We start from the raw sequence: 72,089 nt of genomic DNA, 5'->3' as shown, positions 1-72,089 counted from the left end.
GGGGGGTGGTATGTAGATGTTCAAGCCAAACATCGATTTCTTCATTTTTCATTTCTCGGCTTTCTTTTGAGGAATGTCATTTTGCATTCTTGAACTTTCCAATTGCATGATCTATGGCTCTTCTATTTCTTCTTTGCACTTCCACATGGATTCACATAGATCAATTCTCATATCACCATAAAATTCCAAAGTTGAAAAATGTTTAGAATGAGATCACAACCTCTCAACTTGCAACTTTTTTGGATTTTAACATCCTCTTTTCCCCCGAACTAAGTCAATTTCAACCATCTTTTCAATTACACCAGTTGACACTAATTCCATTTTTTTCTCGGCATCACCAACAAGTATGGAGTTAGTTGGCGGATGTTCAATTCTTGATTCAATCTCCAAACCATTTTATAGACTACTTTTTAGGATCTCCTCGAAGGCTTTTTGCTCGTTATTTTCATCTTCAAGTAGACACTTCATCATGAGTTTGAACTTTCCGTTTTGCCCATGATCATGTTCTTCCACTTTCAAAGCCCTGTAAATGTCAAGACCAAAAGTAGAATCATCATAGTGGGGGTTAGGGGAAGGAAAGAATAAACAAGAACAATTGCCCAAATGGCCATTTTGACCACTACACCTATCACATATACTCCACTCATAGGTTTGAGATTGTGCGCGCAATCTGCCAACGGGAGAATTTAAATAATTTTTCCATGAGTGTGGTCCTCCACAACAAGGACAAGGGTCATCAAAGTATGAACAACTACCATCTGACCAATCTTCATTATGCGATGCCAGTTTCAGAAACTAAGAGAATAAACAAGACAACACACAAGAAACTAAACAAAGATAAGAAAAAGTAACTATATAAATATTCACAAGTTTGGACCAAAGCACGTACGCTTACTTCTCAAACAACCTAAATACGCCAAATTGTTCCCCGACAATGGCACTAATTTTGATGACGTCCAAATCTACTACTCAAAGAGTAGGCAGATAAGGTCGCATGCAATATAATATACCCAACTAAGAGTCGGGGTCGAATCCCACATGGAACAGTATGTAGGCGATTATGCAAGTAAGAGAATTATCGCTTATTGTGCTAAGCCAGACACTAATATGTGTTTTTGAGAAAATATTTATAACTAAAGTGAAAATGTGAACTAACCTAGAAAGCAAGTAAAATGATAAATGGCTACAAGCATCGATAAAAGGGAAATTACACTCAAGTAACGATCCAATGTATTTCACGATTTTATAAATATGAGCGAATTATGTCAATTAGCCTCGGATAATGATCCTATATTAGCTTCTTCCGAAGACTAACAAGACTTCCTAATTGAATTATCTCTAAAACAATAAAGAGGATTAAGTGCACCCGAATGTGGCTACAAGTAGTTCAATCCCATCCCTAGGTAGAATCTATAATGTGATGGTTAACGCCTCAAGTTCTTGTTAATTAATCTTTCCCAACCCCAAGTTTGCATTTTCCAACATTATATTTGAAGTTAATGGGTGAGCCCTAGGGTTAGCTAATCCCTTTGGAAACATTAAAGAACAAAAATAATTAAATAAATAATAACTCACTTCATAATTAATAAAAATCATTCAATACATAAGCATAACAAGAGTTTTTATCCAAACTTTAATAATGAATATTCCCATAAAGAAGATTTAAGTATTGGAATAAATACTACACACTTAGATATTCAATACAAATCATGGAATTGAAGAAATGAGTAAAAAGGGTAAGAAAATCTCATCCAAAATCTTCAAATCTTCAACTCCCAAGTGTGGTGTAGGAAACCTGAGCACCAAAGCTTGTAAAATCTACCAAAGATTGCCAAATATCTCTTCCTAAATTAGCTATAGGTCTTGTATTTGTTGGTTTGGGATCCAGAAAATGTGAAATTACATCTCTGCCCTAAACTGAAGACCGTGGTTCGCATTTGCAAAGAAAGCTTCGCATTTGCGAACCTAGACTCTACTGTTGACCATCGCATTTGCGATGCAGACTTCGCTTTTACGATCTTAGACTCCGTCACCTGTATTCGCAATTGTGATGATGGAGTCCGCATTTGCAAATGTTGACTCTCTGGTTGACTTCGCATTTGGGGTCCTTCATTCGCAATGGTGATCTATGCCTTTGTCTCTAGACGTACCATTTGTAATCCATCAGTTCGCATTTGTGAACATTGACTACCACGGTTGACTTCGCATTGCATTTGCGAGATCTGGGCCTTTCTCCAGTTTTCTTCATTTTAACTTCTTTTTGACTTGTTTTCACTTGGTTTCTTTGCCGATCACTTCTAAATCTCATAAACCTAAAATAGAAGTAACGACAATAATTGCACTATTTTATCAATCCAACATAGCAAAAATATAAGACTAAAGAAGAAATAAGTTGGTAAAATACCAACTTATAAGTTGGAAAGAGACGCCAAGGTCTACGAACGAAGTGCAGCTCTACCTCGTCTCTCGTCAACTCAACAGCAATCCAAAAAAATCATACAACTGAGTCCTGATCTGGATCTACACAATTAAGTGTAGAGTGTAGTATGAGTACAACCGACCCCATGTACTCCATAAGTATCAGGACTAACCTCGGAAAGGAAGTTGCAAGAAACATCAATGATACTCATGTGATAAAATCTATACAATTCATGAATTCATACGAATAGGCAGTAACAATACAAGAATCTAGATACAACGGCAAGTAAACTCATGTTGCACATATAGATGATATGCACGAACGTTAAACATGATAATCGTTCATCATATATAAAAAATATGCAAAAAAGGCAAGTCAGATCACACAGAGAGAGACGTAAAAAGAAGAAATGTATTGTATATCATTTTCTTAACAGAAGCGACATATAGAGAAGACATGCATAAAGAGGCATATATACAAGTATAGGGCCAGTATATAGAAGAGATATGTAGTAAAATCATGTATACACCTAAAGAATTTGCATATAGAAAAGATATACAAAGCCTCAACACCGTACGTCATCAAGGAGAAACATGAGAGGACGGCCCTATGGGGATATATCCTTATCCACACGTTGCACGGATAACTCATGTGCCATGAGAATCGCACGGATAACTCACGTGCCACAATCAACTCAACCCGCATGAACAACTCAAGTCCTGTCAAACTAGTCTAAAGCACAAAAAACATATGCAAGAATACATGTATATAGTCATTGAACATCAAATCAAGTACTCCTGGATTGATAAAATAACATGCTAAAGTGTATGCATGTGCGAAGTGTACAATTACAGCTCAGATAAGGCGGATACGCCACAAAATAGTAATTTTTACATTTGAACATGTGACTACACTATACAAAATCTCGAACATGATTCACGAAGTGAGCGTTCCTTGAGTATGTTTCTGCCATAAACTAAGAAAGAATAACGTGCTCTTTTGATAAGAGTATTACATACTATCTGTTCGAATGTTTTCAATGTCCCCCTTATGCAACTATGGGAATTTCTTCTGGTTCGCTACTATCTCTTCCTACAGCTCATGACTGACCTTGAACTGGCCAAAAAGCTTTCTATTTGAATGGAATTCCACAATTATAGAAGCTTCGATCTCGATTGATTATACTTTTGGTTAATTGGGTAGGTGTCAATAGCAGCAGAACCTTTGCTTTGGTCCATACCATGAAACAAGCACAGATCTAAGGCCGTAGTCATACAACATGTAAAGAATAGTGGTAAGAATCACAAATATTCAATACATGGCATAATATAGCCTAAGAACTACCCCGAGCATGAATAAAACCCGGTGCGCACACATGGGCTCAACCCCTCGCATGTACGCCACACTTAGCATGTAGCCAACATCAATAACTCCGGCAGCTAGTGCCTCAACCAAGTTTAGGCAAGATACTTACCTCAAACTAGCGATGCCAATACTCTAAAAATTCCTTCCCACGCAAATCGACCTACGTACGGCTTGAATCAAGCCAAAAAAAACTCAATAACATCAAATAAAGCCAACGGAAATGACCCCAAACAATAAAGCTTCAATATTTATACAAATACACAAAGTCAACAAAAATGTCACCCTAGGCCCGCATCCCAGAACCCGACCAAACTCACAAATCCCTGTTGCCCATTCCAATACGAGTCCAATTATACAAGTTTCATCCAAATCCATCCTCAAATCGGCCCCCAAATCTCCAATTACACTCTCCAAAACCATAGTCAGAACCCCTAAATTTATCTTTCAAATCATACAATTGATGTGTAAAAATCATGGGTAAACACGATATAATATCAAAATCGAGTAGAAATTATTTACACTCTTGCCTTGTGTGAAAATCCCCTTCAAACATTGACCCTCTCCAAGTCTAAAGCTCAAAATATGGAATAATTGGTCTATGTCCTGAAATTACATCACTTATACTTCTGTCCAGTGGTACCCTTCGCGAGCCCCCCCCCCCCAGCCCGTGATCGTGATGCCTAAACACCACAAGCCTGATCAACATAGGAACCTCCAAATCCAAATCTGGATATACGCCTAAGTCCAAAATAACCATACAAACCTATTGGAAACATCAAAACATGAATTCGAGATTGTTTTCGCAAAAGTCAAACCTTGGTTAACTCTTATAACTTAAACTTCCATCCATGGAACTAAGTATTTCAATTCACTCCAAAACCTTCTCGAAACCATATCAACCATCCTCGCAAGTCACCAAAACATCAAATACACATACGGGGAACATCAAATAAGGGAACGGGGTTTAAATACACAAAACAACCAGCTGGGTCACTACATTCTCCCCCTCTTAAACAAATGTCCATCCTTGAACGAGTTTAGAGCCATACCTAAAATACCAAAAATGTGAGGATATCCACTCCGCATGTTATGCTTTGTCTCCTAAGTCGCCTCCTTGACTGGTTGACCCCTCCACTGAACCTTTACTGATGTAATATCTTTCGATCTCACCTTCCCAACCTACCTATCCAAAATGCCATATGGATCCTTATCATAAGTCAAATCCTTGTCCAACTACACCGAGCTGAATCCAACACATATGACAGATCCTCATAGTACTTCCGAAGCATGAAAACATAGAACACCAGATGAACTCCCGACTAGCTAGGTGGCAAGGCAAGCATGTAAGCCACTTCACCAACTTTCTCCAAGACCTCAAATGGACCAATATAATGAGGACTCAACTTGCCCTTTTCGCCCACCATGAATGCCACATCACGAGCCTTCCTATCAGCATAACTCTTCTTCTTGTATTGTGCGGTGCGGAGCCTCTCCTAAATCATCTTTACTTTTTCCAAAGCATCTCAAACCAAATCTGTGCCAAATAATATAGTCTCACTAGGCTTAAACAAATCAATCGGAGAATGACATCGCCTCCCATATAAAGCCTAAGGCCTCATACTAAGACATCTCGATACTAAACTGATAGTTGTTGTTATATGCAAACTCTGCTAATGGTAGAATTCGATCCCACTGGCCTCCAAAATCAATAATGCAGGCCCTCAACATATCCTCAAAGATATGAATGGTCCGCTCGAACAGCCCGTCTGTCAGAGGATGAAATGATGTATTCAACTCAACTTGCATACCCAAATCGTACTGCACAGCACTCCAAAAATGAGAGGTAAACTGAGTGCCACATCATGAGCCTTCCTATCAGCATAACTCTTATGCCTGGACTATGCGGTATGGAGCCTCTCCGGAATTAACAACATATCCTCGAAGATCTCAATAGTCCGCTCAGACAGCCCGTCTGTCTGAGGGTTAAATATTGTACTCAACTCAACATGCATGCCCAACTCGCGCTGCACATGTCTCCAAAAATGCGAGAAAAACTTAGTGTCGTGATCCGAGATTATAGAAACAAGTACACCATGCAAGTGAACAATATCTCGGATGTAGATGTTAGCCAACTACTCTGAAGTGTAGAAAGTCATGACAGGAATGAAATGTGTTAATTTGGTCAACCGATCCATAATGACCCAAATGGCATCATACTTCCTCAAAGTTAGTGGTAGTCCCACCATGAAGTCCATAGTGATACGCTCTCACTTCCACTCCGGCATATCAACTTTTTGAAGCAAATTGCTCGGTCTTTGATGCTCGTACTTGATATGCTGACAATTAAACCCAGCATGCAACATGCCCAACAATGTCCTTTTTCATCTTTCTACACCAATAATGATGCTTTAAATCACGATACATCTTCCTAGTACCTGGATGAATAGAATACTTCAAAGTATGACCCTCCTCGATAATTAACTCTCTCAAGCCATCGACATTAGGAATATAAACGCAACCCTAAAGTTGCAATACACAATCTTTACCAATAGTCATCTCCTTAGCACCATTGTGCTGCACCATTTCCTTAAGGATAAGCAAGTGAGGATCATCATATTGGCGAGCCTTAATGCACTCAAACAAAGATGATTGTGAAATAACACAAGCAAGGACTCTACTCGGCTCCAAAATATCTAATCTCACCAATCTATTGGCCAACGCCTGAACATCCATAGCTAAAGGACTCTCCCCAGCAGGAATGCATGCTAAACTTCTTATACTCTGTGCCTTTTTGCTAAAGGTGTCTGCTACCACATTAGCCTTCCACATATGATAAAGAATAGTGATATCATAATCCTTCAACAACTTCAACCATCTCTGCTGCCTAAAATTAAAATCTCTCTATTTAAACAGATGTTGGAGACTCTGATGATCTGTATACACCTCACAAGACATGCCATAAAGATAATGCCTCCAAATCTTAAGCACGTGCATAATAGCTGCCAACTCCAATCATGGATCAGATAGTTCTTCTTATGGGGCTTCAACTGGTGCAACACATAGGCAATCACCCTACCATCCTACATGAACACACACCCAAGACCAATCCGAGAAACATCACAATAAACTATATATCATCCCAATTTCAAAGGCAAAACCAAAATCGGAGTTGTAGTCAAGGTAGTCTTGAGCTTCTGAAAGCTCTCCTCACACTCATCGGACCACCTAAATGGAGCACCCTTTTGGTTCAATTTAGTCGATGGGCCTACAATGGATGAAAACCTTTCCACAAAATAGCGATAACCCAACCAACCCTAGGAAACTCTGGATATCAGTAGAGGTAGAATGTTTGGGCCAACTCTGTATTGCTTGAATCTTCTTTGAATCGACCTTAATCCCCTCACTGGATACCACAAGGCCCAAGAACGCCACTGAATCCAACCAGAACGCACACATAGAGAAGTTGTCATATAACTCCTTCTCCCAAAAATCTGTAGTACAACCCTCAAATGTTGCTTGTGCTCCTCTGTACTGCGGGAATACACCAATATATTATCAATAAAAATAATAACGATGAAATCTAAATAAGGTTGGAACATACTGTTTATCAAATACATGAATGTTGTTGGAGTATTAGTCAAGTCAAAAGTCATCATCAAGAACTCATAATGCCCGTAAGGGGTCTTGAAAACAGTCTTAGGAATATCTGAAGCCTTGATTTCAAGATAATCTTCCTTATTTTGGCATGTTCTAAGTAAACAAAACGTGAATGATATTAAGGTTGATCTTCTTTTGCTTAATATGGTTGACTTTGATGTGATTTTGGGGATGGATTATTTATCATCGTATCATGCTAGTCTTGATTATTACGCTAAGACTATGACGTTAGCTATGTCGGTGTTGCCAAGGTTAGATTGGACGGGTTCACTTGGTCACACTCCTAGTACTGTGATTTCATTTTTGAAGGCTAAAATGATGGTTAAGAAGGGGTGCTTGGCGTGTCTTCCCTTTGTGAGAGATATTAGTGCTAATACTCCTACTGTTGAGTCTACTCCAGTAGTGAGGGAGTTTCCAGATGTATTCCTGCAAATCTACCAGAAATGCCACCCGATTGGGATATTGATTTTTGAATTGATTTGGTGTCAGGAACTCAGCCCATATCGCTCAGAGAAGTGGTGATGATGTTTTTAAGTCAAAAGGATTATCACATAACAAGTGTAGCTCAATAGCATATATAATACAGAGAAGTATCCGACGAATCAGTCACAGAATAACGGATATCAAAAGTAATGGTGCAGAACTGTGTTTAGCCTCAAGTCATTGTCCAAGTAATCATGACCTCTGTGAAACCCATTTGTGTATAACCAATCCATCAGGACCGAATCCCTCTAAATCAACCAAGCCACATAGACTGCTAAACCCAAAAGTACCTCAACCTAAAGTGCATGCACTGAAGAACCTTTTAATAAATCTTATGTTGTTTCTTCCATCTCTAATACTGGGTGGCTGATTGAAGAACCACAATGAACCTGCTAAGTTGACTGAATAGTCCTGAAAGTATGGCCTCTACTGTGATGTCATTGGCCTCCAGATGAGGCACCACTAAAAGTACTTGAACCACAAGCCCTCTTGAAGTGTCTCTCCTCTCTCTCCTGCTTGTGAATCTACTCCAAGTGCCTCGAAATCTCAACAACCTGAAGAAAAGTAGTATCAGTTTCGGCCTCCCGGACCATCCCATACTGGATACCAAAGTTGAAGCCCTCAATGAACCTCCTAACCCTCTCCCACTCAGTAGGGATCAATAACCATGCATGGCATGTCAACTTCGTGAACCTCATCTCATACTGAGTCATGGTCATACCCTCCTAGTGTAGATTCTCAAACACCCTAGAAACTTCTCTATGCCAGTCTGTGAAATAAACTTCTCTAAGAAGAGAACTGAGAATTGATGCCATGTAAGTGGTGATGAGCCAGCTAGCCTTCCTGACTCAAAGCTCTACCACCACCTATAGGCTGGCCCTGATAGCTGGAAAGTAGTGAAGTCAACTCCTTTTGAGTCCAGAAGACCCAAAGTGTGTAGAATCCGCTGGCACTAATCAAGGAAACCTTTTGAATCCTCAGAATCTCCTGCACTAAATTGGGGAGGATGAAGTCTCTGAAATCTCTCCAACCTCTTTTGCTCCTCAGCAGTCAAAGATGGTCTAATCTTGGTCTGTGTTGTAATGACCGATTTTACCGGTAGAACCCCCAGTGTTTGATAACCCTAAGCTAGCTGCTCTGGTGTGCGGGCGGGGGGAGTTTGTGCCCTTACCCTGGCCTGTGAGGTAGCTAATGCAACTAGTATCATCCCTGCTTAGGCCAAGCTCGAATACATACTCATAATCTGAGCCAAAGTCTCCTGAAGACCAGGCATAGCCATAGGTACCGCTGGAGCCTGAGATGGTCCCACTGACTCAACAATATCTGGAACCTTCTCCTCCATTGGAGCAACTTGTGGCTCCATAGCAGCTAATCTAGCTAGGGCTCTAGCTACGGAGCGTGCCCCACCTCGGCCTCTCCCTCAGCCCTGGCCCCTCACGTCCCTGACTTGAGGCACTTGTGCCTGCTTAGCTGATCTGGCAGATCATATCCTCACCATCTGTGATAGAATAGAAGAGCAAATATTCAAACTTCAGAATAAACAAATTCATACGATATGACATGAAAGAAAGAGAAAATTTCCTAACAGTCTGGTAGGCTCTCAAAGATAATTACAGCGTCTTCATACCGATTCGCAAGACTCTACTAACTTGCTCATGACCCACAGAACCTATGAACCTAGGGCTCTGATACTAACTTGTCATGACCCTAAATTACCATCCGGTTTTGATAACGCATATCTCACTTGCTAGGCAAGCCAAGCATTACAAAAATGATACGAGATAACAAATTATGAAAATAATATTAGTCTAAAAGCCGAATACTATAAATAAGACTGCACTGCTATAATAAATCCCACAGAACTTGAAATATAAAGTCATGACCTCTACAACAGGAATACAAGTGTGATAATGTAAAAATAATGTCTGACCAATAATAACAGTAATAGAAATGGAAAGAGACGCCAAGGACTGTGGACCGAGTGCAGCTCTACCTCGTCTCACATCAACTCAACATCAATCCAGAAGAAACACTCAGTTGGCTCCCACACCTGGATCTGCACAATTACGTATAGAGCGTAGTATGAGTACAAGCGACCCCATGTACTCTATAAGTATCATGACTAACCTCGGAGAGGAAGTCACAAGGATCATCAATTATACATACGTGACAAAATCTGTACAAGTCATGAATACATATGAATACGCAGTAATAATACCAGAATCTATGTACAATTGCATGTAAACTCATGGTGCACATAGAGAAGATATGCACGAACATTAAATAGGATAAAAGTTCAGGCACATAGAGAATATATGTGAAAAGGGCAAGTCAAATCACATAGAGAGAGACATAGAGAGAAGATATGTACTGGGTATCATTTCCTTAATATAAGTGGCATAAAAGAAGATATGCATAAAGATATATGTGTACAAGTACGAGGCCAGCATATAGAGGAGATATGCAATGAGATCATGTATACACCCAAGGAATTTCCATATAGAGAAGATATACAAAGTCCCAACACTGATCAGTTTTCCAAAACCGCATGTACGTCATCAAGGAGAAACATGAGAGGACAACCCTCGGGGGGTGGATCCTTATCCACATGCTGCATGGACAACTCACGTTACATAATAACGGCATGGACAACTCACGTGCCACAATCAACTCAACTAGCACGGAGAACTTGCGGGCTGTCAAACCAGTCCACAACACAAAAAGCATATACAAGAAAATATGTATATAGTCTACAAACGTCAAATCAAGTATTCATGGACTGATAAAATAACATGCTAAAGTGTATGCATGTGCGAAGTGTACAATTACAACTCAGATTTGGCGAATACGCCACAAAATAGTAATTTTCACGTTTGAACATGAGATTAACCTATACATAATATCTAACATGATTCACGAAGTCACGTAGTCATACAACATGTAAAGAATGATGATAAGAATCACAGATATTCAATACAAGGCATAATATAGCCCAAGAACTATCCCGAGCATGAATAAAACCTGGTGCACGCACATGGGCTCAACCCCTCACATGTACGCCACCCTTAGCACGTAGTCAACACCAATAACTCTGCCAACTAGTGCCTCAACCAAGTTTAGGCAAGATACTTACCTCAAACTAGCCAAGTTAATACTCCAAAAATGCCTTCACATGCGAATAAACCTCTGATCGGCTCGAATCTTGCCAAAGGAAACAACCCCAAACAATAAAGCTTCAATCTTTATAAAAATACACAAAGTCAACCAAAAAGTCAACCCGAGCCCGCATCCAGGAATCCGACCAAACTCCCTCATCCCGGTTACCCATTCTAATACGAGTAGAAATATACAAGTTTTATCCAAATATGACCTCAAATCGGCCCCCAAATCTCCAATTTTCACTCCCAACCATACTTTGCAACCCCCAAAATTTATCTTTCAAATCACATAATCTATGTGTAGAAATTCATGGTGTAACAAGATATAATATTAAAATCGAGTTAAAATCGTGTGAAAATCTCCTTCAAGACCTGTCATGCCCCGACCTCGGGGAGCGCAACTGGCGCTCAACTGAGATAACCCGATCGAGCAAGCCTGCTATATTGCCTTCTACCCAAACTCACCCATGAATAATGAGAAGATATATTTTTGTTAATTAGACAACGAGAAGATCATGTATATAACACCAATTCATTTCCATTAGTTACTTCATTTTAAAGTCTCAAAATACACTCACTTTCATAGTTTGAAGTGGAACAAGTGATTCAAACATAACATAACTAATTTGACTTTTCCAACACCAATATACAACCCACACTATGTCTACGGAGCGTCTAATAGATACAAAAAGTGTTATGATAATGCCGACAATAAGACCCCGTCTTTACCTCAAAATATAATACACAAGAACAAAAGATACACGACCCCGAAATGAAGTGGGGCTCACCAAGTCAGCTGGGAAGAGGGTGTACCACTATCACTGATCAATTCTGCCTGCTGTGGAACCACCTGCATCCATTAAAGATGCAGCGCCCCCGACAAAAGGGATGTTAGTACATATGGAATAGTACTAGTATGTATGACTAAACACCCTCTCAATAGAACGAGTAATAATACAAGAAAGAACAATCATAGAATCAATGAAAACCTCAAACAATACCAAAACATCAAGTTAGGAGCAAGATAAGTTTTCAAGTAAATTTTCATATTTTAGGTTGGGAGATCTTTAGTACCGATATACCACCGTATTTTTGGCATGGAGTCCGATTTCGGCCCGATCGGCTAAGCCGTCTCATCAGAGACATCCAATCAGAATACCACCATGTGCGCGGCATGGCATCAGATCTCATCTTGATCGGCTAAGCCGTCTCACCAGAATGTCGTGTGGGTCGATATCACACTCCGCTAGCAATCATCTCATCCTAAATAAGGGGAATACTCTCATCACATCAAGCTCCAAGATCTGTACATAAGGTGTAGAAGTGTAGTATGAGTACACCACAGTCGATACCCAGTAAGTATCAAGACTAACCTCGGTGAAGGAGTGACGAGGTTCAAGTCATGTGATACTTACTAGTCAAATAACCTGTGCAATATATCAAAGAGGGACAACAAAAAATATAGCAGAAAAATAATAACAGTAATTTCATCAGAACTAGTGATAATAATTCAATGCAAGTAAAGGCTCAACTTACCAACAAGCCATCAACTAGAAAGGTACACATATGGCACCTTGTACCCACATTATCAGTCATACTCGCACGGCAAAGACCCTGTGCCACAATATTAATCACACTCGCACAGCAAATACATCATGCCAATATCAATCACACTCGCACCACAAATACCCCGTGCCAATATCAATCACACTCGCACGGCAAATACCTCGTGCCAATATCAATCACACTCGCGCGGTAAAGACCTCATGCCACGTATAATCACAGTTGCACGAACAAGGCCTCATGCCCGCACGGCAGAGACGTTGTGCCACATATTCACACTCGTACGGAAAAGATCTCGTGCCCGCACAGCAAAGACCCCATGCCAATATCCATCATATTTGCATGACAAAGACCTCGTGCTCACATAATCACACTCGCACGGGAAAGACCTTGTGCCCTCACAGAAAGACCTCGTGCTCTTATAATCACACTCGCATGGCAAAAACCTTGTGCCAGTACGACAAACATTTAAACCAACTAAACATGAAAAAATTAGAAAATATTTTTCACAAGATGGGTCAAGGTAGAACTCTAAGATTGAGCATTTCTATGGGTCAAGGTTGGTCATCAACATGGGTCAATTTGGGCTTTATGGGTTAACTAGGGCTAGCTCATAACAGCCCATTTTCAAAATCATTCTAGCCCAAATCTATTAAAACTTGTACGGATTGGACAGGTCAAATATGTTTGGATTAGTTTTGCCACCCCTAATCCTGATTGCGTTGAAAATAAGAATTCGCACTTGGAAATGAATGCGAGGAAGAGGTTGTCCTTGACTTGGCAATGACGATGAAAAAATTCACTGTACTAAAGTGGCAAGTGTCTCAAGGATGCGATCTTGTGATGAGAGGCATAATCTTCAACTAATGATAGATGGTTACAGGTACAAATTTAATCCGACGACTCACATCTTGTATCATAATTCTATTTTACCTGCTTTAGGACCTGTACCATAAATTTGATCTTAGGCAATTTTGGAGCTGAGAAAACAGAGAATTTTGTCAATTACCTGAACTCTCGCGTTGCTTAAAACGGTTAAATGTACTAATTTGTACAAACAGAGCCATTCACAAGTCACAACGAAATCTCATCTAGAAGAGCATAACGTAGAAGTCACGGGTTAGAGGCTAGAGCCTCAAACTTGAAGCTTTGTCTAGGTGATGAAAAAAAATTTTACTTACGTTCACAGAGCAAAAAATCATTCACCCAATTTCAATCAAATGGGGATTCAAGACTGGCAATAAAGAGGTCGAGAAAAAAAATGTACAAAACTGTGTCATTATCCGGTACTAAAACTAGAAGATGAATTCATGAAAATGTCGTAAATACAGTTAATGGTATCAATCGAAAACATTGTTTTAGTATCCTAGAATGCAAAAACAAAGAAACCATTTTGATTTAGTTTCAAGAACCTGTCTAAACCTTTCACCAACAAGAATGGAAGAACACCAAAAAAGCAAGAACAATAGAGCTGTGAAGTTGAAGAGAATCTGCTTTGGAAATAACATAGAAGTCGTAGTAAGGATAAGTGTAATTCTTCTGTCCCTTAGCTGGTGGCGCCTGAGTTGCTGGAATGTTGGAGTAATTAGAAGAAGGAGGTGGCGGAGTAGTAGTAGCACCAACCGACAAAATGTTAGACGGTGAAGGTGGTGGTGATGCGTCAGAACAATGCGACTCCGGTGGCGATGGCTGGAGAACGAGGGGCCGCAGTGGTGGTTGTGGTAATGATGGTGGTGGCTTGAAGTCCAATGGTGAAGGTGGTGATGAACAAATAACAGGACATGTAGCACAATCACTTATGCAAAGTAAACCTGCAGCTGGTGGAATCACATTTGGTTCTTGGGACTTTACTTTATTAGACAATATTACTAGAAGGAACCAAAAGGACCAAATTGTTCTCAGTGATGAAAAAACTTTGGAATGTTTCATTGTTGACATAATATGAAGCAAGCTAAGGAGCAGTGGCTTTGTTGTTGAAGAGACTTGGTGATGCTTAGTTCTCCTTGCTTTATAGGGACTTACCCCTTAAAGCATAATTAATCATAGCGTGTGTTTGTGGCTCTTTGATTCAAATCTTGATAAAAAAATATTCATCCATTTGCCACTTCTAAGGGCGGAGCTACATGGCTCAAGGAGGTTCGGTTAAAAAATTATTTTAAATGGTAGAATCACATATGTAGTATTCTTGCATTATTTTGAATCTCCTTAGTAGAATTTCTCATCAACCCTTATTTTCCTGCCCCGGTCCCACGTACCTTTAAGGTGTACTTATTTAACAATAGTCATTCTCTTGCGGAAGATCTTGGGTTAACTAGCACACCATCACACACAACGAAAATAGAGAAGAAAACTCAACACAAGGATTTAACAAGATTCGGCTAAGCCTAATCCTCGGGGCAGAAGCAAAGAGAGTTTTTCACTATAAATGAGAAGAAAAGCACAATACAATCTATAGAATCCCCAACTACAACCCTTATATATACATCCCAAATAGTCTCAAACCTATAAGAGAAAGGTTTCTCAATTTGACAAGGACTATAGGTTTTCCTTTTCCAAATCTATTAGGACAATGGGTTTTCCTAAACCTATAGGGATTATGGGTTTCCTACAAATACAAGAAAATAATTCGAGCCACAAAATAATAAATCTTCCTCTTGGCTTGAATTCTCTTCATTAACAGGAACAATGTCTCTCTACCTTGCCTTCAGCCCTCACGAGGGCTCTACCCATTATTGCACACATCAACTAAGTCTAGGCAACGCCTAAACTTATTATGAGACTCAATATCTTTAGCCATATTACTAATTCGTCGATTTGGTTTTGTACTCTGAATAGCTTCTGGATAGTTGTAAGACTCAAACGCATCAACGGTCTCTGCAACTGCCAAAGCAAATCCCACAAGATTTGTATTTCCAAGAAGATTCCTATCAACTATATTTCCAAACTTTTGTGGTCGATTGATCACTCTCTTCTATCTGCCTGTTGAAATGCTATATGGATTCTGTTGCGCAGGTGCATCAAAAATATCATCTTGATCAATAACTTGCACCTCATCCAATTCCTCTACCTTAGAACTACTGGGCTGAGCTAGTGGAGATTCAATTTCTAGCTCTATGCGGTCACTGACACCATGATCTGTTTTCGCTATTGCCTTCTCCCTCTGACTGTCCAGGGAGGCAGATTCATTGAATGTTACATCCCTATTGATAATTAGCCCTGGAGTCTTTTGATCTGTGCACCACAACCTATAACCTTTCACTCCAGTTGCATACCCTAGAAATATGCACTTCTTTACCCTCGACTCAAATTTTCCATCCCTCACATGAGCATAAGCAGGACAACCAAATATCCTTAAATTTGAATAATCAGCAGGCAAATCGGATCATACCTCAAAAGGAGTTTTGAACTCAATAACTGTGGATGGAGATCTGTTGACCAAATAACAAGCTGTGTTAATTGCTTCAGCCCAAAAATCCTTGCTAACACATGAGTGTGAAAGCATGTTTCGTGCCCTATCACAAAGTATTATGTCAATACGTTCTGCAATACCATTTTATTGTGGTGTTCCAACAAAAGTGCGATGTCTCACTATGCCCTCTCTACTGCAGAAATTATCGAACTCAGAATTGCAAATTTCCAACCCATTGTCAGTTCGAAGACGCTTAACTTTTCTTTCCATCTGCCTCTCAACCATCGTCTTCCATTTAACAAATATCGGAAATGCCTCATCATTGTTTTCAGAAAATACACCCACACTATGCTTGAGTAATCATCAATCGAAGTCATAAAATACCTAGCACCACTCTTGGAGGGAACTCTGTTTAGACCCCATATGTCTGAATGTATATAATCTAACTTGTCTTTGGTCTTGTGCTCAACCTTCTAACTGAATTTTAACCTTGTCTATTTATCAAAGAAACAATGCTCATAAAAATTCAAAACTTGATTTTTATACCCATTCAGCAGATTATGATTACTCAACAAAGACAATCCCTTATCATTCATATGACCAAGTCGCAAGTGCCATAACTGAGACTGATTCATATCACTATTCCCAGAAGCTACAACAATTTTTTCTTCAACTACACTGGCCTGAAGATGATACAATTTAGAATGCAGTTTACCCTTCATGAGTACCATGGAGCCTTTACACATTTTAAGTATTCCATTCTCAGAGTAAACTTTATACTATTGATCATCCAAAGTCGAAAGAGAAATCAAATTTCTCTTTATCCAAGGAACATGCCAACACTCAATGTTTCTGATATTTCCATCGAACATTCTCAATTTGGTGTTACCAATCCCCTCTACCGGTAATGGATTATCATCTCCCATGTAGATAGTCTCACTCATTTGCTTGTAAGTTACAAACCAATTCTTGTGTGGACATAAGTAGAAAGTAGCACCAGAATCAAGAACCCAAGAATTCTGCCCATGACTAAATCTCACAACACAAACTTCCCCTACATAGTCACTATCATCAGAATTATTGTCAGTGTCAACAATATATTCCGAATTATCTATTTTTTGCTTCACTCTTTTCTCCTTCAGCTTAGGACAATCTCTCTTGTAGTGTCCTTGCTCTCCGCACTCATAACAGTTTTGCTTCCTTGCTCTAGACTTTGATCAGGCAGTTAAGTTTTTCCTGTTAAAGTCTTTTTATTGTGTTCTTCCTCTAATCACAAGACCCTCGCCCTCAATTCTGTTGTCTGGAAAGCTCTTTTTCAACTCTTTAAATTTTAGTACATTACTAACATCTTCTAGTGAAATATTGTGTTTCCCATATAGCAGCATATCAACAAAAGTATCATAAGATGATGGTAAAGAACATAACACAATTAAGGCATGATCCTCACTCTCAATTTTGATATCCACGTTCTTCAGGTCTATTATAATTGAATTAAACTCATCAAGGTAAGTTTTAACAGGTCTACCTTCGTTCATACGAAGATCTTATAACCTCTTTTTAAAGTAGAGGCGGTTTGTTAGCGATTTCATAGAATACAGATCTTCCAGCTTCTTCCATGCTATTGTTGCAGAAGTTTCTTCAGCAATTTCCTGAAGAACGCTATCTGTAACGCTCATGAAAATCGCACTCAAAACCCTCTCCTTCATGTCTGTCTCCTTTGTCTCTATCATCTGTTCAGGAAAATCCTCATCAATTGCCTTCTATAACCCTTGTAACATCAGGTACGATTTCATCCTAATCTTCCATAGACTAAAACTAGAACCCTCGTCAAATTTTTCTACTTCGTATTTTGTTGAAGATAATGAAGACATCTTAACCCTAGATTATATGTAGAAACTCGAACCTTGCTCTGATACCAATTGATGCGGAAGATCGTGGGTTAACTAGCACACAATCACACACAAAGAAAATAGAGAAGAAAAATCAACACAATGATTTAACGAGGTTCGGCTAAACCTAATCTTCGGGGCAGATACAGAGAGAGTTTTCCACTATGAATGAGAAGAAAAGCACAATACAATATATAGAATCCCCAACTACAACTCTTATATATTGATCCCAAATAGTCTCAAACCTATAAGAGAAAAGTTTTCAATGTGACAAGGACTATAGGTTTTCCTTTCCCAAATCTATTAGGACAATGGGTTTTCCTAAACCTATACGGATTATGAGTTTTCTAAAAATACAAAAAAATAATTCAATAAGCCACAAAATAACACACTCATTTCAATATTTTAGGGAACTATCTCAACTTAGTTGCAAAAAGGTCCAACATTATGTAGAGACTTGGCAGCAAAAGTGATACTTTCTCCGTTCCAATTTATGTAAACATGTTTGATTTAGTGCGGAGTTTAAGAAAAAAATGAAGACTTTTTGAATTTGTGGTCCTAAACAAGTCAAAAAGGGATTCAGAGTATTTGTGTGGTTATAAAAGTTTCTCATAAATAGTAGAATTGGAAGATTAAGCTAAATTGTTTTCAAATTTAAAAATGGATCATTCATTTTGGAACGGACCAAAAAAAATTAAGATTATAATTTATCAATTATATGTTGCTAAAGGTCATAGTTACTTTGACTTACAACTAAGGCTGTCCAACGGGACGGGACGGGACGTCCCGTCCCGTCCTATCCCGCTTAATTCTAAACGGGATGGGCCCATGTTAAACGGGACACGGGATGGGACGGGATGGCCATTTCGTCCCGTTTGTCCCGTCCCATTTCGTCATGTCTCGTCCCGGCCTGTCCCGCCTGTCCCGTCCCATCTCGTCCCATCCTGTCCCGTCCCGTCCCGTCCCGCCTGTCCTGCGTCCTATTTTTTGTGCATTATATACAAAAAACTTATAATCCTGCTTTTGAAGGTTTTCCTAAGACCACTGTTAGAAATGATGTTTTTAAATTTCAAACCGAATATCTTCAGTATATTCGTTGTGTATTGTTTCACTTAGATTGTAAAGTGCCTATCACATGTGATATAGGTCATAGTCCTAATGGTTGTGATTATTTAACTGTTACATGTCATTGGGTTGATCATCACTAGAACATACAAAAATGTATTATTGGTTATAAATTTGTTGATTCAAGATACAATGGAGCATATATTGCAACTATTGTTCTATAAATTATTTATTTTTATGGACTCATTGATAAAGTTTTAACTATCACCTTAGATAATGCTTCTGCTAAGTGCTAACACAACTACAACAACTAGCTTAATGAAATTATTGCAAAATTAATCCAACTTATGCACCGACCATTAATGAAATGATTGCAAAATTTAAAAAGTATTTTTTTTCTATTCCCCAAGTTTATTTAATTTCTACTATACTTAACCCATCTTTAAAATTAAGAGGTGCAAATGGACTTGTTCGTAAAATTTATGAGAATATAACATTTCAACAAAATGAACAACCATCTCTCGAAGACTGTCAAGCTAACATATATTCTTATGTTAGATCAATGTTTGATAAATATAAATCTATGGAAACACCAAGTGGTGAAACTAGGGAAGAAGAAGAATACAATGAGATACTTAGCACCGGGAGCTATGACGGCATGGAACTCATGGAACATCAATCAACATTGCCAATTCAAGAACAATGTCCGAGAGAAATTATAGATAAGTTACAACTTACAACGAAGTTATATAGGAGCTTACAAATATTAAGTATGATAATTTGTAATTGGCTACTAAGAGGCCTAGTTCAAATAGAACCCTTCCTAGAAGGTGGCTGCGTAGAGCCGTAGATTAGGTGCTCTTCAAAAGAATTATATTTGTATGTGAGATTTGAAAGTTCTATTAATAAAATAAAAGGCTCTAAGCGTTGAATTGTTTTTATGAATTGTCTTACACTCTTACTTAGTTACTTAGTGGCTTGAAATTATATTAAATAAATTATAACTCTATTATAAATTTATAATTACTAGAATATTTCATTACAAGTCTTTTGTTTTAATATTTTATAATTCTCTACTAAGTTTCCTAATTTCCGTTTAATTTTTAAGTTTATTAAATAACTCAAAAAATTAGTTGTTGCAAACTTTAAAAACTTAGTAATTGTCAAAAGAATAACGGTTTCCAAACTCAATGCTTAAATAATTTTTTTTTAAAACGACACTTAAGGCCCGCGAACCCGTCCCGTCCCATCCCGTCCCGTTCCGTCCCGTCTCGTCCCGTTTGTTAGCGGGACGGGATGGGCCTACCGTCCGTCCCGTCCCATCCCATCCCATCCCGTCCCGTTTGCTAGCGGGATGGGATGGGACTACCGTTTCATCCCGTTTGTCCCGTCCCGTTTGTCCCGTCCCGTTTCGTCCCGTTCCGCCACCGTCCCGACTAAATGTCATCCCGTCCCGTCCCGTCCCGTCCCATTAATTTCGTCCCATCCCGTCCCGTTGGACAGCCATACTTACAACGCTCTTTTTTTACCATAGAAATGAGGGGAGATTGTATATCGTTTGTCAGCATAGTTGCCTGACCACCCAGGTACGTGGGACAATGGGGAATAGATATATGAGATTTTGTCATAATTGCTTTTTGAATTGTGTTATACATGGGTGTTTCCCACTAAACACCAATTTTCTGGAGGTTACCAGGACAAGCATTAATCAAATCACGGGACATCCACTACCACCCCACCCCTCCTCTATGAAAGAAAATAGGAGAAAAAAGAGAAGCACTATAAAAATTTCGTTTCTCTCGTGCCGGAGTTAGCTCAGTTTTTTTCTTTTTCGTTGTTGGAGTGGCTTTGCTAGTCATTTTATAGCTATGAGTCCGACCAATATGTAGCAACTCTTCCATAATGATCTTCTATGGAAAAAGGTTTTATCGTATTAGTTCTATTTTTATGTTCAAGTCTTGTCTCTCCCCCCACAAGCTATGCATTCGACTAGCGGTCTTCCCATAATATAAAATTAACCGATCGATCGAACTAATTGCATTTGCTATTTAAAATATGTATAAAATATGAATATGACATGTATATAATACACACACATAATATATATATATATATATATATATATATATATATATATATATATATATATATATATATATATTATTGTCAATTTTCTCAATTTTATTTGTAAGAGCTCTTTGGCTTGACTATTTTATTTATCTTTTTTTAAATTAAAGGTAGGATGTTAAAACCAAAAAAAGTAACCGATTGTTTGGTACGAAGGAAAATATTTTCCATAAAAATATTTTCATGAAAAATGAGTGTTTTTATCACTTATTTCCCATTATTTGGTTGGTGAGTGGAAAACTTTTTTCAGAAAATATTTTTTAGTGTTTGGTTAGAGAGTAAAAAATATTTTTTTAGAAAAATATTTTTTTATATTACTTTCCTCACCCCCTTCCCCCAAGTCCTCATGTTTTCTTGCTTTCTCCCCTTCACAAAAACCCAAAGAAACTAATCTGTTATTTTACGTTTTTACGTAAAACAACATTGAAATTTATGCTCAATAACTATAAAGAAAATACTATTTTTTGGTTGAAAAAAAAAAGTACTTTTTCTATAACATGAAAATAAAGTAATTATTTTATTGAAATAAAAGAAAATATTTTTTCTAAATCATGAAAAGAAAATACTCATTTTATTGAAATAAAGAAAATATTTTTTCTACATCATGAAAAGAAAAATACTTTTTTTGTTGAAATGAAAGAAAATATTTTTTTATATCATGAAAAGAAAATACTCATTTTGTTAAAATGAAAGAAAATACTTTTTCTATATCAAAAAAAGAAATTCTTACGTTTTTGTTAAATTAAAAAAAGAAATACTTTTTTATACCATGAAAAGAAAATACTCATTTGTCAAAATGAAAAAAAAATCTATTTATAACATGAAAAGAAAGTACTATTAATAATATTTTTATTTAGGGTGAGGGTAGGGAATATGGTGGGAAAGGTTGAAAAAGAGTTATGGAAAATGTTTTCCCTTCTCTTGGTAGAGAAAATATTTTTCTCCAATTAAAGAAAAATGAGTTCATAAGAAAATATTTTTCAAAACATTTAAGTCAATCAAACATGAAAAAATTGGAAAACATTTTACTTCATACCAAACACACCCTCAATATTCAGACTGAGTGACCCTTATTGTTTACATTATTGGCTAAACATAATAACAAGGTAGGATACTTTAATCAGAAAAGAAAAAAGGCAATTTATGATGGCTATCAATTATGCCCATATCTCCATCTTGAGGATAAAACATTTGTTAATTAATCTAATCTTGGCAGTTCCAGAGGTGGAAATTAGAATCCAAAGGTAGATGTGATCGGCTGCCACATTATCTTTTTGTTATGCCTTTCTCTTGACACAATCCACCTTTTGTGGGTATTCTGTGATACTACTTGCTTTAGTTGCGAATCCTTTTCTTATGGAGATAAACTTTGGGATCAGACCCCTCTATCCTTGATGCCAAGTAAAGAATTTCCACGCACTATTGCAGATGCCAAAAAGCTTCTTACGGCCCAAGGACTTATGCAACAGAATAAAGTAAGAACTCCTTATGAACAGTGGCAAATGTAACTTTTGTCTCCAGGTGTATTGGGTGTGTGAACAACGTCTCATGTGAAAGTAGAAAAGGTAAATAAGATACTTATAAGGAATTGAATATTATTAATGGTATGAAGCCTTTTGAAAATACCGTGCGGGCTTGGCCCAAAGCGGATAGTATCACACTATGCTAAAAGTGTCTTTGGATCGTTTTATCCTAGTAACCGGTATCAAAGCCAATGATTTGGCGGGACGAGTATAAAGATGGCACACTGATGGCGTAGGGTCAAGCTTAGCGCCTTTGCCAGTCTATGAGCCAATTTACTACTTTTACCTGTAGGTTCAAATTCGCATATATAGCCCCTCCTTTATGCTTCCGTGACAACAAATACTCGGATGATTTGGGTGGAACACAGTTAACCTTCAAATTAGCACATGAATGGTGATGAGTCATGTGGAACTTAGTTTAAGGGGAAGATTGTTAGGTATGTGTGAACAAAGTCCTGCATGGAAAGTAGAAAAGGAAAATAAACTACTTATAAGGAGTTGGATACTCTTAATAGTGTGAGACATTTTTGGAACAAATCATTCGGACTTAGCCCAAGCAGGACAGTATCACACCGTATTAAGAGTATATTTGGACCGTTTTAGCCCAACAACATGTTCACCCGAACTCAACCTTTATGAAGTAGGGCACACATTGTAACATTCTGACCTCTTGCTTTTGTAATTTTTGTAGGCTGAAAGTTTGGAGACAGACCCAAGAGTCTAAAGGTTTCAAGTTGAGCAGGACCAAGATATAATACTTGGAGTGTAAGTTCAGCAACGTAATCCGAAAAGCGGACATGGGTGGGAGTCTTTATATACAAGTCATTCACAAGAGAGGAAGTTTCAAGTACCTTAGGTCAGTAATACAAGGAAATGGAAAAATTGATGAGGATGTCACATATCATATAGGAACATAGTGGATGAAACAGAGGCTCGATTTTCGGCGTCTTGTATGATATTTTATAGAGTGGTGGTTAGACTGGCTATGTTGTATGGGGTAGAGCATTGGCCAGTCAAGAACTCTCATGTCTAGAAGATGACAGTAGCTGAAATGAGGATGTTGAGATGGATGTACGGGCATAGCATGTTAGATAAGATTAGGAATAAAGTTATTGGGGAAAAGAGGTAAGTGGCCTTCGTAGAGGATAAGATGTGGGAGACGAGGCTGAGATTATTCGGGCATGTGAAGAGTTGAAGTACAGATGCCTCAGTTAGGAGGTATGAAAGGTGGGCCATGGTAGGTATGAGAAGAGGTAGATGTTAGCGAAAGAAATATTGCGAAGAGGTAATTAGGCAGAACATGGTGCAGCTGACGTGCTATGAGGATATGGTACTTAATAGGAGGATGTGGAGGTCGAGAATCAAGATAGAGGGTAGTAGGTAGTCAAGCATTTTTCTTTTTCTTTCTCAGAACGGTGGCATTAGTGTTAGTATGGTTCCTCTTTATTCTTACATTGTTATTATCATCTACTGCTTGATTGCTATCTATCGTTTCGGTTTTCTTAATAACTTATTATTGTTACTACTTGTAACGATCCTACTGGTCGTTTTGAGTATTTTAGTATCATTTCACCTATTTGATGCTTTGCATATGTGTATTTTTGGTTATGTGACTTGCAGGGATAGTTGGTTTGGTCTCGGGAGAGTTTTATATTGAATTGGGATACTTAGTCCCTTTGTTGGAGGCTTAAGTCATTAGAGTTTATCGAAGTTTGATTTTTGTTTAAACGAATCGAGAATAGTATTTTGATAGTTCTAATAGGTTCGTATGGTGATTTTGGACTTAGGCGTATGTCCGGATTTGGGTTTAGAGTTTCCTCGATTGATTTGGTTCTATTTGGCGAAAGTGAAAAAGTTGAAGGTTTGGAGAATTGATAGGTTTGACCGAGAGTTGACTTTGATATTATCGGGTTCGGATTGTGATTTCAGGAGTTGCACAGGTGCGAGGATGGCCTGGTAGAGGGGAAGACCGTAGATGTGGAGGGTTTCCGTAGAAGCGTATGCGCTTCTGCGATGGGAGTCCGCAGAAGCGGAAGCGCAGGTGCGCTTGGAGAGCCGCAAAAGCGGGATGTCGGGAGCTAAGTGAGGATCGTAGATGCGGGCCTTTTACTGCAGAAGCGGCACCGCATATGCGGTTAAGTGTTCGCAAATACAGAATTGCTGGACAAGATATAATTTCGAAAGATTTGACAATTGTTTCATATTTGGAGTTGTGGAGCTCGGCTAGTGGCGATATTTGGAGGGTTTTTCATAATAATTGAAGGGGGTAAGTAATCCTTACTTGATTTTTGTGTTAAATATTGATTACACACATATTAATACACCTAATTTATGTGAATTAAAGGAGGAATTTGAAAAGTTTTGGACTATGATTTTGGAAAGTGAAAATTGATAATTTGATGGTCAATTTGAGGTTGGAATTGGATGAAATGCATATATTTGGACTCGTATAGGAATAGGTGTTCGGGATTTGCAAGTTTTGTCGGTTCAAGGGTGTGGCTCGGTGTTGACTTTTTTGATTGACTTTGCATAATTGATTCAAGATCTTAGCTTTATTGTTTGGAATTGTTTTCTATAGCCTTTATTGATTATATTAAGTTATTTTGGCTAGATTCGAGCCGTCCGGAGGTAGAATATGTGAGAAAGGCTTCTTAGAGTACTGATTTAGCTTGCTTGAGGTAAGTATCTTATCTAAACTTGCTTAATGCACTAGTTGCCTGAATTATTTTTAATAGCTACGTGCTATAGGTGGCGCACTTGTATGGGGTTGAGCCCATGTGCGTGCACGAGGGTATTATTCATACTTGGGGTAGTGCATAGGCTATGATATGCCTTGAATTGATTGTTAAGTTTTTATGTTGTGATGTTTCTTATATTTGTACCCCTTTTTGTGAGTTGCTTGAACCATATTTGAGGTTACATAGAGGTTAATCTCCTGATTGAACCTGATAATTGCTACTTTCATGATGTAATTGCCTTATTTGAATCGTGGTAGCATACATTGCACATGCATATACCTTAGCATGTCACTTATACCAGTCCACGATTATGAAATTTGTTATCCATTGTTCTTGCATATGTATTCTTGTATATCTACTCCCTGTATGATATGGTTTGGACTGGTAGCACGTGAATTGGCCGTACGGTTCCAGATATGATAGCACATGATTTTTTCGTGCGGATATGAGATATTGTTACTATTGGCACATGGGTTGTCCGTGCAACACGTAAGTTGTCCGTGAGGATCCGAGATATTGTTAATACTGGCACGTGATTTGTATGTGTTGTTGATAATATTTTCAAATGAGTTGTCCATACAACACATGAGTTGTCCGTGTGAATCCGAGATATTGTTATTATTGGCATGTGAGTTGTCTGTTCGGTTGATATTATTGCACATGAGTTGTCCGTGCATCACATGAGTTGTCCGTGCAACGTGTGGATAAGGATTAATCCCCTCGGGGTCACCCTCTCATATTTCTCTCTTGATGGTGTACACACGGTATGAGTGATATTAGGCTTAAAGTATGCATATTTTTATGTATACTGCCTCTCATTGTGCTCATGTCTCGTAAATTTCGGATGTATAATATAATGATTTGTGCTAATTTATGGTATTTCTATGTATAGGAATCATTCGTATGTAATTTGGGACGAAAGTGTGCGGATTGGAACGAAAATGAGAAGAAAAGGCAAAAGTGCACATTTGAGCGCCACACGCAGCATGGGGCGCTACCTATGGCGCAGTTTCCAGAGGCATAAAATATCCAGCGCCAGGGCTAGCGCCCCACGCTACCCTGGGCACTGGTGACTGGGACGTGTCCTATTTCGGCCCTACATATCCCCAACTCGTATAAAAGGGGTCCTAAACCTATTTTGGAGGGAGGAGGACATTTTTGAGAGGAAACATAAGCACAGAGCCGCCGTGAAGGCCGGAATTCATCAAATTCCATCTTTTCTTCTACCAAACTTAGTAATTTTTATGTTTCTTTGTATGATTTGTTATTTTGCTACCATGTCTATGTGGAGCTAAATTTCATGTTCTAAGGTTGTGGTTCTTCATGACTATTGTTATTCGGATATTGATTTTGCTTTTTTGATTTATCGTATTGGTTTGTTTATTCAATCTTACGCTTAATTATTTGATTGCTTTATCACCAATTGAATACTATCTACGAATCTAGAATTGAACCCGAAAGAGGGAATTCTAGATTGCACATAGGATTGAGTAGAGCAAGTTCTTGAACCTGGGCATCGGGGAACGGATTCGCAGTTAGGATAGACATATACCTAATTGCCTTGCTTGGTTAATTTACATGAATTATAAATATATTCTTGTTAGTTCTAATTCTATAGACATATAGGCGTTAGGTTAGCTTGAATAGGCAAGTAAGAACTCGAAGGATTCTTATGAGCAATATTAACCATGTCAACCAATAAGCTAGATGAATTAGTTAGTCAATTCAATTGAAGAATATAATAGGACTGTTAGATAGCTCATAACCCTAGATCGTTTTTATTTCATTGATACATAAAAATCTATTCTTCCTTTGTTTAGAGTTCATTATTTCTTTTCTTTTTATTTTAGTTAGTTTAGAATCAAATACTCCCAGGTTTAATTCTTGTTTAGATAATTAGGATAGTCTAGTTTAGTTAGTAGTTAATCACAAGTCCTCGTGGGCTCGACATCCGACTTCTAGTCACTTTATTACTTGACGACCGTGTATACTTGCGTGTGCGTTTGGCCGCAACAAGTTTTTGGCGCCGTTTCCGGGGACTTAGAATTAGCTATTTTTCTAGATTAGACTTTTACTTTTATCTTTACATATTTTATTTTTTTTCTTTTTGTAAATATTTTTATTTTTATAACAATTTGATTTTTCTCTTAGTGTGTTCGTAGTTCTCTCGACATGACACCTATGGATGAAATATCCGGAGGTAAGGTTATGGATGAAGACGCTTGGTTGACGGAAGACTTTTATGGCCCTTCTTTTTGGGTTTGTCATGACCTGAACTCTAGGAGGTCTGAATTTGAATATGGGAGTAAGGGTTGGTATTGGGACAGATATTCACGATTACGGAAATATGCGGAATGACGTATCTTCTAACAAAGTTAGTTAATGATTGGTTGAAGGAGAGAGTTGATCTTGCACAAGAAATTGACAAGTTTGGCTTGGCTTTGCACAACTTGGATGTAGATTTGAGTGCAAATATTGATTCGTTCAACTCCCAACAATTTAAAAATGAGTTGTGTGAAGCTGAAAAATCTCTTCTAGACCAAATTGAGGAGCTAAAATGAGAATACCAAGTATTAGACCATATTTTTCTTGAGGATGCCAATGTTGAGAAAAGTGTTCTAGAGTCATATGAGGGAGTAGATATTGTTATATTTGAAGACTCTAGTGCGTGTAAATATGAGGATGTAGACAGTAATACAGTTCCAGAGTTGGGGCGTGTTGGTCCTCATTCTAAATATTTTTCGATATTATGTATGGATGATGACATAAAAATCGAGTCATCTCAGCCTTTGGAGGAGTCAACGGAAGAGGAACAAGGTGCTTATACTTTTGGATTTTTCGTGCCAGAGAGAAAAATTACATTCCTCATATAAAGGCCGAGAAGTGGAGAGTAAAAAATTTATTACTTGGCCTGGTTATCTTCGTAGCCCCACCACTAGAACATGGCCGCAAACTAGATGCCATGTTAGGGGTACAATTCAGAAGTTCAAGGTGGAGGAAAAAGTTGTTCACTTCGTGCCACGACGTTAAATTAGGCGCTTGTTGGGAGACAACCCAGCTTTACTACTTTCTTTTAGTTTTGATTTTTTTTCTTATTGTATTATTTTTGTAGTGTTGTTTTATTTTGTAGGATTTTGAGCATAGGGAGAAAAGCCATAGGAAGTGTGCAAAAGTGAGTCAGATGGTTGGAACTAACTGTGGGGTGCCCGCACAAAGGATCATGCATGTGAGAAGTCTGAGTATCCCGTGAGCCGCTATTGCTCCGGCCTTTGGCCTTTCAGAGAGTTTCTTGTCCACCCTCATTATTTAATTTTGCTTTACTTGTGTATTGGGGACACTGTACTCTTTTAAATGTGGGGTAAAAAAATTTCTCTAGATAATTAGTAGTAGTATGTTAGTAGTAAAAAAAAATATTAACTTCTTATTTTGAGTTTAACTTCTTATTTTTGTTTTTGTAGTAGTGTAGTATTTTAGGTGATTAATTTTAAAATTAAAAAAAAACGAAAAAATTGAAAAATATTGGACTTTTCCTGACGATTGATTGCCTAGACAGTTTTCTTGAGGGATTAAAGTCTAACAAAAAACTTTACAAAAAAAATTTGAAAATAAAACAAATACAAAAATATGTCTTTTAGTTTTTCTTAGGTAGCAATAATCCCCCGTAATTTTTATTTGTGCCTCGATTTTTTTTTCATGGGATGTAGTTTGAACCAGGTAATTTTTTTCTTTTAGAGTAGATTAAGAATTTAGGGAATAAAATGGATGAAGAAAGATGAGATGAACCTAGGCGCATTTGACTTATTTGATAGTAGCATATTTAGGCTTTGACATGTGTAGTATCTTCCCTATGTCTTGAAATTGTCCATGATGCCTTGTGTATTTGGATTGCATGTCTTGTGACGCTTATGTCTCACTTTCTTGACTTGTGTTCACTTTGTGCTTAATGCTTAATATATCGTGGCTCCATGAATACGCCCATTAGTAGAGAATCAGAATGGGACCGTCCTTAGGGAGTCATGTGCCATGTGTGGTGAGGTTTTTATGTAGTCCATATATTGTACTTGTGTCTAGAACTTGCCCAGTATGTGAGTTGAAGCGAAATTTTAGGTGATGCTCGGTTTGAGAAATGATTTTATTCTTTCTTTGATCTTTTTGAGCTTATTGCTTACCATAAATAAAATTTATCTCTAGTTACCCCTTTTGAGCCTATAGACTTTTATTTGGCACCCACATTACGAGCCTATACCCTTTTTGTTCTTAATTGACATTGTTTTGATCATTTTACCTCTTAAATCACTTTAAATATGAAATGAGTGCTAAAAGAAGTAAGAAGGGATTAAGTATGGGATGACTTTTGAGTGGAACCAATGAAAGAAAGAATGGTGCACTTTATTTTGTAAAATAATACACCACTACTGAAAATTGAAAAAGAAAAAGAAAGAAGAAAAATCTGGAAAACAAAATCTCGATGAATAAATATCTTGTTTTTGCTAGTGGAGTGCAAATTAAGATAATGCTTAAAGAAAAAGGGAATATTTTTTGGGGGTGATATTGTTTGTAAAGTTGAAGTTGGATTGAGGAAATATGCGCTAAAGTTGATTTAGTGATGTGTTAAAGTGCTTAGGAGGATGAACCACTATTCCTAAATTTATCGTACTCGTCCCTTAGCCCACATTATAACCATGAAAAAGTCCTGATTGATTTTAGATCGAGCGAGCTTACATTAGTGGAGATTTACATTATGGGCAAGCCTATGGTACCAATTGCATGCATGTGACTTCTTTTGTGAGAGTGAGCGATTTTTCTGATATATGCGAGTCCTTAAACTATATTTGATCATGAGATTCGGATGCGTGAATTCAACTTACTCTCTTCGCTTTTGTTGTGAGGGAACGTGGTTTCACGAGGGATAGGTAACATTATTAGACTTCTCCAGGATGTTGGGTGTTCAAGCCATGAGTGTATTGGGACATTGAGTTGGTTTTTGAGGCTAGGATTCTTGTGAGCATGTTGTCTTTATTTGAATATTTTTTTAAGAATGACATAAGTATAGGAATGTGTATGTGATTGCATATGCTAGAGTTTAATTGTTGATATCAACTATGGTCATTGGTGTAGAGTGCTCAAATATAGAGTAATTTGTTGGTTGATTTGAGGACGAGCAACGTTTAAGTGTGGAATGTTGATATTCGACTTAAAGTATGCATATTGCCTCACATTGTGCTCATCTCTCATAGATTTCGGATGTATAATATAATGATTTGTGCTAATTTATGATATTTCTATATGTAGGAATCATTCGTATGCAATTTGGGATGAAAGTGTGCAAATTGGAGCGAAAATGGGAAGAAAAGGCAAAAGTGCACATTTGAGCGCCACAGGCAGCGTGGGGCGCTACCTATGGCCCAGTTTCCAGAAGCATAAAATATCCAGCGTCAGGGCTAGCGCCCCACGCTACCCTGGGCACTGGTGATGGGGACTTGTCCTATTTCGGCCCTACACACCCCAACTCATATAAAAGGGGCCCTAAACCTATTTTGGAGGGAGGAGGACGGTTTTGAGAGGAAAACATAAGCACATAGCCGCCGTGAAGGCCGGAATTCATCAAATTCTATCTTTTCTTTCACCAAACTTAGTAATTTTTATGTTTCTTCATATGATTTGTTATTTGGCTACCATGTCTGTGTGGAGCTAAATTTCACATTCTAGGGTTGTGGTTCTTCATGACGATTGTTATTCCGATATTGATTTTGCTTTGTTGATTTATCATATTGGTTTGTGAATCTCCTAATCTTCTTCCTCTCAGTGGGAACCACCCATACTGCATGATGTGCCAAATCTACGAATCTCATCTCGTACCAGGTCACAATCATATCCCCCGGTGTAGCTGCTCAAACTCCATGTGCAACTCCTCTCTGCGAGTCTATGGGACAAACTTCTCTAAGAAGAGAACTGAGAACTGATGCCAGGTAAGTGGTGTTGCATTAGCTGGCCTGTATGACTCATATATCTACCACCATTTGTAGGCTGCCCCTATCAGCTGAAAATAGTAAATAAAACTTCACTGGTGTCCACAATACCTGTTGTGCGAAGAATCCGATGACACTAATCCATAATATCCTGACTCTCCCCCACTGAAATCAGGAGGATCAAGCCTCTTAAATCGCTCCAACCTCTTCAGCTCCTCATCAGACATAGATGGATCAACTGCGGCCCGAGCAGCAACAACTGGCTGAACTGGTAATACCCCGGGTGTCTAATAACCCTAAGCTAGCTACTCCGGTGTACAGGTGGCGGGAGTCTGGGCTCCTTCCCTAGCATGCGAGACAACTGGTGCAACTAGTACTATACCCGCCAGAGCCAAGCTCGTACACACGCTCAAGATCTGAGCCAAGGCCTCCTAAACACCAAGTATAACAATATGTTTCCGCCAGTGTCTGAGTTGGTCCCAACGGCTCAGCAGTATCTGAAACATGCTCCTCCACTGGAGCGACTGGTGGCTCCACAGGTGCTGCTCTAGCTGTAGTGCGAGCCCCACCTCGGACTCGGGCCTCTCGCGGCCCCGACTGATGGTTTTGATGCCTTCCTGCCCGATCTGACTGAACGTGTCCTCACCATTTGTGAGAGAATAGAAGAATAAAGGTTCAAACTTCGGATTTAAATAATCCGCATGACAAGAATGCAAGAAAGTAAAGTTTTTCCTAACAGTTTGGTAGCCTTTCAAAGATAAGTATAGACGTCTCCGTACCGATCCGCAAAACTCTACTAAACTTGCTAATGACCCGTACAACCTATGAACCTAGAAAATTGATACCAACTTGTCACGATCCAAAACCACCAACCGATTGTGATGGCGCCTGATTCACTTGCTAGGCAAGCCGATCATAAAAAGAACAGATTATAATAACATAAATGATGAAAATAATACAAGTCTAAAGTCATCAACATAACATAATAGCATCGAGACATAATAAATTCTCAGAATTGGTAAATACAGAGTCATGAGCTCTAAAACAAAAATGCAAGTCTGAAATACCAAATAACAGTACTGTCTAAATGAAAGACAACATTACAAAATAAAAAGAGATAAAAGGATAGCAGTCGAGATGCAGCTCTACCTCGTCTCTCCGAAGATAATTCAGCAATAAGCCTCAGCTATTGGTTGCTCGGACCAACACATAGATCTGCATAATCAAGTGTAGAGTGTAGTATGAGTACAACCGACCCCATGTACTAAGCAAGTATCATAACTAACCTCGGCGAGAAAATAGAAGAAAGAACTATAAATAATACTTGCTAATCACCTGTACAGCTTATAAATTCAACAAGTATAGAATAATGATACGATCAAGTCATGAATCTCAGAAAGAACCATCTTAGAGCACAGAATTTCTTAACATACTCTGCTTAGTCAACAATCCAGCATATAAGGGAGATATACAAATAGATTAGGTAAACAACCAAGGAAATCTCATGTAAAGATGAAATGCAATAATCAAATCAAACACTGGCCAGCTTTTCCTCGGAATCTCAAAAATCAAACCAAACCGCTGATCAGCTTTCCGCAAACCGCGTGTACACCATCAAGAAGGCAAATGATAGGGTGACCCTAGGGGATGGATCCATATCCACACGCTACACGGAGTGGTCACGTGTAATCCGCCCGCGTGGTCACAGGCTCAATATCACAATCTACTCGGCGTAGTCACAAGCTCAATATCACAATTCTCCCAGTGTGGTCACAATATCAATATCACAATCCGCCCGGCGTAGTCACAGGCTCAAAATCACAATCTGCTCGACGTGGTTACAAGCTCAATATTACAATCCGCATGGCGTTATCACAGGCTCACAATCCGCACAACATGGTCACATGCTACTAGTCCAATCCATATCACAAAGAAAGAAAATATACAAGAATACATGTATAGGATCAATGGATATCAAATTTCATGCTCCTAGACTGGTATAAGATATGCTAAGGTATATGCACGTGCAATGTGTTCTATCATAGCTCAAATAAGGCAATTACATCACAAAAATAGCAATTATCAGGTTCAATCAGGAGATTAAAGTTTATGTAATCCCACACACTGCTCGAATAGTCCACAATAGGGGTGCAAATATAAGAACCATCTCATCATGAAGCTTAGCAATCAATCCAAGGCATATCACTCCGAGCATGAATAATATTCTGGTGCATGTACATGGGCTCAACCTACACATATGCGCCACCCATAGCACATAACTATCACAAATGACTCGGGCAACTAGTGCCTCAACCAAGTTTAGGTATGATACTTACCTCAAGCAAGCCAAATCAATCCTCTAATAAGCCCTTTCCGCGTGAATCAACCTTCGGACGGCTCGAATCTAGCCAAAATAAATTAATATTATCAATGAATGCCATAGAAAACAATTTCAAATAATTAAGTTAAGATCTTTATCGAAAATCAAAAAGTTAGCCCCGGACTCACACCCCAGAAACTGGCAAAACTCACAAATTCAGAACGCTCATTCTAATACGAGTCCAAATATATGTATTTCATCCAAATACGACCTCAAATCGACCCTCAAATCATCAATTTATACTTTTGAAATTTTTTTACTAAAATCCTCAATTTTTTACTTAGATTTACCAATTAAATACTAAAATCAAGGTTGGAATCATGAATAATGAACAAATTCGAGTCAAACACTTACCCCAATCCGAATCGTAAACATTCCCTCCAAAATCACCCAAATCTGAGCTTTACATCTCAAAATATGTTAAAATGACTAAAACCCTCGAAAAATAGAGTACTCATAGTCTGCCAAGCCATTCGCTTTGCGATCGCGAAGCACAACCAAACCCTGCCCCAGAAAGGCCCTATGCAAACGCGAGATCATAGTCGCGAATGCGATGCACAACATCCTTGAGCCTACGCGAACGTATCCTCCTCTCGCGATCGCGGAGGCTAAAAGCCTGACGCGCTTAACCGGCCTCCCCTTCTACGCGAACACGTCTCCCCTCTCATGATCGCGAAGGCCACAACCTTCCAAATCTCAGCGAACACGATGAGCAAACGCTTCTGCCATCAAATTGCCCTCCGCGAACACAACTGCCATGTCACGATCGCAAAGAAGGAAACTAGATAACAGAAATCATAAATCCCAAAATATGGAAAAATGGTCTGAAACCCATCTGAAACACACCCGAGACCCCTGGAACCGCTTCCAATAATACCAATCAATCCCAAAATATAACACAACATCAAAATCAGGAATTGCACCTCGATTCAAGCCTAAGGAACTAATCCTAATTTCTAAATTCAAAACTTACGATGAACATGCCTAAACAACTCGGAATGATCTCAAATTTTGCATGCAAGTACGAAATGACACAACGAACCTATTCCAACTTCTAGAATCAAAATCCGAACCGGTATCAACAAAGTCAACTCTCGGTCAAACTTATTAACCTTCCAAACCTTCAACTTTCCAACTTTCGCCAATTTAAGCCAAAATAACCTAGGAACCTTCACATCAAAATCCGGACATACGCCTATGTCTAAAATCACCATACAAAACTATTGGAATTATCAAAATACCATTCTGGGGTCGTCTACATAAAAGTCAAACTACGGTCAACTGTTACAACTTATGCATCTGTCCTAGGGACTAAATATCACAATTTACTCTAAAACATTCCCAAAATCAAACCAACTACCCCGGCAAGTCATGTAACCACAAATACTCATATGTAAAGCATCAAATAGGGGAAACGGGGCTAAAACACTCCCAAGAAAAAAAAACCTGCCAGATAGTTAGACTAATTGACTGCACCCTCCTAGAATAAGAAAATAACTTTGCTAACCAGCATTTTATCCTAGAAGTAAATCTTTTCCACAAGAGGCAAAAACTGCCTAATTAGAGGCTTTTTTGAAGACATAAGCACTCCCAGATATTTAAGGGGAAGGTTACCTTCAATAAATCCTAACTCTTGCATGATCTCCTGTTTTGCATCACCAGGAATACCAACAAAGTATATTGACCTTTTGTCTATATTTGTTATATTAGTAAGTCATTCACAAAGCATATATGAATTACACCAAGTTTCGTGCATCTTGGATGAAAATTAAAGTTACTATTCAAGGCCAACTGGTTGATCACTCTCTGCGGATTTTTTATAGAAATAAAAAGTAGGTAAGGTGACATTTGATCACCTTGTCTTATCCCCCTCTTTCTTTGAAATGGCTTAGACAAATCATTATTAGTTACCAAGAATAAGAAACAATAGGCACACACTCCACCAATAAATAAATTTGTGAGGGAACCCCAAATCAATCAACATCCTTTTTAAGAAACTCCGCTCAAGAGTGTCATAAGTTCTTAAATCCACCTTGAGAACACATATAGGAGAAACCCATTTTTTATTATAGCCCTTAAACATTTCATGACTAGATATAATGTTATCAATAATATTCCTCCCTTTTATAAAAGCAAAATGTGAGCTTCCGATTTTATCACCAATCATCATTTTTATTCTCAAGGTCGGTATCTTATCAATTGTCACAACCTAAAATCCCACCATAAGGGTCCTGATAACACCTAGTTCGTAAAATTAGGTAAGTCTATCACATGATGAGATCAAACAGAATATAACAACTTAAATATTAAATAAAAGCTGAAAAATACCATAACATAGCCAAAATGGGGATACAACAGTCAAAATCCCAAAATTCGATAATACTCAGTCATAAGCTCTACAATGAATACATGATAAATCCCAAATGTACATCACTGTTTGAGAAGGCATAAACAATGAAAAAAAAAAGTAAAAGAGGGTGACTCCAAGGCCTGCGAGTGGAACAACAGGTATACCTTGAAGTCTCCAATAGCTCGACACCACTCCCTAATGACCAGTACGATCTGAGGTACTTGGATCTGCACAAAGAATATATAGAAGCATAGTATGAGTACACCATAGTGGGTACCCAGTAAGTACCAAGACTAACCTCGGTGGAGTAATGACGAGGTTCAAGTCAAGACATCCACTAGTCAAATAATCTGTGCAAGATGTCAAAATAAAACTGACAACGGGTGGGCATGTGATAACATGGCAAATCAACCAACAACTCATAAAACACAAAGTGAAATCATTTAAGAAAAACAAGGATATATTCAGAATATCAACCCATTCCAACACATGAATAACATCAAGGATCACCCCGGAATACCACATAACATCATCAACAAGCCACCCTTACGGCGCCGCGTGAGCTTTACAATGAAATTTCTCCTTATATAGCTACACGTGCATACGTCCCCTTATCTCGCCGCATACGCATTAATAAACACCACCCTTATATCGTCACATGCGCATTTCACTACCCTTTTACTCCACATAACAACAATCAACCCGCACAACAAGCCCACATGTGCCACGATGTCACAAAAATAATAATATACCAATATCACATCAAGATATAGCCCTTAGCTCACAATGAGATACAGCAACATGACAATAGTATAAGAGTGCGAGAAAATATTTAACAATAAAGCATATTAATGTAGAAAATAACCCCAATACAAGGCATACTAATAGAGTCAGATCTAATCCTGTCACAAACCACACATACGCCCGTGTACACACTCATCTCCTCATGTACATGCCCCTTCACATAGCACAAAATAATACAAATTAGACCAAATCCTAAGATGTAATTTCCCCACACAAAGTTAGGCAAGATACGTACCTCAAGAAGCCCTTTTCGTGTGAATCAACCTCCGAACGACTCGAATCTAGCAAAAAAAAAAACTTAATATTATCAATAGAAGCCATATGAAACAAGTTCAAATAATAAAGCTAAGATCTTGGTTCAATAATGCAAAGTAAACCCAAAAAATAACCTCAGGCCCGCACCCCAGAAAGCGACAAAACTCATAAATTCCTAACACCCATTTCAATACAAGTCCAAATATATGTATTTCATCTAAATCCGATATCAAATCGACCCTCAAATTATCAATTTTTACTTTAAAAAAGTTTTTATTAAAATCCCCATTTCTTCACTTAGATTCACCAATCAAACGCTAAAATCAAGATTGGAATCATGAATAATAAATAAATCTGAGTAGCAAATACTTACCCCAATTCAAATCGTGAAAATCTCCTCCAAAATCTCCCAAATCCGAGATCTAAATCTCAGATATGATAAAATAACCAAAACTCTCGAAATGGAATGTTTAAGGGTCTGCTCGATGATACCGTTCGTGATCCCAGAACCTACGTCGCGATTGGGAAGCACAAACAAGAAGGTGCATCTGAAGACCTTATGTGATCGCGAGAACTTGGTCACGAACGGGATGCCTAGCACTGCTGAGCCTACGTGAATCGGTCCTTCACACGCTAACGCGAAGGCTAAAGGCCTGATGCAACCAACCTCCCCTTCTACGCGAATGCGACTCCCCGCCCACGAACGTGAAGGTCACTGCCCCTCCTGCTCCACGAACACGACCTCCCCATAGCGAACGCGAAGAGCAAACACGCCTACCACAAAATAACATCCGCGAACGTGAATGCCATGCCATGATAGCAATGAAGAAAACCAAACACTAGCATCAACAGTCCAAAATAAGGAAAAATAGTCTGAAACTCATCCAAAATACACTCGAGGCCTCCGGGACAATGTACGATCACACCAACCAATTTCAAAACATAATAGGAACCTAGTCGAGGCCTCAATCAAACAAAATAACATCTAGACCACTAATCGCACCTTAATTCAAACCTAAGGAACTAATCCAAATTTTCAAATTCAAAACTTACGTTGAACATGCCTAAACAACTCGGAAGGACCTCAAATTTTGCATTCAAGTCTCAAATGACACAACAGACCTATTTTAGCTCCTGGAACCACAATCGGAACCTGATATTATCAAAGTCAACTCTCGGCCAAACCTATCAACCTTCTAAACCTTCAACTTTCCAACTTTCGCCAAATAGAACCAAATCAACCTAGAGACCTTCAAATTCAAATCCGGATATACGCCTAAGTTAAAAATTACCACACGAAACTATTGAAACTATCAAAACACCATTCCAGGATCCTCTACACAAAAGTCAAACTCCGGTCAACTCTTACAACTTAAGCCTCTAATCAAGGGACTAACTGTCCCAATTCAATCCAAAACTCCTCGAAACCAAATCAACTACCCCGGCAAGTCAAATAATTATAAATACACATATGAAAAGCTTCAAAAGGGAAAACATGGGTCAAATTCATGAAATAATCGGCCGGGTCGTTACATCAATAGTCTTATATAAAGTGGTGTAACAAGTAATTAGTTTAAGAGTATAAATGGTTTCGGTTTTGAAGACATTGCATGATTTGACTAGAATATGTATATGATTTTCAAGTGGCATATGGTCGAACTATATCATATGATTTGATTCGCTCGACGTTGATAGGATATCGGGTGCCCGTCACGTGTCATCTTGGTAGATTTTGGGGCATGACATTGAAATCAATTTAAAACCAAACCAAATACTATTAAAGGATGGTTTGCTAGGCAAGAGAGTTTGTCGTGTGCCGATCACGAATCCTAGTGATTTGGATATATATATATATATATATATATATATATATATATATATATATATATATATATATTGTAGTCTTTCTAACATACCGCGTGAGGGTAATAAGCTAGCAAGGTATTCATTTTTTTTACTTTTTCCAAAAGACCCCTGCCTCGTCATTAAAATAGGAACTTCCAAAGGTTTTTTGGTCTTTTACGTTAAATTCCACATTCTCCTAGATTACGTATCTGCTATTCCTATTTTGTTCCGAATAAATCGACCATCCCATCCTCCCTCCACATAACCATCATCAAATTCCGATAAAAAGAGCCGACAATGGCAGAATTAATAAGTTCTCTTGAAGCTTTGCAAAAAACTCGAAGAGAATAAGAATCATTTGATATTTAATTATGTTAATTAAAGAAAGGGGTTTGCATTTATCAGATTAAATAGCTGGGTTTCATTCCTCTTCAATAGAGAGCATTCCAAAAAGCCATCGACGATAGATCCACATTGTCGTTGTAGTCACTTTTGGCACAGTGCTTTTCTCAAGTTCTTTTCTTTCCAAGCCATTTTTGGAGCACGCTGTTAATTCCTTTGAATGGAGGAGGAAGACATCAAGTAGTAGACTAGTAGGAGAAAAAGAGGAGGAATTCTCAGTTTCATTTCCCGGAGAGCTCGGAATGAAGATCCACATTGCCATCGTCGAGAAGTGAAGAACAATGTGTAGTGAATGACAAGAACCAAAGTTAGGTGGAGCAGCGAAGGATACGAAAACAAAGTAAAAATCTATCTATATATATATATAATTCAAGGGTATTCTATCGGTTACGTGGCACATCCCATTCGCAAGGACTTCTATTTATCTTTATTTACATTTTATTTGCCATTTTCCTATAATTTTATACCATCAAACATCGCAATTCTCTGTCTCTAAAAGACACCGACTCAAAAAACTCGGTATTCAAAAATACCGCTTCATAAACACAACCACTTCTTAATTCTTTACTCTCTCGAATTTCTTTTTATCCTCAGCTAATTGGTTCTCCAATCTTTCTTCTTTATCTTTTTTTGGCTATTGTTATTTGCTTCACCTCTATCGATATTTTTTTCATCCTCTGCTAATTGGTTATACAATCTTTCTCTCTATTTCCTTTTTCTATTGTTTATCGTTCATTTGCTATATCTCTGTCGAATTTATCACTATCCTCCGCTAATTTCTAAATTCATTCCTCATTCACAGCGCAGTGAAGGACTACTGGATCAAATGTAGTTACCTACTTAGTTATGGGAAAACAAAAGCAATAATGTGCTCGTAAAAATGCCATATGGATTGACCTTGCACCCAGATTCAGAAAATGCTGCTATTTAGGAGAGTTATGGTATATGGTACTTATATTTTTCTCCTGTCTCTTTTTTTGTGCAGGTTGAACAGAAACTTCTACAGGAAAAACAATGCAGTTATTTGCTTTTGTTCTTATCCAATATCTTTTAATTCAACGTACCAATATACTGTTGAACTTATTTTATTGCCTTTTATTGTGATGATACATCTTTACTTGCTCTATCAATTTTGGAAGAAAGTATACACAATTGTGATATGGTAAGTTCAATATTTTTTTCTTAATAATAGGTAATTGAAACTCTTTGATGCTTTATGAGATTATTGACTGTGTGCAATCCATTCATCGCCAAGCTAAGGTAAATTACTTAGGCGGAATTTGTTTTACAGTTCAGAAAAACTGATTTTGCAAGCTTAGAGTTCGAGTTTTTCGAAAAAAATGGTTGGTTTACGTTTGCTTTCTATTTCCTAATTTCGGTAACATAATAGAAAGTTCCTAAAACTGATCAGAACAAAAAGAGAAATTCATCAGTTCAAATAAAAGTTATCTTTACCAAAAATATATGTATAAAGCAATGATAAAAGGAAGAATGAAGGTGATTTTTGTGTTGGGAGATTCATACATCTGTATATATACATAATTCAAGGATAAATACATGTATGTGTGTGTTTGGTTTTGTTCCAATGGATTTCGAAAGTTTGTAAGATTAGGTGCTATCTGTTCTCTCAAAAATAGGCAAATTTTAGCAGTTACTATGCTTTTCATTAAGAGCTTAGAAGGATCTGGCTTCCTTCTAGAAATTAAAACACTGATGGCCTTTCCTTTCTTAATTTTACTGATAAATATTAGTGTTGTGCAATGATGAGTTTTGAGGTTCAATTGTACCTTAGTTTCCATGCAGTATTTAGGAACCATCGTGTTGTATTCATGTTCTTGTATTGACTCAGATACACTGAATTCATTTATGTTATTTTTCAAATTTGGTTGACATAGCATGTTCTCTTTGGGTTGAATATAATATGAGAGATTAGTACATCTATGGAGAAATCCTAGCATTGCATAAGTACTAAGGTAAAGTGCGGTGTACTCATTACTTAATGTCATCTTTGACTTACAGCGATGTTCTTATCATTTTATCACAATTGAGTCTTTGTGCTGTTTTGTGCGACTACATGTTGCCTACGCTCATATATATATATATATATATATATATATATATATATATAGTGAGAGCAGTTATGTTTAACGTTTCAAAGTTTGATCTGTTTAATATGTTCTTCTGCGGATATTTCTTATGGTTCTTGAGTTGCCTGATCTGATTTAAGAGTTAATTTGATAATCCATTGCAGGTTTCTTCTGTGGTTGATCATAATACTTGATAAATGAAAAGATCTTGATACATCTTCGTTCTGATGCAACATGGAGGGTCCATTTACATCGTGCAAGCTTGAGCACACTTTATGTTGCCTAGCAATTTGTTAATTTATTGGTGAGTTCTCTAAAGAATTTATCTTATGCACGTACGAAATATACGATCCCCGAACATCTATTTTTTTACTTTCTAATGTTTATGGCTACTATATATAATGCTTCCTGTTAATTTGATTCTATTGCACAACATCTTATCTGCAGAGATATCCTTAGGTGGTCGAAAACTTTAGTTAGTTAGGGTGGTCGGCATGTAAACTTTACCAGTGAGACAGGAGTTGTAGACCTGTTCTTGAGACTTGCTCATTCTCTTCAAGAGTATCCAACAAAGGGACAAGCCTTAGAATTCATGAAAGAAGACGAGCCTCCAATCTCAATGATAATTTACCTATAAATTCAAGATTAGAAATTGTAAAAAGCAATCAAAGTCATGGAAGTTTTAAGCCTCATTTTTTGAAGGGTAATTTTTTCATTTCTATGTTTTTCTCATCTTCCTTCAAAGTCAGTATGCAGAGTCTCTCTAGATTATAGAACTCAAAAACTTAAGATGAGAGTCATCTTTATTTTATTTATGTATATTAGGACATTTCTTTTTGCCATTACGTAATCATGGCTTTGCTAATTTATTCTGTAGTTAATTGATCTGATTGTAGCTATATCTACTTTGTGGTGTATTTTGGAGGATAATCAAATAAATAATTTAGCTTTCCTGTTTGATTTATTCTGTGCTGATTGAATTTTTGTTATGTCTGATCTATGGATATAGTGCTTTCTTTTTGTCTAGGGAGAAGAGATTGCGAGCAAGTGTTACGTCCTTGCATGTTTTATTCCGTGCTGAATATAGTACTAGCCGATACTGAATATGATATTTTTTGCAGTATGTTTTTACATTTGGTGAAATATCTTCTAAAAGAGATTAGTTATGGTAATAGTTACTACCTATAGTGATGGAAATATTGACATAGTAACAAGCAAACTTTTTCGCGATTTGATATAGGACTGGAAAAAATTATTAACAGTTGCCATTTATAAAATGACTGATGCACCGCGCTTCTAAAAATTGACTAATGCATTGCGCGAAGCGGGAGCATATTACTAGTTATTTAAATAAACCCTTACTGAAATTTGCTTTCGAGGTATTCACATGATTTTTTTTTGGGTAAAGTAAAAATAAGTACCGTCGTAACTTACTACTTTCATGTACTCCCTCCGTCCATTTTGATATGATATTCTTTCATTTTAAGTCAGTAATAAAAATAATACTATCTCCGTTTCAGTTTAGTTTATGTGAACTATTTTCTTTTTGGTCCGTTTCAAAAAGAATAATTTCTTTCTAAATTTGAAAATAATTTTGCTTAAACTTACAATTCTACCCTTAATGAGATGCTTTTATAACCACACAAATACTTTGGGCCCCTTTTTGAATTGTTTAGTACCACAAATTCAAAAATTCTTTATTTTTTTTAAACTTCGTGCACAGTCAAACATGTTGACATAAATTGGAACAGAGAGAGTAGTACCATTTTTTTTATTAATAATTTAACTTTAAAATTTTCAATCCTTAATGAAATAATTTCTAATCACACAAATTTTTATAGATTATTTTAGATCACAAGTTTAAAGAGTTTTCCTTTATTTCTTGAACTATGTGTCTAGTCAAATACCTTCGTATAAAATGAGACGCACACACTTGGAGAGAATGGCCAGTGCCAGCTTGGGCCCAATATTAAGACAACTAAATTCATTTTGAACTATAAATAATACAAATTGCTGTCTTAGCGGGCGTTTAGACTTAAGAATTGTAAAATTTCAAAAAAATAAAAAAAATTTAAAGTGCAATTGGTATTTGAAAATTGGAGTTATGTTTGGACATAAATATAATTTTGGGTTGTTTTTGAAGTTGTGAATGATCTGAGTGAAAATTTTGAAAAACAGTTTTTTGGAGTTTTTCAAATTTTTGAAAAATTACAAATTTTATCTTCAAGTGAAAATTATAAATTTTATGGTCAAACACTAATTTTGAAAAAAGCAAATTTTTTTCGAAAAAAGTGAAAAAATTCTTATGTCCAAACAGACTATTAGTATCAAATTAGATAGCCAACATTGCGTTCTATTTACATAGATTTTTGGATTACAAATCTACATTTTTCATGTCCATAATAACATCATATTACGAGATGCTTTACACTAGTTACATCATATTTTTTAAGATAACTGTTTACTTATTATCAAATGGTGGTACGTGAAAAACCGCATGACTTCTCTCTCGGCGCACGTTTAGCCAACGAAGGCTAACTTGCACCAACGATGACAAGGCGACGGAAACAACTTGCAACGACGAGCTTAACCGTTACTCCGGTAACTACTGTACATCATGCATTCACTCCTTTAAGTTTTGGAAGTTTCCTCCCAGCTTAATTTCAACCAATTAGAGAGGAAAGTGAAAGCAGCTCTGCAAATGAATGTAACTGTGAAAGCGAATGTAACAATGCAGATCGAATTGCGGCGGAGGAGAAGCATAAGGGCAAAATCCAAGTGCTAGCACTACCCCGGAGACTACAATTCTCAGAGGTTGGGTCTTTTGTGCAGTCATCCCCAACCCTAGAAGAACAAGTACAAGCAGCTCAAGGAAATAACTCGTCGAAACAACATGTGAAGGACCTAAGAAAGCTAAATCGCAGCTCTCAGATGGGAATGAGACTGGATTATATGCCTCCTAGTCATCGAAATGGTAAGATTGTAGTTCAAATTATCGAGGAAGATGTCCAAATGCTAAATGATTATTAGGCTACTGCATTAATTGGTTATGTGCTAGGAGATACTCCGTATGAAAAATCTATGGAGAACTTTGTTACGTTTGTCTAGGATTTTGTTTCAAATCCACAAATCTTGTATCACAGTGATGGCTACTATGTGTTTCGATTCCTCACAATTGAGGATAGAGATCTAGTTATGCAAGCAGACCCATATACGTACCACAATAAGTCGTTTATCTTATAGAATTGGGAAATAAACTTCCACTTTGATACTAAATGCATCATAACCATCCCTCTTTGGATGAATTTTCCAGGTCTACATGTTGGTTATTGGATTGCAGATGCACTTAGCAAAGTGGCCAGTGTTATTGGATCCCCTATGTACACTGATAGATATACAGTTGATCTGAACAAAATTTCATATGCTCGAGTTCTAGTAAAGGTTGATATCAAAAAATCACTATTGGAGAGTGTAGACATTGACACCCCTTCAAGAACTATTCAGCAACAAATTGCTTATGACTGGAAGCCAAAATTCTGCATAGATTACAATCACTTTGGCCATGATAAGTTTGAATGCTGGAGGAATACCTAAAAGAACACTGATGAGGCAGAGTTTCAGGCACCAAAAAGAAGAAAAAGGGCCTGGAAGAAAAAAGTAGTGCATGAATGGAAACCAAAAGAACCTGTAGAGCATGAAAATGAAGCCGATGCAACAAAGGTGGGAGCTCCACAGGAAGAAGCTGGAAATAGTAAAAAAAAAAACGGTTGTTGTAAAATCTCCTAGACAGATACTCATGAGGAATGGTGAGTGCATAATAGACCAAAGACAACCTACTGAACTAGGACAGCAGCCTCAACAAAATGAAGGAGTCATCAGTGCAAATAGATTTATGATCCTAGAAGAATGTATGGCAAGCACTTCTAGACTGGAAGAGTCTGGAAAGGATCATGCATTCAAACCCCCATGATAGTGTGTACTTGGAATATTAGGGGGCTGAACAAGCCCTATAAACAGAAGGAGCTGAAGCTTTTTCTGAAAAAGAATAAAATAGATATCATTGGATGTCTAGAAACTAGAGTAAAGGAAAGAAAGGAAAAAAAGATCTTGAACATAGTAGCCAAAGACTAGGGATATTACTGTAATTATGTCCAGACAGTAAATGGTAGGATATGGCTGTTATGGAAATCCCACCTAATAGTTAAGGTCCTCAAAATCCATGAGCAATTTATACACTGCTTTATGTAGGATTCATTAGCAAATTTTCAGACTCTTTTGACAGTAGTTTATGCGAGGAATAAACTCCATGAAAGAGATTTCTTATGGCATGACCTACAATTGCTAGGCACTCAGATACAAACACCATGGCTTATTAGTGGTGACTTCAATAATGTCTTGTACACTGATGATAGAATAGGACAACCAGTTATACAAGGTGAAGTATAGAATTTCAAGCAATGCATTGACTCTTTGCAGTTAACACCTCTTAGAACAAAGGTATGCTTATTTACCTGGTGTAATAAACAACCAGCAAGCAGTAGAGTTTACAGTAAAATTGACTGGGCTTTTGGGAGTTTCAGTTGGACTCAGGTATATGGGCATGTAGAAGCTAATTACCTCTCCTCTGGGGTATATGATCACTCACCAATCCTGATCCAGTTATGGAAAAGGATAATCACTCATCCCAAGCCTTTCAAGCTCTACATGGTATGGTGACAATATAACATCAAGATTTCTCACCCCTTGTGAATAGAGTATGGCCAAAATAAGTGAGAGGGGATCCAATGACAAATATTTGGTAAAAGCTTGAAAGACTAAAAGATGAAACAAAGGGACTGAACAGTTCCATGGCAACCTATGCACATAAGTTAAATCATGCCAGAAAAAGCTTAGAATGTATACAAGCAGCACATGCCATTACCCCCTTTGATCAAATACTGATTGAACCGGAGAAGCAAAGTATTAGTAAACTGAAAAAGTGGAGCACAATAGAAGAGAAAATACTGAGGCAGAAATCTAGAGCAAGCTGGATTACACATGGGGATTCCAATTCTAAATACTTCTATGCACAAATAAAGATCAGCGCCAGCAAAAATGCCATCACTTCTATCTATAATGATGTGGGAATAAAGATCAGTGACCCAAAGGCCGTGGAGAAAGAATTTCTTACATTCTTTAAAAATCTTATGGGTGAAGCAAATGTCCAAACTCAAGCATCATCAAAAGTGGAAAATGCCTCACCTTAAGTCACCAGCAGGAACTAATACAAGACATATCACTGGAGGAGGTCGATGCAACCATTAAAGACATGCCAAATGATAAAGCTCCTGGAGTGGATGTGTTCCCGATAGAATTTCCCACTAAGCACTGGGAGACTGTGAAGCAGGATGTCTATGTAGCAGTGAAGTATTTCTTTCACATAAGGAAACTGATGAAAGCTTGGAACTGCACTGCTATTACTTTGATACCTAAGGTCCCAGCACAAACTCAGGTGAAAGATTACAGACCAATAGCATACTGCACTATATTGTACAAAATCATTGCTAAGATACTGACCAACAGACTCAAGAAGGGAGAAGTATTATTGACAACATCCTATTTAGCCATGAACTGTTTAAAGGCTATATTAGGAAAGGTATGTCTCCTATATGTATGCTGAAAGTGGATATTAGAAAGGCATATGACTCATTGGATTGACATTTCCTCAGTTGCATATTAACAGACCTTGGATTTCCTCAAAAGTTCATCACTTGGGTCATGGAATGTGTAACCACAGTCTCTTATTCTTTGGTATTTAATGGTGGTCTTACTAAACCATTCTAGGCTAAAAGAGGGATCAAGCAAGGGGACCCAGTGTTCCCCTATCTCTTTGTCATTACAATGGATTACCTGCAAAGGGATATGAACCAGTTGCCCATGATCAAAGAGTTCAAGTACCACCCAAGATGCAAACCGATAGGAGTGACACATGTTTGTTTTGCTGATGATTTACTTATGTTTTGCAGGGCTGACATAAGTTCACTCACCATACTTCAGGAAACCTTTCAAAAGTTTTCTGCTGCATCTAGTCTACAGGAAAATATAGACAAAAGTTCTATCTACATTGCTGGGGTTCATAAGGATCTTAAAGATACACTGATAAGCTTACTAGGATATACAGAGGGCTCCCTACCATTTAAATACCTGGGAGTACCCCTGTTTACCAATAAGTTAAACATACAACAGTTTTTGCCATTGGTGGAGATGATCACAGAAAGAGTGAGCTGTTGCTATCCTATTCAGGAAGGGTGCAGCTAATCAAGTCTGTGATCTTTGGTATGCAAATATATTGGGCCCATATCTTTTTACCACCCAAGAGGATCATGAAGCTGATTGAAACTATATGTAGAACCTACATGTGGACTGGTACAAGTGCTACATCTAGAAAGGCCTTAATAGCTCGGTACAAAGTATGCCAACCTAAGGCTGCCGGTGGCTTAAACATCATCAATATGAGATTGTGGAATAAAGCAGCAATCTTAAAACAACTATGGGCATTGGCAAAGAAAAAGGATTCACTTTGGATAAAACGGGCATACTGTTACTACATAAAACAGAGAGACTTAGACACTATGACTACACCTAAGGCAACTGCTTGGGTGGTAAGGAAGATCATAGACTCAAAGCAAGCTTTGATGCAGACGAACACAATGCAGGGCAATCTTAACGCCAAGTTGACAATGCCGAAGAATGAGGGGATCGGAGATTCCAGATAAAGAGGGCCTATACTCAATTGCTCCCTCAACTCCCTAAAGTTACTTGGAAGAGTATTCATATGCATCCCCAGATTCATCCTAGATTCAAATTCCACCTGTGGCTAGCTGTCCATCAAAGGTTATCTACTGTGGATAGGCTGCAGAAATTTAGGATTCAAGTGCCTTTGAATTGTGTCTTTTGTGCACTGAACATTGAAACATTTAGTTATCTATTTTTGAATGCTCCTGCACTAGCATGCTATGGATAAGAATCCTCAAATGGCTGGGACATCATAGAAGAACTGGCAGCTAGCAAAATGAGATAGAGTAGGTAAGCTCACTAGCCAAGAGGAAATCTGGTATAGCATCCATCACTACCTCAGTCTTAGCCATGGTGATATACTGTATTTGGCGTGAAAGGAATTCAATCAGGTTCAACAAAGGGAACTATGATGCTGACAAGATATGCAGAGAAATTGCAATACACATGCACATACAAGGGAGATCAAAAAACAAATGGCACTCAACATTGAAATGCTTGAATCATTATCCATAGGCTAGAATGATGGCTCTGTTTGTTAGAAATGTAATTAGTATAGTTTAATCTTGTTTCTTTTAATTTGGAGGTGGATGGTCTGCATCTGCCTGATTTTGTAAAGACAGTTTTTGATTTTGTAAAGACAGTTTTTTTTTATGAAATGGAAAGTCTGTTTAATCGGAAAAAAAAAATGGTGGTACTATACGTGTCTTATGTGGTCTTTAGTCTTCTTCCTGGCCTGTTTCTTAGCGTTTTTTTGACAAAAAGCACCTGTAAACAGAGGAGATAGAAGAAAAGAGAAGATAGTTATTATATGTATAAAGGAGAAGCGGTTTTATGAATCTCTACATATTCAATTTGGAAAAGAAAAGGCTTATTGTTCATGCCAAATATACTATCTACAGTTGCACAAAGTCTTCATTGCTTCAGTATCAAGGATTTGTTGGCAGTAATAAAGTTAAAACCAGGAAACGCGAAGAAATTAACACAAATGCTAATGAAACTCCAGGTTACGTGGGACAAAATCACTAGAGAAACCAATGTTACTGTAAATAATATTAACTCTAAGAACATAATCACAATTTTGTAGGCTTGTTGTGATGTCATATTTATTATGTTGCAAATTTATAACATCTATTTTGTACTTAACTAAATAGCAGTTATGCAACATAAAAATTTCTTCGCAAGTCCAAATGCAAAATTTAGTGTTAATATTTCAATCCAAGTTTTCCGGAAAAGGTGCACATACAAAATCACGTTCACTCAAATAGATTACTTAGAGTTCAAAGTATTACATGCAATCAGAAGCGGAGCTAAGATTTCAAGTTTATAGGTTCAGAATTTTAATCATTTTAAATTATTATGTTATAAATTAATAATTTATACATATTTAATGGATTTTTAAGACAAATACAGGGGTTCGAACCAAAGCTAATGGGTTCGGCCGAACCCTTTTCCGACACTCTAGCTCCGGCCTTGCAGGCAATAGAAAATCAAACGAAACCATAACTAACTTATCTTACCACCTTTAATTTGAAACTAAACACTTCTGACCTGAAAGGAATAATTGGTTCCATAAGATTGATACAGAAGTAATTTTTAATTACAGTAAAAACTGTAATTCATCCAATTTTTGAAGTAACTGTACAGTGATAATATCAAAAGGTTCCCAAAGTTGATTGATTGATTTAAGGCTATATGTACTATCTCTGATTAGTTTTCGTCAGATTGGTCTAAAAACTATAGTGCTCACACATGTTTTTCATATAATTTAAATATTACTAATCAGTTTTTTTGTTCTCTCTTTCTCTTTCTGTGACGTACCTATTAATACTTGATCATTAACAGACAACAGTATTGAAATAAATTTCACATTCTGCATTACAAATGTTAACAGGCAGCTTAACAAAAGGCACTACCCTATCAATACAGAAATGAATAATTTTTGGAAGGAAAGATACAGCTAGTGGAATAAAACTGTTGATCATGTAATTAACTAATATTGGCACATTCATATTGATCTAAACTCATTGTTGTACCTAATGAAAAATAGTGACAAGAGTTTCAAGTTGTTATCTATTCTTTATTCACTTTGCTTGTATTTATAAAATCTGAACTGTAGCACAAATATTAAGTAGCCAAGTGTACTTTAGAGTAACTCCAAAAGCTCTTTATAGGTTGATTGGTTAGGCTGTTACTTTACAGCAGTATAGCAAAGAGAAAATGAAAGCCCATATATCACTACCCAAAATTTAACCGGAGCCGTGGTGGCGCTTAACACCACTTGCTAGTTAAGACAATAAGCGATGTGCATAAACAAACTTAAATAACAGTATCAAAAAGTCAAAATGTGGAATAATATAAATAATTGAAGCCAAAATAGCGGTACAACTGGAAACCATCCCAAAATCTAGTATCATCGAGTACATGAGCTCTATAGAGTATTGAGTATAAAATCTGAACAAAATATAATACTGTCTGAAAATGTAACGACTAGGCTGGTCATTATGAGTATTTTAGCCTCATTTTTCCTATTTGATGCCGTAAATATGTGTATTTGTGATTATGTGACTTGTCGAGATGGTTGGTTTGGTTTCGGGGAAGTTTTGGATTGAATTGGGACACTTAATCTCAAGTTTAGATGCTTAAGTTGTAAGAGTTGATCGGAGTTTGAATTTTGTGTAGACAATCCTAGAATGGTGCTTTGATGGTTCCAATAGTTTCGTATGGTGATCTGGGACTTAGGCGTATGTCCAGATTTGGATTTGAATGTTTGTAAATTGATATGGTGCTTTTTAGCGAAAGTTGGAAAGTTGAAGGTTTGGAAGGTTCATAGGTTGGACCGACAATTGACTTTGATGATATGGGGTGTAATGATCCGACTGGTCATTTTGTGTAATTGCGCCTCATTTTCCCTTTTGATGCTTCATACATGTGTAATTTAGGTTTTATGACTTGCGGGGTTGATTGGTTGGGTTCCGGGAAGATTTCGGGTTGAATTAGACCTTTTGGCTCTTGGCTTAGAAACCTAAGTTGATTATATTGACCAATATTTTACTTTTATGAAAATGTCCCTGTAACGATATTTTGATGGATCCGATAGCTTCGTATTATGATTTTGGACTTGGATGTATGCCCAGAATCGAATTTAAAAGCTCTTATGTTGATTTAAGTTGTTTTGCCGAAAATTAGAAATTTGAGGTTTAGAAGTTTAACCGTAGGTTGACTTTTGGATATCAGGTTCGAAATTTAATTTCGGGACTTGGAATAGGTCCGTTATGCTATTTAGAACTTGTCTGCAAAATTCGGTATGGTTTGGAGTTTATTTGATAGGATTCAGACGCTTAGTTGCAATTCTAGAAGTTCTTGAACTTTACTTTTAAATTCATGTGTTTTGGTGTCCGATTCGTAGTTCTAGATATTATTTTAGTGTTTTGATCGCACGAGCGAGTTTGTATAATGTTATTAGGCTCGTGTGGATGCTTTGTTTGGAAATTCGAGGGCTCGATGAGTTTCGGACGAATTACAGAATGATTTTAGACTGAATCTGAACTGCTGGTGTACTGATGCCTCTGGTGTGGCAATTGCGAATACCAGATCACAATTGCAATCTCGGCAGGGGGTCTCATGTATCGCAATTGCGACCCAAGCATCGCAATTGCAAAGATGACTTGGGATGGGGTAGTTTCGCATTTGTGATATTTTGTCACTCTTTCGAGGGAAGCATGCTTTGTAATTGCGAAGCCCATGTCGCATTTACGACTTCCCACATAGGCTGTCAGTGCCGCATTTGCGAGGCATCCCTCGCAATTGCGAACTCAGTGTCGCAATTGCCACACCTGCAACTGAGCAAAAGGTTAGAAAGTCGGGATTTCATCTCATTTTTCACATTTTAGAACCCTAGACTTGGTAAGAGTCGATTTGGAGAGGGAATTTTTATCTATAAACATTGGGAAAGTTATTCTAATCGATGTCCAACTATATTTCATGATTATATTTTAGATTTAACATCAAATTTACTTGAATCAAAGTGAAAATTTGAGAAATTTTGCCTATGTATTAAAAAAAATGAGAATTTGAGTTTTGAGAGTCGATTTGGACTCGGATTTGAAAACTAATCACATATATGGACTCGTGAGGTTATGGATAGTCGGAATCTACCATTGGATCCGAATTTTGATCGGGTGAGCCCGGAGTTGAGTTTTGTTGACTTTTTTAGAAAATGTGTAAAGATCATAGCTTTATCTATTATAATTCCTTTCCCTTGCATTGTTTGATGATATTAAGTCACTTTTGGTTAGCTTTGAGCTATGGGGAGGTGAATTTTAGGGGAAAAGCTACTTATAAGGGTTGAGTTGGCCCAGTTGAGGTAAGTATCTTGCCTAACTTTGTGTGGGAGAACTACCCCTTAGGATTTGGGATTGATTGTGCTCTTTGTGTTATGTGAAGGCCATGTATGCAAGGTGACAAATGTGTACACGAGCTATATATGGTATTTAACCGATTTAGGCTATTTAGACTCTTTCCATGCCTTTAATTGAATTGTCATAACATATTATATTTCTTATTGTTAATGTACCCCTACATGCTTATTTAATATTGTTAACACTTGTTCTACCTCTTACATGTTATATTGCCTTTATCTGCTTTAGTTGAAGTTATTGCCTTCCTTATAGCATTGTTGCATCTTTAGTTGTTGAATTACTCTTACTTGAAGTTGTTATTTCATGAAATATCCTCTTGTTGAGTTATTGGTGTTGAAGTCATGAAAGTTGTTATCACATTGAGGTGAGGTTGTTAATTGTTGAGATATTTTTCTTGTTGGGCAATTCACATTTATTTTGTTATTGTTGAGATTCTTGCAAACATTGTGGTTGAGCCATGGATTATTTGTTGTGAAAATATTGATATTGTTGATTCTTTTGGCAAGTTGTGGCATATGGGTACTTGTGGTGCGATTTGTGATTATGTTTTGATATTGATACACATGTTGTGCTATAAGGCTAGGGGTTGATAGCATGCGGTGAGATAAAATAGGGTTGATACGCGTGTTGCTAGTAGGGGAACTACTTGAAGTCGCGCAGTGTGATAAGGTGGGCTAAAACGCGTGCAATTATTTTTGAAAAAAATAATTCTAACTAAATGTAAAGGCTCATGCGGTATTATAAGGAAAAATAGTGATTCAAATTGAGAAATGTGAATACGAGGCAATACCTCAGTTGTGATTCTTGTTGTGCATTTCATATAGAAAAGAGTTATTGGTTGAACAATTCATGTTGCTTTTATTCTTTCTTATTTTCCCAGTTTTTGTCCGAATTTGATTATTTGTGATTCTCATTATTTGCTTCCTCTTTGTTGCCTTTATGCTTACAATTCTGTCATTAGTTTATGTTATTAAACTGCCTTGTTATCATTCAATTTCTCTGCTTTGCATTACTCCCCATTGTTATATTTTTGATTCGTTTATCTTATCCTAGTAGGTGTCTTGACATAGCATCGTCACTGCTCTACCGAGGTTAGGCTTGATACTTACTGGGTACCGTTATGGTGCACTCATACTATGCTTCTGCACATTTTTGTGCAGATCCAGGTACGTCTTCCTTGCTAGATGCTAGAGATTTATTGACTTGATGCTTTTGGAGGCTTCAAGGTATACCTGCTCGACGTCCGCATGCCTCGAAGTCACCTTCTATATTTAGACATTCCACTGTTTATTTCTTGTTCTAAAACAGTATTGTATTACAAGACTCTTATTACATTCTTGTAGAGCCTATGACTCTATTCTACCAGGTTTTGGGGAAATATTGACTATTGTATTGTTGAGTTTTATTATAATAATGTAATTGGTTAATTTAAGGCTTTAGTATTATTTTCGCTATTTCTCTATGCATGTTAGGCTTATCTAATCTTAAAGACTAGGTACCATCACGACATCCTAAGGTGGTAATTGGGGTCGTGACAAGTTGGAATCAGAGCTCTAGGTTCGCAGGTGTTACGAGTCATAAGCAAGTTTAGTAGAGTCTTGCGGATCGGTACGGAGATATCTGTACTTAACTTTGATAGGCTACAGAACTGTTAGAAAAAATTCACTTCTTTGATTTCTTATCGTACGAATTGGTTGACTTCGAAATCTGAACCTTAGTCTTTCTATTCTCTCACAGATGGTGAGGACACATACTATTGGATCCGACGAAATCAGACACCCGCACCCCTTGCTAGAGCCGTGATAGGCTGGGTCCGGGGTAGAGGCCGAGGAGTTAACAGTATCTCCTGTAGGGGGACAAGCACCCGAGGCGCTTGTTGTCACCCTTGCACTTCAGGAGACCCTAGCACATGTTTTGAGCATGTTTGGTACTCTAGCTAGGGCGGGGTTGATTCCACTTGCACCAACCACATCTTAGGCTGGGGAAGGAGATCAGACTCCCGCAACCCATACTCCAGAGTAGTGAGTCCATGTTGATCAGGTCCCAGAGGTTATGCTAGCGCAACCTGTTATTCTGTTTCAGCCCGAGGTTAGGGTAGTGGCATCTGAGGAGGAGCAACTTAGACTTGAGAGGTTCAAGAAGTATCATCTTCCTACATACAACGATCTAGCTATAGAGGATGCTTATAGTTTTCTATAGAAGTGCCACTATATTATCCGCACCATCTGTATTATGGAGGTGAGCGGAGTTACTTTTATAACATTCCAGTTGTCAAGAGCGGCGTATCAGCGGTGGCGAGCTTACGAGGAGGATAGTCTAGCCGATGAAGCTTCACTCACATGGACTTAGTTTTCAGAGATGTTCTTAAGAGAGTTTGTTCCCTAGACCTTTCGATATGCATGGCGCACGGAGTTGAGCAGCTGCGCCAGGTACTATGACAGTGTCAGAGTATACCATCAGATTTTGTGAGTTTTCCAGACACGCACCTACCTTGGTTTCTACAATCAGAGAGAAAGTCCGCCGATTCATCGAGGGGCTCAACTATGGTATTAGATTCAGAGATTGTCCTAGGATGTTGAGTGGGTCTCCACAACAGAGTTCTCGGCCGACGAAACCAGTACCAACAATTACACCACCTACCCAACCAGCTCGGGGTGGGGCTCAACCAATTAAGGGTCGCCCAAGAGGGGAAGGCCGATCAGGTGGCGGTCAGGCCCGATTCTATGCTTTTCCTGCCAGGCCAGATGTCGTTGCTTCAGATGCAGTGATCACAGGTATTGTCTCAGTGTGCCACAAGGTATTATTTGACCCTGGTTCTACTTATCTTTATGTATCATCGTACTTTACTTATTATCTGGATATGGCCCGTGAGTCCTTAGTTTCACCTATTCGTGTATCTACGCCGGTGGGCGATACTATTATTGTGGACCATTTGTATCTGTCATGTATGGTAACTATTGGAGGATTGGAGACTAGAGTTGATCTCTTATTGCTTAGTATGGTTGATTTCGATGTAATCTTGGGTATGGATTGGTTGTCTTCATGTCATGCTATTCTTGACTGTAACGCAAAAACTGTGACGTTGGCGATGCCGGGTTTGCCAAAGTTCGAATGGAGAAGTTCTCCAGATTATGTTCCCAGTAGGGTAATCTCTTATTTGAAGGCCCAGCGTATGGTTGGGAAGGGGTGTTTGTCCTATTTGGACTTTGTGAGAGATGTTGATGCAGACACTCCTACTATAGATATTGTACCGGTAGTGCGAGATTTTCTGGATGTATTTCCTGCAGACCTACCGGGTATGCCACCCGATATGAATATTGATTTCGGTATTGACTTGGTGCCGGGCACTCAACCTATTTCTATTCCTCCGTATCGTATGGCACCAGCTGAGTTGAAAGAATTGAAAGAGCAACTTCAGGAACTTCTTGATAAGGAGTTTATTAGGCCTAGTGTATCGCCTTGGGGTGCACCGGTTCTGTTTGTGAAAAAGATAGATGGTACTATGCGGATGTGCATCGATTACAGGCAATTGAATAAAGTTACTATCAAGAATAAATATCCTTTACCGCGTATTGATGATTTATTTGATCAGCTACAGGGAGCGAAGGTATTCTCCAAAATTAATCTAAGATCCGGGTATCACCAATTGAAAATTTGGGATTCGGATATTCTAAAGATGATATTCAAGACTTGTTATGGTCACTATGAATTTCTCATGATATCTTTTGCGTTGACCAATGCCCCAATAGCATTTATGCACTTGAGGAATAGTGTATTCCAGCCATATCTTGATTCATTTATCGCAGTATTTATTGATGATATCCTGGTATACTCACGTATCCAGGAGGAGCATGCACAATACTTGGGTATTGTATTACAGAGGCTGAGAGAGGAGAGACTGTATGCCAAATTCTCTAAGTGTGAGTTCTGGCTTAGTTCGGTGGCATTCTTGTGACACATAGTGCCCAGTGAAGGAATTAAGGTAGATCCGAAGAATTTAGAGGCAGTTCAGAGTTGGCCCAGACCATCTTCAGCTACTGAGATTCGAAGTTTTCTCAGCTTGACCGGTTATTATCGTCGCTTTGTGGAGGGTTTCTTGTCTATTGTGTCGCCTACGACTAAATTGACCCAAAAAGGTGCTCCGTTCAGGTGGTCGGATGAATGTGAAGAGAGTTTTCAGAAGCTCAAGATAGCATTGACTACAACCCTAGTATTGGTGGTGCCTATAGGTTTAGGGTCTTATACTGTGTATTGTGATGTGTCGCGTATTGGTCTCGGCGCAGTGCTGATGCAAGACGGTATGGTGATTGCCTATGCATCCAGATAGTTAAAGGTACATGAGAAGAATTATCCAGTCCACGACCTTGAGTTAGCAGCTATTGTTCATGCCTTGATGATTTGGCGACAGTATTTGTACGGTGTGCATTGTGAGGTTTATACCGATCACCGGAGTTTACAACATCTATTTAAACAGAAGGATCTTAATTTGTGGCAGCGGAGGTGGTTGGAGTTGCTTAAGGATTATGATATCACCATTCTCTATCAGCCCAGAAAGGTTAATGTGGTGGCCGATGTCTTGAGTCGTAAGGCGGAGAGTTTGGGCAGCTTAGCATACTTACCTGTAGCAGAGAGGCCTTTAGCCTTGGATGTTCAGGCCTTGGCCAACCAGTCTGTCAGATTGGATATTTCCGAGCCGAGCCTTGTTTTGGCTTGTGTGGTTTCTCAGTCTTCTCTTTATGATCGTATCAGAGAACGTCAGTATGATGACCCCCTTCTGCTTGTCCTTAAGGACACAGTGATGCCAAGGAAGTCACTATTGGGGATGACAGTGTATTACAGATACAGGGCATGCTATGTGTGCCTAATGTAGATGGTTTGTGTGAGTTGATTCTACAGGAGGCTCACAACTCGCGGTACTCCATTCATCCAGGTGCCGCGAAGATGTATCAGGATTTGAGGCAGCACTATTGGTGGAGGCGAATGAAGAAAGATATAGTTGGGTTTGTAGCTCGGTGTTTAAATTGTCAATAGGTGAAGTACGAGTATCATAGACCGGAGTGGAAGTGGGAGCGTATTACCATGGACTTCGTAGTTGGGCTCCCACAGACTTTGAGAAAGTTTGATATTGTTTGGGTGATTATAGATCGGTTGACCAAGTCCGTGCATTTCATTCCAGTCCGTACTACTTATTCTTTGGAGCGGTTGGCTGAGATTTATATCCGCGAGATTGTTCGCCTACACGGGGTGCCGGTGTCCATCATTTCGTACCGGGGCACGCAATTTACATCACAGTTTTGGAGAGCAGTGCAGCGAGAATTAGGTACACAGGTTCAGTTGAGTACATCATTTCACCCTCAGACGGACGGACAATCCAAGTGAACTATTTAAATATTGTAGGATATGCTACGCGCTTGTGTCACTGATTTTTGGGGTCCTTGGGGGATCAATTTCTACCACTCGTAGAGTTTGCTTACAATAACAGCTACCAATCGAGCATTTAGATGGCTCCGTATGAGGCTTTATATGGGAGACGGTGTCGGTCTCTGGTGGGTTGGTTTGAGCCAGGTGAGACTAGGCTATTGGGTACTGACTTAGTTCAGGATGCTTTGAAAAAATTTAAATTGATTCAGGATCGAATTCGCACAGTGCAATTTAGACAGAAGAGTTATGCTGACCGAAAGGTTCGTGATATTGCTTACATGATAGGAGAGAAGGTACTACTCAGAATTTTGCCTATGAAGGGTGTTATGAGATTCGAAAAAGGGGGCAAGTTGAGTCCTAGGTATATTGGGCCTTTTGAAGTACTTAAGAAGATTGGAGTGGTGGCTTATGAACTTGCATTGCCGCCTAGTCTATCGGGTGTTCATCCAGTGTTTCATGTATCTATGCTCCGGAAGTATGTCGGAGATCCGTCTCATGTTTTGGATTTCAGCACAATGCAGTTGGATAGTAATTTGACTTATGATGTGGAGCCGGTGGCCATTTTAGACCAGCAGGTTTGAAAGCTGAGATCAAAGAACATAGCTTCAGTGAAAGTGTAGTGAAGAGACCAGCCAGTCGGAGAAGCTACCTAGGAGATTGAGAGGGAGATACGGAGAAAATATCCACACCTATTTGAGGATCTAGGTATGGTTCTAAACCCATTCGAGTATGCACGTTTGTTTAAGAGAGGGAGAATGTAATGACCCGGCCGGTCGTTTCGAGTATTACAACCCCGTCTCCCCATTTACTACTCAAATTATGCTTTACGGTTGTTATTTGACTTGCCGGGGTAATTGGTTCAGGTCCGGTGAGATTTTAGAATGATTTGGAACACTTAGTTCCAAGGTTTAGAACTTAAGTTGAAAAGGTTGACCGGATGTTGACTTATGTGTAACGACCCCGAAAAATTTTTGCTAAGGAAATTAAGGTTTTGTAGTGCCGAGGTAGATTAATTAGTACAAAGGTTGTAGAAATTTCTCGCGGTGAGCAAGCTCGCCACGGCTCAGACGTTTTGGGTTGAAGAATGAACTAAAGTGTTGAGGAAAAATTTTGACAGAAGAAGGACATTATGCGGTCTGTTTTGCGACTGCAGAAACGTTATATGGACCGCGGATTTACCGCAGAACGAAGCGGAAACTCGAGCAAAATTTAGGCCATTACGCGGCCACAAAAGTGTTTTGCGGTCCATTATGTGACCGCATAATCAGTATGCGGACCGCAGAATGGTCGCATACTCGGGCATAATGTGCCCAGTTCCTAGGGTCCATTTCGCGGGCCACAGATGCATTATGCGGTCGCACATGCAACCGCAGATCCTGTCCCGGAGCTTTATTTTTTTATTTGTATAACCGACCCTATTTTGATAAATAGCCTTTGGGGCTCATTTTGAAGGCAAAAATCGGATATTTTAGAGAGAAGTGAGAGTGTTCTAGAGAGAGGAAGAAGCCCAAGTGCTTTGTTCATCAAGATCTTGTTCAAGCTTTGAAATCCAACAAGAAATATCACAAGATCTTCACCCAAGAGGTAAGGTTCTAACCCTAGTCTTCAATTTCGAGTTTGGGTAAATATGAGTAATTGGGAGTATGATTCTTGGGTGTGAGAGTACTATTTATACATACACATACCAATAAGGTTTATGGAAAGATTATTGAGTTCAAATGGGTAAAGATTGGGTTGAAAATGGTAGAAATCTTCAAAGACTTTAATTGAGGATTTGAGGGTCGAGTTGATGTCGGAATTTGGTAAAATTTATATGGTGGACTCGTGGTTGGATGAGCGTTCATATTTTATAACTTTTGTCGAGTTCTGATACATGGGACCCTCGAGCGATTTTTGATTGTAATTTCGGATTTTATTAAAAAATTTTGTATTTTCATATGGAATTAATTCCTAAAATTTGAATTGATTGAATCGAATTAATTGTGACTAGATTCGAGGTATTCAGAGGCCGATTCGCGAGGCAAAGACATAGCAGAATAAAGAATTACATGGTTTGAGGTAAGTAACAGTTCTAAATTTGGTTATGAGGGTATGAAACCCCAGATTATGTGTTATTTGATTGGTTTTGAGGTGACGTACATGCTAGGTGACGGGCGTGTGGGCGTGCACCGTAGGAATTGTGACTTGGTCAAATTCTATGGAACTGTGTAGTTAAATAATCTGTTCTTATCTGTACATTCTCCATGTAGTAGAGAAATTGAACCACAAATCATGTTTAGATTATGTGTTGGCACTATAGGGACCCACAAAGGTCGTGTACATATTGAATTATCTGCTAAATTGTTATTTTATACTAACTCACATTTTACTTGTTTATTTTATCTAAGTCTCTATTGTTCATTATTGATGCATCATATCATTGTTGTTTGGGCTGATTTTCATGATTATTGAGAGCCCGAGAGACTGGAGAGATTTATGACTGAGTGAGGCCGAGGGCCTGATTGTGAGATATTATACTAATACACGTGAGTTGTCCGTACAGATCCATATATTATACTATAGCACGTGAGTTATCCGTACGGATCCAGATATTATACTATAGCACGTGAGTTTTCCGTGCAGCACGTGAGTTGTCCGTGTGGATCCAGATATTGATACTATAGCAAGTGAGTTGTCCGTGTAGCACGTGAGTTGTCTGTGTGGATTATAGCGCTTGGGCTGAAGGAGCCCCTCCGGAGTCTGTACGCGCCCCTAGTGAGTATAGGTACCTACTGAGTGCGAGTACTGAATGCTGAGTAAATGAAATGGCTGAGTGACTGTGGTCCTGAGAGGATACATTTGATTTCATTCTTATTGCACTACAGTTATCATATATCACTGTATTGAAAATTTTTGAGAGATATTATCTCCTGTTTCAGTTGAACTTGATATGAAATTACTATTTGGGCCTTAATTGTTAAACTTGCAAGCGTGCCTACTTTCTTATGTTGGAAATTACTGTAATTGGACTTAGTTGTGAAGCTCGTCACTATTTTCAGTTCTTTATTTAGTATTGTTACTTGCTGAGTTGGTTGTATTCATACTACACCCTGCACCTCGTATGCAGATCCAGGTACTTCTGGACACGACAATTGCTAGTTCTTGGAGTTTTATCTGTTGGAGATTATCGAGGTAGCTGCTTGGCGTCCGCAGAACTTGACTCTCTTTCCTTTCAATTTTTGTACTGTTCTATATTTTCAGACAGTGTTTTTAGCAGTCAGACTTTGTTTTCATTTAGATGCTCATGTACTCAGTGACACCGGATTTTGGGAATGTATTTTACGTTAGTAATTTGTGAGATTTTTCTATGAAAATTCAAATATTATGTTTTCAAACTTAAAAGGAATTGTGGGTTATTGATATTGTCGGCTTGCCTAGTATTGAGATAGGCGCCATCACAACAGGTGTGATTTTTGGGTCGTGAAATTTCCTCATTTAACTATGGATCATTGTAATTTAATAACAAATAAGCGGACAAGAGAATTAAATAACTCATTAAATATCTGTAAATGGGTCTCGTGACTTAAGGGATGGGCTATGGGTAGGCGAGTAATTTGTTTTGATCGTTTAGGTAGATTATGTAATTATTTTAAAAATGGGTAGAAACGGGTAATATAAATGGCCAACGTAGGCATCTTGTGTAGTTTCCTCTAGAATAACATCTATAATATATTAAAAGTACGAAGGCTCTTAGCGAAATATCGTTCACCTTTTTTTACTCTTTTAAAATAGAGTTCACACTAGACAAAGTAGTCATTCAATTAATTATTTAGGAGTTTGAAATTAACTAAAATTATAGTTAATAAATCTTTCCTTATTTGATTTACGTAGGAAATCCTAATATTTAGGACTTTAAAATCCATCACAATTTTGCCTTATATATAAACTATTTTCTTATTAGATCTATGTTAATGTTAATTTTTTTAATATTTATATTATGTTAATCGTTCTAACATAAATAAAGAAATGACCATAACGAATAATCATTAACCTTTTGCTTGACTAACCCAAATTTATATAAAAATAAAATACGGCAAAGTTCAGTTTTAAGATTCTTTTTTCATTCATAGTCATATTATGTGAATTGGGTTTGAACAATTCCTACGTGGTGTAGGGAATTGTCATTTAATACCTTTTCAAATATTGAAGATTTTGAAATAAATTAAAATTTTAACTGTTATTTACACTATATGAAAGCTCTAATATTTACAAATGTAAAATCGAGTAAGATTTACCTACATAAATCACTATCAATGTTGGTGTGTTTGGTATGACAGAAAATATTTTCCGAAAAATATTTTTCGGAAAATATTTTCCTATTTTTCACTGTTTGGTTGCACAAAATAGTTTGGAAAATATTTTTCTGGATATCACATTTTTCTGAAATTGGAGGAAAATGACTTCCCTAGAAAAAGTTAGGAAAATATTTTCCGAAAAACTCCACCTACTCTTACATCTAACCCCAACTCCCTTCCCCTTCTCTCGCCTACTCTGCCCCCCTCTTCAAAAAGGTTTTTTTTCTTTCAGATTTCAGTTTTTTTCTTTTCCGTCACCGCCCCCCGCCCCCGCCGCAATTTTTTTATTTTATTTTATTTTTTTTACCTTTTTTTGTATTTTTTATTTTTTATTTTCTGTTTTTTCGTTTTCCTGCATCATTCCCCACCATTCTATTAGAATTTTCAAGAATTTTTGACCTTAGACAATCGAACTTTTATTTTATTATAGAAAAGAAATTAACTGGAATTAATTCACCATGTTAAGAATACAGTAAGAAAGAACATATTATTTAAAAAATATTGTATTAATACATATTTATCTAGGCAATACCTAAATTACTGTAATGCATAATCCCGTTAACTAGATGGAAAAGGACTTTTATTTTTTGGTAAAAAGCGAACTAATATTATTACTAAAAAAGTTTAATTTATTATATAATCTATATCTATATTATATTAAAAATACGAAGGCCCTTAGCAAAATATTATTCGTCTTTTTTATCTTTTAAAGATAATTTTTATATTGGACAAAATCGTAATTTAATTATTTTTTAAATATTTAGAACTTGAAAAATAAATAAATTTTTCCTTATTCAATGATTCCTTATTTGAACTAGGTATGAATTGCCAATATTTAGTACTTTAAAATCAAATTTGTTTTTTACTTATTTAAATCATCATATCATACTATACTATAAGTGTGAAGCCTTTAAGTCAAAATTATCATCATATATATATATATATATATATATATATATATATATATATATATATAAATATTATACTATAAGTGTGAAGTCTTTAAGTCAAAATTAAATTACTAAAATATCCATCAAAAGCTGAATGACTATTTTACCCTTCACTTGAAGATTACTCATGCAGTGATATTTTTGTATCAAAAAGTAAATTTATTTTCCAATAATTGGTAAAATAAATAGTACAGATACAAAAGTAAAAGATGAATTTAATTCATGCAGCCAAAATTCCTTATTATTGTGACGTATGGATTGTATTTATGGGTTTCATATTTCTGAAGGTAATTCCTTTAAGGCCTGACATATCAATTCAGTCCAAGTTGCCTATTCAATTCCCTAAAATTGTTTCATCTGACACTACTTATTCCGTATATTTTATCTCAGCCATTAAAATGTTCAATTAATATTGTAACTTTTCACCTTCATAACAGTAATTATACATTCATGTAGCCTTTTCCCCTCTATTTATTTTTTAAATCATGAGTAGGTACGAACTCAATTATCTAAATTCTTCCTACCAAAGTTATTGTCAATTGAGAAAAAAAAATCTCTCTCCAGCACACCAAATTCATCCGCATATATTGAATTAGGTACTTTTATTTCTTTCCAATTACTTATTACGGATCCTTTGATAATTCCATGACTTTTTCTTTCATCCATTTGACTATACATGGTAGTTACATAAGATTTAAAATTTTGATGTAGTGGTTGTCATATTTGGACAATTATTTTGAAAACCAAAAAACTAAAAGGCAGGCCAGTTTTTTGGGATCGAATTAGCGTGGGAAAAATTTAATTAATCGTCAATCTTCTTATTCCCATACACAGTTTGTCCTCTTCTTCCCTTATTTATTTGTTGAATATTGCAGGTTTTGAAGATATCTAATCTTTTTGCTTTCATCAAATCGATTGGATAGGATCATTGTGAACTAATTATCATCATGCTATATTATAGGTGGAAACACCCCAAGTGAAAAGTTAAAATACTAAAATGCCCTTGAAAAGTGAAACGACACTATTGCCCTTCTATTAAATACTATTGTCAGTAATGTTTTTGGACAAGAATGTAAATAAAAAATATTGCATATAAATAAGTACATAATAATAGCCATGCATGATAATCTTGCTAATAACGTGAGTTTTGAAGGAAATAAAGTTGGTCTACTTAATCAACAGCGGTTAAACATTGTTATTGTTGGATCACTAAATTAGCAGATTATGAAGAGCCAGAATATCTTTTGGTATTCCTAACCAGATTCATAGAATGTTTGATATGACTATAATGATTGTTCATAAATTCTTAATTTCATGCGTTGAAGGACAATCTTATGAGTGACGAGCTCGAACACACACTTAAATTATGCTCGCTAATCAAATATAGTATAGTATAATATCGTATCTACATGGATTGGAATTAAACAATATTCTCGTAGTTTCTAACTTGGTTGCTATCCAAGATAATCAACAATTGAGATTTATATGATTTCTACTAAAATTAACTAAGAATCTAAAGTTATTGAATAATGACAATCGAAACAAAGATAAGCAAGGAAGTTATTAGTGGGAGAAAGTAGGGGTTGATAGGATAAGTGCAAGATAATTGTTCGGGATCTAACTCTAGATAATTCACTTCTAATGTTCAAGTGAGTCTATCGAATTCACTCAATTATTAGTTCAAACGTTCAGCAAAAACTCATCTCTCGATTAAGTCTTAACCTCACGAGATAAACCAATTTAAGCACCTGAAGATATGCAAGAATGCATATTGGATTGGTCTTTAGGAAAACTTCTTTCGATTATTCTCCTAACTAGATTTAATCAATGATTCAACTAGCCTCTTGCGATTACTTAGAAGAATCTATAAACTCAACCAACAATATAATGCAAAGATATCACAAGTTATGCCTCTCTCGATTATATGAACAAGTGAATATAGATGCAACAGTTAAATCATCCAAAAACACTTCAATACATAAAACTAGAGTTATAATCCACAAACAATCATCAATACACAAATCCATCAAACCCTAAAAAGAACTACTCCATAGATATGGAGAAATTCATAACAAATAAAGTTAAAGTATAGGAAAACATAAATTTAATCTAAACTCGGGTCTTGAGTGAGGAAGGAATGATGAAATCCTTGTGCTCGTATTCTTCCAACTTCTCCTTAGCCTCCTTAAGTCGAATATGTGTCAAAATTCTAGAAAATAATATTTTTTCATGTATTTATACCAACTAGGGTCGGACCTAGACGAAATCACCTTTTCCTAGCCGAAAAGGAAAATAATTATGTAAAAATTGTACAGGCGCGTCGCATTGGGTGACGCACCATGCGTGGCATTAGACGGAAAATTCAGAGATCTAGTTCTGACAGGCAGCAGAGAATTGCACAAGCGCGGCACCCCATGTGCCGCCCCAGTGGGGATTTCTTAGAGTATGGACCAAACTTCTATTTTTGACGTCCAGACTTGGTTCTCGACCCCCGAACACGATTCCGGATTAATGCTTTGGGCTTTTATGCAAACTTCAAAGCTCCAAATAATTGACTTCATTCCACAACATCTACATACCTCGGAATAACTCCTACAAGGCATAAAACACACAATAAGTACAAAACACTATCAATTATGCTCAACACAAGTAAAGTACAGTGAATTTGAGTGCAATAAGCGACTAAAATACGTAATTATAGTCTACCATCGTTGAGTTGCTTATTTTTCATCTTAGAAATTCAATAAGGAATCTTGTTACATATTTCCTTTTGGCCCTTGGCCACCTATATGCTTGCATATCATCCACTTTTCGGGCTGCAAATGCCCGAAACCATCTTCCTGCAGTAAGTTCTTTTTATTACTTTTTCACATTTTTTACTAGGACAATATTGGTTTGTTGCAGCAAATTCTTAAATATTAGCTAGAGTATTTCTTTACTTGGCTTAGGCCAAAGTAGATAAAGGAAACAGGAAAATTATAACATTGATGCTAGATCAAGATATGATTGTTGGTAGTTTCTTGCCGCAGACATTGATAATAATGGTTTTGCTAGGTAAAAATTTTCTTTTTTGCATCCATAGTATTTCTTTCGAGTACTATTAAAGTAGTAAGCAAAACTTTAAATCCAAGAATGAAACGTACATGATTAGGGGTTACCAGCAAATTTGTTTCTTGTTCTTTTCAAGAGGATGACAAGAATTGCCATTTTACATGCATGAGGAAAATTTATTCAATTAACATTGGATTGGTTGTTGATTTAATTTGCTACTTTATGTAACTAAATGAAGCACCAAGGTTTTAGAGATGTTGTTTTGGTCTTGTTGTATATTTATAGTTGCTTCCTTTTGTACCCTGGAGGTAGATTTCATTTTGGTTGAATAAAACCCCTGTTCTTCAGTTGAATATTTGGTTAACTTCGTATAACAGAGTTATTTTCTGATTTAATTGTTACATTATATTTATCCTTCTGTTACTCTTTCCCAAGAACATTGAAGCTGCAGTATTAACTGTATGATTTATTATTTTTTGTATCCTAACAAATAATATCAATGTTGCCTAAGCCATTATTTCAAGATTTTGTTTACAGGTTGCTAAGCTTGATTTGGCTATTCCTCATTTATGTCTTATGTGGTTGGCAGTAAATCAAAAATTTCTAAAAACACTTGCAACAAACATGCACATTTCCTAGAAAAGCTTTCCTAAACTTCAAAACCCTTTTTAGAACCAATTAAAGACTCACAAAATGGACTAACTTTTGTAATACAAGAACGATGAAAAAAAAACTGGTTAATTGAGTAAAATAGGATTGCTAATGAGGCAATTAATTACTTTCAAACAAGATCTTGAATAAAAAATCTGATTATCTATGTCGTACCAGAATCATTTTCGGATGAGGATAATGAAATCCTCAATATTATGGTTTTGAAAATGTTTTACTTGTATTCATGCATAATTGTTTTTTAAAAATAATCTTCACATGGAATACACGCGCATTAAGGACAAGGACTAACATCCCTAAATCAACAACTAAACCACAAATTTTTACAACGGTTTGTTCTACTCTAGGTTTCGTTATAAGAGATACAATAGTCATACTATTAATTAATTAATGTTTATATTTAGAGTAAATGACTAGAATCTGAAACTATTTTTCTTTTCAAATTGGATCTTTATCAAAAGAAGCATTTTCCAGTAGTCCATAAAATACATGTTAATATTGGAAATATCATATAAAATTCTCTATTTTCCTACTGCAGGATTTTTGTTCATTTTTCAGTAATATGTGTTAATTACTATGAAAAATACCACATATTCATTGTTTTCTTATTGCAGGTTTTTTGTTAAAAGACTGATCAACGTTATGAGGCGCAAATTAGATATAAGTTCATTCATTTTCATTTTTCATAATCTCTGTTTGAGTTGAATAAAATATATTATTAGCTTTTTTATAAACTCTTTCTTACAATACAGAAACAAACAAGAATGAAGGAAAACCCCCCCTAAATATTGCATGTTATATTAAAATTCAGTAAGATTTTAGACTTAGGCCAACATGCAAGATATTCGAATGCAATAAGTTCTAGACTTAAAAGGCAAACTTTGATTAATATGTCGGGATACTTCTTACCGAATTTAGAATTAAAAAATAAATTTATTGTTTTTTAAATATAATATTTATATACTATAATATTATGTAATTTTCTAAAATTTTGTGTTTCTGGGATACTCGCGCAACGCGCGTAGCGAGAGACTAGTATCCCATAAATGTGTCAAATAGTAAAATTGGATACAGATAAAAGAAGTTACTACGCCTGTATCCAAGAAAATCAATCTAGCCTGTATAAATCTAATGAATAGTTATCAAGAAAATAAATGCTTCCTTTTTATGTGAAGGGCATTTGACATGCCTTTGAATATCTTAGAACAATCAATATTACATGAGTTCTATACATCAAGGAATTTATCATAAACAAAAAATGCGGAAACAATTTTATTTGATCTAATGGATAAAAAACTCCCTTAGCTTCAATTTACACTTAAAAAAAATATCAATTGGGGATGTCGAATAAAGGTGGTGTTTGTAATTCCTATTAGCTTCTGAGATTAATAATTTCTTGTTTTGATCTATTGTAATGACGATAAATATTTGGAAGGACCATTCACAGAAAAAAAGTTGGGTTGCTATAAATTAAAGTATGTCGAGATCTATTGTTTGAAATAGGATAGCAAAATATTTTATTCTAAAGCAGTGTGATTTTCTCAAGTTATCATGGTGAGAAAATGCATAAAGACCCCATTAAATTTGTTCGAGAAAATCATTTACACACATAAACTTTACGGGTATCTTAACATCCTACTATTCTCATCTAAACTATATTTAATAACTCCTTCAAAATACTAAACCAGTCTTGTGATGGGCTGTGTTAACACGCGCCATGTATCAAATGCTGCACTATTTCATTTTTTTTTATTTTTTCTTTCCTTTTCTACTCTTTTTTTTCATTTCATCTTCTCCACCTTCCTTCATCATTATTTTTGCCGCCCGCCACCATGGAAGCCATTCACTGCCATAACCTCCCTTAAATCCATCAAGTCTATCTCTAAAATCAGAACCACCTCCACATACCACTCCACTTTAACACCTCTAATTTGACCAATTCCCCTTCACATCAATCTCACCAAAAAACTTTGTACTAGATGGTCCATTAAATCGAACATAAAATATTAGATGGTTCAAGTAATTTGAACATGGTGATGGATTTCTACTGAGGTGGAAAGAAAATCCAGACACCTAGATCGAAGAGAAAAAGAGAGAAAATTCCTTGTACGAAAAATGGTATTGGCGAGCATCAAGCTCTCCCGTCAAGTATAAAAAATATTCCAACCTAAATTCTTGACGCAATTGGTTTGGAGAACTTATGTTTCTATCAAATCCAGGAGATTAAAGGAATAAAATATGAGCAATAAAATAAAATTTGTAAAGACAGGTAAATATGGCGGAGGAAATGAAGGAGTGGGAATGAAAATTCAGCAAGAAATTAAAGAAAGAGAAAAAAAAAACATGACTTAGTTTCAAAAATAGGGAGGAAGAGCATGGCAGGAGATGGTAATGACGGACCAGTGGTTCACCGGTTATGTTAAAATGAAGAAAGAGAAAAAAAACCGAAAAAGGAAAGAGAAAATTAGTATTAAGTTTAATTAGTTATAATATCCAATAGGAAAGTGACACCTGGACAATTAAATTAGTTTTACGCTGTTTTTCTTGTCTTCACGCGTCTACGAAATGAATTACACTTTTCACGCCAGGTCATCACTCAAGGGGGTATTAAATTCACTTAAATTTAAAATAAGGGGTAACAAGTTGCCCGTAAAGTTTAGGTGTGTAAATAATTTTTTCAGACAAGTTTAATGAGTACTTTATGCATTTTCTCTTGTCTTTAACTGATTTTACAATTTCAACTCTCAAAATCAGTAGTGGTCAAGATTAGGACATTCATAAACAGAATTAAACTCAAGATTTAAATTTGATGGATCCAAACCTTCAAATATAATATTTCTTGATAATTTAATAGATTTTTACACATATATGGGTCTTGTTGCTGAAAGTAGTATGTTAGCAATTTACCAATTTTTGAATTCTTTAATATATGTCTAAATATTAGAAGAGCCAAGGCTTCGACCTGGCTGCTTCATATTATTTAATAAAAGATGAAGGTTATTTTAAACTTTTAGACATTCCTGATACCAATTTTATATGCGTGGCTTAGGGCTGTTTACACAAACCCTATGTGAATTAGATATCGCTACAGTTGTTGACAACTTAGCTTTTCCCTTTATTTCTACGTACTCCTTCGATTTTTGTCTTTTTCTGTTTCTGTTCTTGCTCTGAAGATTTGTTTATCTTCTTCTTGCTCTGAAGAGTAATTTTGTTTAAGCTGTAGGTATGTTTTTAATTAATTAATTTGCACATATTCTCCTTATTTCTTTTCCTTTTGGGTAGGAACCGTTAAACTTCAACTTCAAATTTTGTGTTTTGTATCTCGCTTTGTCTCTCCTTTTTGCCCTTTTCCAGAAGCTTCAGCCACATGCAAAAAAATTTCATTGTTGAATTTCTCCTCTCTGGAGCGTAATTGCTTCTCGCTTCTTGATCTCAGCCTGATATTCACACTGATTTGGGTGTTACGCCTAATTAAGAAGAATTTTTCTTGGGTATACCCTCATATTGCTTAAAAAAGTTTGGTGCTCTTCCTCTCCTACAGTTCTCTTCCCCTGTCCTTTTCCGAAATGTTTCCAAAGAGTTTGTACTTTTTTCTCCTAATCATTTATCTCCCTTTTCGTATTTTCTTGGGTTCTTTTTCCTACTTCCTCTTGTGCTTTGTCGGTTTTTTTTCATGGTTTTGAATTTTTATGCTTACTTCATACTTCCTTATTTTGTAATTTTTTTTGACCATTGTGTGCTCAAAATCGGTTGTGTTCATACTATACTCTAATCTTCATGTGCAGATGTATTGATGATCGAGGTGGTTGCCTGTGAGCCACATCCAGATTGTTGGAGATTTCAAGGTGGCACTACTGTTTCGTTTGCAAGCCTAGGAGTCCCCTCTCTATTTATGTGTAATTACTCGACCGATCGTTTTGAGCATTTGTATTCTGTTCAATGGTTTGAGGTCTTGAATAGCTTCATATAATATATTACGACTTGCGTGTGGTTGATTTTAATTTTTTGGAAAGTTGGGGATCGATTTGGAAGAATAATTCTCAATTTGGAAGTTTTTAGTATGAAGAGTTGACCAAAATTTGAATTATGAGTAAACAACCCCAGATTCGTATTTTGATGGTTTCAATGAGTTCGTATATTGATTTTGGACTTAGGCATATGTTCGAATTTGGATTTGGAGGTTCCTAAGATGATTTGGCTTTTTATCGAAAGTTGGCAATTTAAAGGTTTAAAATATTTATAAGTTTGACCATGAGTTGACTTTGAGGCAATCGGGTTCGGATTGTTATTCTGAGACTTGGAATATGTCTATTTTGTTAATTGGAACTCGTGGGCTAATTTTGGTGTCATACCGAATTGAATTTCATGAATTGGAACGGTTGCATGATGAATGTGGGTGTTCAATTCTTAGTTTTGATGTTATTAATGATGTTTCGAGCCTTTTGATAAGTTTGAATAATATATTTGCACTTGTTGGAATGTTTGCACGGGGTCTCGGAGGCTCATGTGCGATTCAAGGTGGTTTCAGATTATTACGGATGTTTTTTGATGGCTGGTTCTGGATCTTCGCATTTTCTATGTGTGGGTCGCAAATGAAAATATCACATTTGTGAGTTTTCTGTCACTTTTGCGACTGGCAAGCTTAGGGTACTTCGCATTTGCGACAATTATTGGGTACATTTGGGTTCACATTTGCGAGCTTGAGATCGCTTTTGTGATGTCGCATTTGCGAACCTCTGGTCACAAATGCAATATCTGCAACTGGTTATAAGTTGTGTATTTTGGGACTTAGATCTATTTTCTCATATTTTGATCCCTAGAGTTGGAGAGGGGAGACTTTTGAGAGGAATTTTCACACTAGGCAACAGGGTAAATGATTTCTACTTGATTTTGATGTTTATCTTATTTCCCCATTGATTATTACACCTAGATTATAGAATTTAGAAAAGCATTTTTTGAGGTTTTTGACAATGTTTGTAAA

The 72,089-nt window shown here is 37.1% G+C and overlaps 1 protein-coding gene and 1 long non-coding RNA gene across 3 annotated transcripts; both read left to right on the top strand.

Moving 5' to 3' along the window:
* The first annotated feature begins 39,314 nt into the window (after positions 1–39,314).
* LOC138905681 (uncharacterized) lies at positions 39,315–42,448 on the top strand. 2 transcript variants are annotated; one of them, XR_011413576.1, is made up of 3 exons: positions 39,315–39,741; positions 40,204–41,792; positions 41,936–42,448. It is a non-coding gene; the product is annotated as an uncharacterized lncRNA (long non-coding RNA). The 2 variants fall into 2 exon arrangements; XR_011413575.1 differs by having other exon boundaries at positions 39,315–41,792.
* A 4,348-nt stretch (positions 42,449–46,796) lies between these two features.
* Positions 46,797–48,243, top strand: LOC108943816 (uncharacterized). Its single transcript, XM_070194589.1, has 4 exons — positions 46,797–47,123; positions 47,312–47,421; positions 47,494–47,579; positions 47,714–48,243. The coding sequence occupies exons 1-4, from the start codon at positions 46,797–46,799 to the stop codon at positions 48,241–48,243; spliced, it is 1,053 nt and encodes a 350-aa protein (XP_070050690.1).
* The last annotated feature ends 23,846 nt before the right edge of the window (positions 48,244–72,089 follow it).

This window comes from Nicotiana tomentosiformis, chromosome 2 (genome assembly GCF_000390325.3).
Source record: "Nicotiana tomentosiformis chromosome 2, ASM39032v3, whole genome shotgun sequence".
Taxonomy (NCBI): Eukaryota; Viridiplantae; Streptophyta; class Magnoliopsida; order Solanales; family Solanaceae; genus Nicotiana; species Nicotiana tomentosiformis.
Note: the sequence above shows the minus strand (reverse complement) of the source record. Positions and strands in the feature narration are given on the sequence as shown.

Coding starts and splice junctions, on each gene's coding strand:
- LOC108943816 (XM_070194589.1), top strand. CDS start 46,797: ATGCCAAATGATAAAGCTCCTGGAGTGGATGTGTTCCCGATAGAATTT. Junction 47,422..47,493: donor CCCATGATCAAAGAGTTCAA/GTACCACCCAAG, acceptor TATGTTTTGCAG/GGCTGACATAAGTTCACTCA. Junction 47,580..47,713: donor ACAGGAAAATATAGACAAAA/GTTCTATCTACA, acceptor AACATACAACAG/TTTTTGCCATTGGTGGAGAT.